The sequence below is a fragment of the Helianthus annuus genome, chromosome 9, assembly GCF_002127325.2.
Source record: "Helianthus annuus cultivar XRQ/B chromosome 9, HanXRQr2.0-SUNRISE, whole genome shotgun sequence".
NCBI classification, from domain to species: Eukaryota; Viridiplantae; Streptophyta; class Magnoliopsida; order Asterales; family Asteraceae; genus Helianthus; species Helianthus annuus.
Genome location: NC_035441.2, coordinates 141,346,955 through 141,419,043, shown reverse-complemented (window position 1 = coordinate 141,419,043; position 72,089 = coordinate 141,346,955). Strand labels below are relative to the sequence as shown.

Here is a 72,089-nt window from a genome sequence, read left to right as displayed (position 1 = left end):
GTTTCAGACTTCATCTGAGAGACTTTATGCTTTTGAGCTCGTTTGACTGGTTGTTTACCATTAGAAGCAGTAGGTTGTTGAGTGGTTGAAGATTTTTGTTTACCAAACTGTTTTCTAATCTCAGCCTTAGGAATTGGATCACATTGTGTTACCACAATTCCCGGAAGTGTTTTTCCCAAAAATTTGTTTGTGTTGTCTTCAAAGACTTTGTCAATCAAAGATTTATTTACATTTTTAATTGGGAAAACATGATCTGAGTAGATTTTATTATCTCCAACCAATGTATACAACACGTTACTGCTTTTAACAGTAGTCACACCTGTCTTATCAGCTTTGACATGATCAATCACTTGCTTCTTAACAGATGGAACATCAGGAGTATCAGGATCACAAAGAATGTGATTCTCTCGTGGAATAACTACTCCTTTCATCTTGTTAAGTGATTTATCCCGTTCACCTACATCCACTTCTGTCTCATCATCCGATGTCTCATAGTCCTCGATAATTGGAGGACTTTGCTTCACGGATGATGAAGTTTCCGGTTGCTCAGAAGATGTATTTGAAGAATTGTTCGGTTTGAACCCTAGGCCAGCAGCAAATTCCTCAACATCAAGAGGCACACTGGGTTCATACCGAGGCATTTCCTCCTCATCAGGCATCTTGGTATAATTGTTCATCAAGGGGGGCGGACATTTCTTATACCCTATGCCTTTCTGATTTCCCTTCGGTTGTTGAACATCGATGATGTGATCAAGCACAAATTGGGAGTTAGAATAACTATCCAATTTCTGTTTGATCGCATCATGCTCGCATTGGGCAATGGCTAATTGCTTTTTAGTTTCTTCCACAATGTTAATATATTCATTTATACTTACTTGCTTGTGGTAAACTACTTTGTTAACCTCGGACACATTTTTCTTTAATGTTTCTATTACAGATTTAAATTCTTTTTCATTCCGAGTTAAAGCCATGTTCGCCTCTTTGCATTTCGACAGTTCAATAACCAAATTCTGATTATGACTATGAAGCTTTTCTGATTCAAGCTTCATATCAGCACATGATTTACAAACGCTAGGAGCAGGAGGTTCAGAATTTACCTGACTAGAAGAGGCTGAACCGTTTGCCATAAAGGCAGTTTGAAAAGAAAAAGCTCCATCTTCAGAAAATAGCTTCTCCATTTCCTTTGATGCAGTAGCCGCCTTTCTAATCAGAATTGATTTCTGACATTTAAGCTCATCAGCTTCATTCAGTAGATCCTGAATATCATCATCTCCTTCCTCCTTCACATCAGGCTCTGAGTGATTATCCCCAGAAACAGAGCCTTCTTCATCTGAGCTTCCAGAATAACCAGAACTGTCATCACTTCCAGAAGACTCTTCTTTATGAACATGCTCGATGATCTTTGCATAAAGAGCTGTTCCACTTCTCTGATCATCATCACCAAACTGAACTGACCAGTCACATCCCTCATCTGCTTGAACAGCCAGAGCCCGATTGGGATTTGAAGTTCCAGGCTGGCCCTGATTGTTATTAACTGCCACCATCCTCCTCTCACGGTTCTCTTGCTGGGCATTCACATTTGTATTACTCGTCTGGTTTCTGAAAGGGTTGTGATTGCCATGTTTTGTTGGTAGAGTGCACTCACGTTTGAAGTGCCCTTTGTTACCACAGTTGAAGCATGTCACGGCGTTGATATCAAACCCATACTTCGTATCTTTCTTTCCTTCCAACGAAGTTCTACCAGTACGAGCCATAAAGTCTTTGGCCCTTCTAACCGCACTTGCAAAAGCCCACTTAATATCCATCAACTCCATTTCTTCCTTGTCGATCTGTTGATAATCTTCATTGGTCATGTTGATGTTTCCAAGCTGACCTGCTACCAATCCACAGTAAGCACTGACCATTGTATTAATAATTTCCATGTGCTCCTTAGCTACTTCAATGCTGAGGTGTGAAAGGTTTGAATTATCGACTCGGATTGTGTGAGGATTTTGAGGTTGAGGATTGTTTGTATAATGAGCCTGCTGTTGTTGTTGTGGAGGTTGGACTTGTGGCTGTGTTGGAACAGGAATGTAAGACCTCGGATCGAATTGAGGTTGTGGTGGAGCAGCTGTTGACTGAGGAAACGGAAAGGAACTTGTGTTGGACACAAAAGCTGTCTGCAGTTTAGGTTGCTGTTGCTGAGCTGCAGCGGATCTTGCCAAAGCATCGAAGCCTGGAAGGTACATTTCTGTATTCTGAGGAGCTGGAGCACGCCTTGCTTTCCTGATTTCTTCATCATTTTTATGTTCTAGCTTCTGAATGAACTCATAGATGTTAACCGTGTCTAGAGTTCCAGTGTGCTTTAACAACTCAATAAATGAACTCCATTTTGGAGGCAAAGCGTCAGCAAACCTATTCACCATGTCTTGTTGAGTAGAAACAACCCCATAAGCACACATTTCACTGATCAGATGATAGAAACGGGTTGTCATATCATTTAGAGTTTCGTTTTCCAAAAACTGAAACGATTCAAACTCTTTCTTCAACAAATCATGACGAGACTTTCGAGCAGCTGCATTGCCTTCTCCTCTAGCTACTAAGGCATCCCACCACGTTTTCGTGGTCTTGCAGTAGGAGAACTGATGATAGATATCTTTGTTGAGTGCTTGTGTAAGTGTAGCAAAGGCCTTTTTCTCCAATTCATAAGCCTTCTTGTCATTTTCCAACATGTTGGCATAACCTTCTGAAGTGGACGCAGCAGTTTCAAGATTAGTATTGAATGCATTGATGAAACACGTCCAAAGATCGGTGCTTTGCCCTTGAACATACGTGTGAAAACGGTTTTTCCATGATGGAAAATCGTTCATATGGTTCAACTTCGGTGGACGATTGTTGCTTCCTGTTTCGCTTTCACTAATCAAAAGGTTTTGAATGCTTTGACTTTGATTGGATACCAAAGCCCATTGACTTGGACTGATTGATGGCGGTGGAAACATACTTTTTGCCCAAGCATCAGCCGAAGTTAGTTCTTGACTAGATTGTGAGTTCAAACTCCAATCCCAAGGACTTGTACAACTTATTTTGATCAAATATTAATAGATAACCTACACAAACACAAACTGTTAAATGCAAACAGACCTGAAATGAAAGATACAACCTGGTTCGAAAGATCAATACTTGTTCGAATGATCAACAGTGTTCGAACGATCACTGTTGAGTTTCGAACAATGACTTCGAAAGATTGACTTCGAAAGACTGACCACACAAAGGATCCTTATCTTTCGAAAGATGATTTCGAAAGATTCTCCTTATATTTCGAACACAGATCTCGAAAGATTCACCAACACGAAGGATCCTTATCTTTCGATGAGTAATAGTAGCTCGAAAGATGTATCCTACGACAAGATTCCTTGGCTCGAAAGATAGAACACAGTCTTCGAAGGATATTCGAAGGATGGGTATCTGTCGAGCCTCCTTGATCGAAAGATTATCTTTCGATGTCGAAGGATGTCTTACGAAGAGCTCTGACACAACTGAAAAGGTGACAGGTTGGTGAAAAAGGTGACAGGTTGGTGTACCAACTTTCGGCAGAAGGGATGTTCTGCACACGATTTTTCACCAACTTTTTGACTTTCAAACAAGATTTCCCAAAAAGGCAAATCTTATCCAACAAGTCCAGTCACCGGAGATAACCGGAATCTTGGCCGGAAAATTCAAAGTCACTTAAAAACAAGTTTTCAAGTTACCCAACCCAACCTAGAACACTCCCGAAGGTTTAGAACACGTTTTCCAGTTTAAAATGCAAGAAAAACCACCAAAAACGATTGCTAAACCAAGTGTTCAAACACACCAAGAACTTGAACAAACCCGGTTTTAAACAAGGTAAAGAGCCAAGGCTCTGATACCACTTGTAGGTCCCTTTCCGGAGGATGACGAACCTAAACCTTGTTATACTAACCCACTAGCGAGTGCGGAATCCAAGCTAGCAAGCAAACCGGGATGAGACAAGTATAAACACAAACACACAAGGATTCACCGATTAACACCACTGTATTAATACGTATGAAGGTTCCGGTTACAAGCACAATGTTTACAAATCAAACTTGCAAACTCTCAAAGTGTGTGTGTGTGTTTCGGACAGAATGCTCTCAACTCTCTATGTGTGCATCTATCTTTTCACATACACTGCATGGGTATATATATATACCCAGCCCAGGTTGTCATGTCCGAAGGATCAGATAGATGGTCGAAGGATCATCTATCGATTACAAAGTCTTCGAAGGATCTGCATGAACCTCGAAGGATGATCTATCGAACCATCCATCGAAGGTTCATCTTTCGAGTTCATCGAAGGATAACACTTATCCTTCGATGATCATCCTTCGAGCCAGAACAAGAACAACCATATATCTAACTGTTTAACCAAGTCAATCCGGAGGATGGTTGACTCGGTCAACTTACAGACTAACTAGGACATCGTTTACATATAGACCGAATACAGACAAAGTACAGACATAAGTGCACCAACAAACTCCCCCTTGGCTGTAGCTTTGTCTCGAACTTCGATGGTCTTTGGTCTTCGAATTCTCAAAACTCTGATGTCCTTTCAAGTCTTCAATGTCGGAGGATCTTCAAAGTCTTCACGTCTTGAAAGCAGAGAGTGTATCTACAAACTACCCGTATCATGTAGGAAGTGTGTTGACAAACTCCCTCTTAACATAAGCTCCCCCTTGAGTTATGCTCGTGAAAGGACTTTATCTTTATGAAGTGAGATCCTTGTGGTGTTGATGATGGCCAGCGGCAACTCGATCATCTTCATCTTTTGAGCGCCTTCTCGTCGTGTCTTCATTCCAAAGCTTGTCATCGACCATGTTCTCCTAGCCTTTAGAATCTGCACATGCAAGAAATCTAAACGCGTAATGAGAACAACTGCTTGGAATAGTTAGCATAAACAAATGACACACGAATGACCATGTCACAATCAAACACCGTCCGACAGTTTGAAAGTTTAATAAATTTCTCGATTTTAGATTTAACTTTCAAAACTTGCAAATTTCGACCGTTTATGAAGATTTAGTCAATTCGGTTTTCGTTCAGGTTTCAGGTAACGAAGACTCGAGCTCCAACATCGTACGATCGAAAATAAAGTAAAAATAAAATCTTTTTGGCTTTTATAAAGTTTAGATTAAAACTCAGATTTTAGGTGAGTTTTTGAAATTAAAAGACAACAATTTTAATATCCTTTGAGTGTTATCAAACGACATCACCGCTAATGTCGTGCTGATATGTACCAAACGACGAAACTGTTTAAAATAAGACAATAAAAGTTAAGCAGTAAATAAATATATACAGACATTCTTTTTGCGAGTTTCGAGGGTAAAAGAATCATATCAGTGTACGGTCATGCCAAAACACTCTTGTTGTTCAGTTAGTTAACATTAAGATAAGCTTCCTATAACAATTATCGGTATTGTTGTCCACTTAAGCTCAACTTATCAGATGTAATCATGGCGAGGGGATACGTTAAGGTATGATTTATACTTACCGACCGGTGTTCATCCACATCACGACACATTCCCGTATCAAGGTATGCACGAGAGTTCATCTTACCGGTGAGTATACCGATTATCATCTGTTTGACCGTATAAGCTGTGAGATACTCACTTATTTTGATTTGAAAACAAGCCCTATGTGATATAATCACTTATTGATGAGGAACTTGATTTTCATATGCATGAGGGCACAGGTGCAAGTCCGTGAACAGGTCAGTACTTCCGTACAGCAGAGAGACGAACTTGACACCCGAATAAATGTGATATTTTATCACTTATTAGTTTGGACATGTGATTGTTTATCACTTATTGAGGTCGAATGCAGTATGTAATATGTACACGTATGTATAGTATCATGGAAGATCTAGACTTGCGTCCCCGTTATTTTTCGGTAAAAGATACAACCATGATACCCAGATGATAAGCAGCAAAAAGACCGAATATCTCAGAACCTCGGCAATCTATCAAACGAAATTTCGGTACTAAGACCATATGCCAATGAATGGTTCCCACCTGGTCTTCAGTCGATTTAAGATTTATATCACCCTGCACACTTTAAAATGATTGTGAGCCTACCGATACATCTTATATAGAGTTGCTTATCGTTTTACATTTAAGGTTTAAAGAGGTTTGGATAGACCACTGATGTACTATCATTTTCTCTTTTGCTCGCCAGGAAACTCATTTTTGTTTTTCTATTGTTTTTGTGTTTTTGAAATTTTTCGATGTTTTTGGATTTTCAGATTTTTGGATTTACTCCCCCTAAAATCAATAAACTAAGACAAATTTAAAAACACAAAGGTATTTACAAAAATGATTTTCCGATGTTGGTTTACTCTTGCTTGACCTTAATGCCGTTTACCAATAATAAGAAGTCAAATCTAGATTTGTCAAAAGCTTTGGTAAATAAGTCGGCACGTTGGTCATCGGTGTGGACCTTAACAACATCGATTAGCCTTTTCTCAAAGCAATCACGTATGAAGTGATATTTGATTTCGATGTGTTTGGTCTTTGAATGCTGCACAGGATTTCTAGTGATATCTAAAGCAGCAGAATTATCAACGTAAATAGGAGTAGTTAGGAATTCAAAACCGTAGTCCCGCAATTGTTGTTGGATCCAAAGAACTTGGGAGCAACAACTTGAGGCAGCAATGTATTCAGCTTCGCATGTTGATGTAGCGACGCATGTCTGCTTCTTGCACTGCCATGTGACTAGGCGATTTCCTAAAAACTGACATCCAGCCGTTGTGGATTTGCCGTCGATTTTGCATCCGCCAAAATCAGAATCACTGAAAGCTACCAATTCAAAGTTATTATCCCTAGGGTACCACAGACCGGTGTCAGGGTACGCCTTCAAATAACGAAAAATCCTTTTGACAGCTGCAAGATGTGAGGCCTTCGGGTTAACTTGATATCTGGCAAGTAGGCACGTTGGGTACATTATATCTGGCCTTGATGCTGTGAGGTACATAAGGGATCCGATCATTGCGCGGTAGTATGAAGGACTAACAGCTTCACCCTTCAAGTCAGGAGTAATTCCGTGATTAGTTGGCAATGGGGTACCAATGGGCGTTGCATCGGACATCTGGAATCGGCTCAAGATGTCACCAACATATTTAGTCTGATGGATGAATATCCCAGACTCCGTTTGTTGCACTTGTAGGCCCAAGAAGAAGGTCATTTCCCCCATAGCACTCATCTCGAACTTATCCTGCATAATGCGCTCGAAATTCCTACACAAAGCATCATTAGTAGAACCAAAAATAATATCATCAACGTATACCTGAACCAGAAGAAGATCTCCATCTTGTTCTTTGATGAAGAGAGTACAATCGATAAGACCTCTTCGAAAACCATTCTCCAGCAGATAGGTAGATAAGGTTGCATACCAAGCTCGTGGCGCTTGATGAAGACCATAGAGAGCTTTGTTGAGCAACCAAACCCGATCGGGATGGACAGGATCTTCAAAACCTGGAGGCTGTTCGACATATACCTCTTCTTCAACCACACCATGTAGAAATGCACTTTTGACGTCCATCTGGTAAACCTTGAATCCTTTGAATGAGGCATAAGCCAGAAAGATCCGAATAGCTTCCAGATGTGCAACAGGTGCATACACTTCGTTGTAGTCGATCCCTTCAATCTGACGAAAACCTTGAACGACTAAACGAGCTTTGTTCCGAATAACCACTCCACGGTCGTCTTTCTTGCATTTGAAGACCCATCGAGTGCCAATCTTCTTGTAATTCTCAGGTTTTTCAATAAGCTTCCAAACACCAAGCTTTTGAAATTGCTACAATTCTTCCTGCATGGCTTCAACCCAAGCACTATCTTTCAATGCTTCTTTCCACGATTTTGGTTCTTCTTGTGACACGTAACACGCGAAGGACCAGTCATTTTGTTGACCAGATTCTCTTATAGCTGAATACAAACCAGCATTCCGGTTGTTTTTCAGCTGATTACGCGTCTGCACACCGCGATGGACATCTCCTATTATGTTCTGCTGGGGATGGGTATCATGAATCCTCATTTCAGGATTATCTGGCACACGAGCATTGATACCCAAATTGGTAAGATTAAGATCAACAACCAACTCCACACCAGGAATGTGGGTAGAGGTGGATGCATTCCCTTCAGCAGTGTCTACATTCTGCATATGAGGTGTATCACCAGAGGCACCTTGAACAGGAGCAGCTGGAGCTGAAGATCCTTCAGCTGCATCATGATATTCATCATCTTTAGAAGAGTCATTATAATCAGCAGCATCTTCATAAACCTCATTTTGAACCATATTGTTGACAGACGAAGAAACTTGAGGGTCAACAACAATAGGTCTAACCAAAGGCGAGACAGCAGCGTTGTCACTTTCCAACAACATCCTAGCCGCTGCTGATTCTTCGTCAAAGGTTGGCAGATTGAAGGAGTCAAATAGTCCATCATAATCGAACATCCACGGATCACCCGGAGCCCTAACAGGACTCGTGTACCTTTGAACCCTCACTTCACTCCATAGCTCAATCTTTTTGGTAGCTAGATTCCAAACACGAAAATTCGGAGTAGCATATCCAAGGAAGAAACCCTCGATAGCTCTTGCACCAAACTTTCCATCCGGCTCAATCATAGTACATGGAGCACCAAACGGTTCAAGGTAAGAAAGATCCGGTTTCCTTTTCTGAAGGAGTTCGAAGCAAGTCTTGCCATGTCTCTTTACTGTAAGAACTCTGTTCAACGTGTAGCATGCAGCCGATACAGCCTCCCCCCAGAATTGAATAGGGAGTTCCGACTCTACTAACATTGTTCTTGCAGTTTCTATAATCGTTCGATTCTTCCTCTCCGCGACACCATTTTGTTGTGGAGTATAATGAGAACTGTACTCATGAAGAATGCCTTTAGAAGTACAAAACTCATCCATAACTTGATTCTTGAATTCGGTTCCATTGTCGCTTCGGATCCTCTTAACTTTCAACGAATAGAGATTCTCCAACATTGTAAGAAGATCCTTGAGGATGCCAGGAGTTGCACTCTTGTGTGCCATGAAGGATACCCAAGAAAATCTAGAGTAGTCATCAGTAACTACTAAACAATAGGCATCACCAAACGTTGTCTTGTGCTTCATAGGTCCAAACAGGTCCATATGAAGACGTTCGAGAGGCATGCTGACAGTGTTGATTTTCTTCAAAGGGTGTGACTTCTTAGTTTGCTTCCCTTTTTGGCACGAGACACAGATATCTTGCAAATGAAAACTTCTCACAGGCACACCATTCACAAGATTATTTTTCACCAAATGGTTCATCTTCCTCAAGTGAATGTGTCCCATTCTTCTGTGCCAAGATATAGACTCCTTTTCTGTGGCTTTTGAGACAAAGCAAGTGACTTGTGCAGATGTTGTAATCGCCTGGCTCATGTCGAGAATATAAAGATCATTAACTCTCGGAGCCGATAAGAGAATCCATTCTTGTGGAATTTTGAATCCAGGTTTCAGCACATAGCAGCCGGCATCATCAAAATGCACGGTGAATTTCTTATCGCAGATTTGCGACACACTGAGAAGATTGTGATCAATTTTCTTCACATAATTGATCTTATCAAAGCACACGATGCCATTGGAGATACTTCCCTCTCCAGTGATAAAACCGCCTTTGTCACCCGCAAAAGCAACATACCCTCCTCTAATATTTCTCACGTCGTATAGGAGCCGTAAGTCGCCAGTCATGTGCCTGGATGCCCCACTATCAACAATCCAATGACTATTAATAGTTCCTCCTAGAACATCCTGCACATGTCATTTAAAACATCAGTTGAGAATGGGGACCCAAGCCTTAGTGGTCTTGGGTCGTCCCTGAGCATCACGAAACGTGATATCAATCTCTTGATGGTTTTCAAGAACAATTGCTCCCCCTGAATAGTCACCCGCCTTAGGTAACCAAGTTCGTTTTTGCCTACCAGTTTTTGAAGATTCTGGTTTTACAGGTTGTGACACACTTGGTTCCTTTTTAACTGTTTTAACTTCAGATTTTAAAGCTTTTTCAACAGTTTTCATGTTCTTACGTCGTTGTTTAGTTTCTTGTTCCTTTACAGTTCGTTTATCATGTTTAGGTGAAACTGACCGACGTTGAGGGTGAACTGTTTCAGGTGGAGCTTTCTCAACAAATTTCTTCTTTGGAGCATTTGGGCAGTTTCTGATGATGTGCCCAATTTCTCCACATTTGAAACAAGTTCTCCTTTCAACAGACTTAGGAGAACTTGATTGACCACAAGATGTCGAACTCGTGGAACCCGAGGTACTAGCCTTTTCATCACACCCATTTGTGCGTTGAGTGTAATTGTTATCACTGTTACGCTTTAAGATTGTTACTTGTTTTACAAAATCCGTGTTAGATTTGTTTTCAAAAGTTTCAATCTTATCAGTACCCTTGGATGACACGAACTTGACATCTTTTGCTTTCTTTTGAGAACGGGCTCCTTTTGTTTCAGACTTCATCTGAGAGACTTTATGCTTTTGAGCTCGTTTGACTGGTTGTTTACCATTAGAAGCAGTAGGTTGTTGAGTGGTTGAAGATTTTTGTTTACCAAACTGTTTTCTAATCTCAGCCTTAGGAATTGGATCACATTGTGTTACCACAATTCCCGGAAGTGTTTTTCCCAAAAATTTGTTTGTGTTGTCTTCAAAGACTTTGTCAATCAAAGATTTATTTACATTTTTAATTGGGAAAACATGATCTGAGTAGATTTTATTATCTCCAACCAATGTATACAACACGTTACTGCTTTTAACAGTAGTCACACCTGTCTTATCAGCTTTGACATGATCAATCACTTGCTTCTTAACAGATGGAACATCAGGAGTATCAGGATCACAAAGAATGTGATTCTCTCGTGGAATAACTACTCCTTTCATCTTGTTAAGTGATTTATCCCGTTCACCTACATCCACTTCTGTCTCATCATCCGATGTCTCATAGTCCTCGATAATTGGAGGACTTTGCTTCACGGATGATGAAGTTTCCGGTTGCTCAGAAGATGTATTTGAAGAATTGTTCGGTTTGAACCCTAGGCCAGCAGCAAATTCCTCAACATCAAGAGGCACACTGGGTTCATACCGAGGCATTTCCTCCTCATCAGGCATCTTGGTATAATTGTTCATCAAGGGGGGCGGACATTTCTTATACCCTATGCCTTTCTGATTTCCCTTCGGTTGTTGAACATCGATGATGTGATCAAGCACAAATTGGGAGTTAGAATAACTATCCAATTTCTGTTTGATCGCATCATGCTCGCATTGGGCAATGGCTAATTGCTTTTTAGTTTCTTCCACAATGTTAATATATTCATTTATACTTACTTGCTTGTGGTAAACTACTTTGTTAACCTCGGACACATTTTTCTTTAATGTTTCTATTACAGATTTAAATTCTTTTTCATTCCGAGTTAAAGCCATGTTCGCCTCTTTGCATTTCGACAGTTCAATAACCAAATTCTGATTATGACTATGAAGCTTTTCTGATTCAAGCTTCATATCAGCACATGATTTACAAACGCTAGGAGCAGGAGGTTCAGAATTTACCTGACTAGAAGAGGCTGAACCGTTTGCCATAAAGGCAGTTTGAAAAGAAAAAGCTCCATCTTCAGAAAATAGCTTCTCCATTTCCTTTGATGCAGTAGCCGCCTTTCTAATCAGAATTGATTTCTGACATTTAAGCTCATCAGCTTCATTCAGTAGATCCTGAATATCATCATCTCCTTCCTCCTTCACATCAGGCTCTGAGTGATTATCCCCAGAAACAGAGCCTTCTTCATCTGAGCTTCCAGAATAACCAGAACTGTCATCACTTCCAGAAGACTCTTCTTTATGAACATGCTCGATGATCTTTGCATAAAGAGCTGTTCCACTTCTCTGATCATCATCACCAAACTGAACTGACCAGTCACATCCCTCATCTGCTTGAACAGCCAGAGCCCGATTGGGATTTGAAGTTCCAGGCTGGCCCTGATTGTTATTAACTGCCACCATCCTCCTCTCACGGTTCTCTTGCTGGGCATTCACATTTGTATTACTCGTCTGGTTTCTGAAAGGGTTGTGATTGCCATGTTTTGTTGGTAGAGTGCACTCACGTTTGAAGTGCCCTTTGTTACCACAGTTGAAGCATGTCACGGCGTTGATATCAAACCCATACTTCGTATCTTTCTTTCCTTCCAACGAAGTTCTACCAGTACGAGCCATAAAGTCTTTGGCCCTTCTAACCGCACTTGCAAAAGCCCACTTAATATCCATCAACTCCATTTCTTCCTTGTCGATCTGTTGATAATCTTCATTGGTCATGTTGATGTTTCCAAGCTGACCTGCTACCAATCCACAGTAAGCACTGACCATTGTATTAATAATTTCCATGTGCTCCTTAGCTACTTCAATGCTGAGGTGTGAAAGGTTTGAATTATCGACTCGGATTGTGTGAGGATTTTGAGGTTGAGGATTGTTTGTATAATGAGCCTGCTGTTGTTGTTGTGGAGGTTGGACTTGTGGCTGTGTTGGAACAGGAATGTAAGACCTCGGATCGAATTGAGGTTGTGGTGGAGCAGCTGTTGACTGAGGAAACGGAAAGGAACTTGTGTTGGACACAAAAGCTGTCTGCAGTTTAGGTTGCTGTTGCTGAGCTGCAGCGGATCTTGCCAAAGCATCGAAGCCTGGAAGGTACATTTCTGTATTCTGAGGAGCTGGAGCACGCCTTGCTTTCCTGATTTCTTCATCATTTTTATGTTCTAGCTTCTGAATGAACTCATAGATGTTAACCGTGTCTAGAGTTCCAGTGTGCTTTAACAACTCAATAAATGAACTCCATTTTGGAGGCAAAGCGTCAGCAAACCTATTCACCATGTCTTGTTGAGTAGAAACAACCCCATAAGCACACATTTCACTGATCAGATGATAGAAACGGGTTGTCATATCATTTAGAGTTTCGTTTTCCAAAAACTGAAACGATTCAAACTCTTTCTTCAACAAATCATGACGAGACTTTCGAGCAGCTGCATTGCCTTCTCCTCTAGCTACTAAGGCATCCCACCACGTTTTTGTGGTCTTGCAGTAGGAGAACTGATGATAGATATCTTTGTTGAGTGCTTGTGTAAGTGTAGCAAAGGCCTTTTTCTCCAATTCATAAGCCTTCTTGTCATTTTCCAACATGTTGGCATAACCTTCTGAAGTGGACGCAGCAGTTTCAAGATTAGTATTGAATGCATTGATGAAACACATCCAAAGATCGGTGCTTTGCCCTTGAACATACGTGTGAAAACGGTTTCAAGATTATTCAATTTCATATAACGAGTTATAACAATCGGTATGCATCAATTTCATAATCGATAAGTGCATGATGTTAATTTATATGTTAAAATAATTGGTCAACTGGAAGGAGGATTAAGATGAACGAATAAGGAGATATTGTACCTTGGCCTCTGACTCGGAATTCAATAGCTGATTGTTCTCTTCTTTTGATATGTTATAGCGTTGAATCACTGATTTCATACTGAATTATCAAGTAAATCAAACATTGTTAATTAGCACAAACAATTTCTTTTTGTCATGGAATGATTTTATGGATCAAAGTTTGATCGACACACTTATAACATATCAACCTATTGGTGGATCACCTTATATATATACATGCAAGTGGTTGAGTTTGTTAATTAGTTTTCCATTACAAAATATATACACTAGCTATTGATTGATTGTTCTTTTATGTAGATTATCTATTGGGTAGGTATTTTAACTATAATTATGTAGCATATTGATATTATTAACTTAACAAAACTTTGCATCTGAAATAATTATCTTATTATGTAATGAGTGAGCCGGAAACCGGGAACTTGCTTACATGACACAATTCACAGAACCCACACCTTATGTGTATCTAGTTTATAAAAACTAAAAATAATTAGTAAAATTAGATCCAAATCGAACTAAATCTAACAATATATGTATTAGTAACACAAGTGGTGCAATCAATATTAATACATTAATGTGAGCAATAACGAATAAAGTAATGTATAATTAGTAACACCAAATTAGCAACACATTTATTATCATTGATATCATCACACGTGGAATTTCCATGTTACGTAGGGTAATTTGCATACAATATACTACAAAAATTTTACTTATGTTTTTAGCAAAATAATGTTTCACTTGTAAAATGTCATTGCGATTTGCGATAAATTTTTTATACTAAAGAACGAAGACTAAGTTTTATCAATTTTAAACTATGTGGGTCGGTTTGGGTCAATTTTTGTCCAAACCTATAACCATTATCGGAATGTCAATTAATGGATAACCATAACCTTAACCGATTGGTTATAGTTATTTCGGTTAATTGATTTTAAAGGTTATAGTGGGTCGATTGTTCGGTTAATTGTGAATCTTCCATAAGTAAAAATAATTCAAAACAATGTAATTGCATTATTTAGGTTCGAAGTTTAGGCTTGAAATTTTTTACCATAGAATAAATTGTTATTAGACATTTCTATCTATGGGTATATTACATAACATCTAAAAAATACATATAATTTATAATATTAACACGATTAGTACGAAATGTTTGTACAAAACAATATGATATAATCCATAAATTCAAACAAGCGTTCAACAAAAATGATATGGTACATCCCATAAATTCAAACAAATATTCAACATAAAACATCAAATATTGAAAAATGGTGAAAAGTCTAAAATCTGACAAAAATATTATTACATGTTGGTCCGATTCAGTTATGGTAGGTATGGAAACATTTATAACCATAATTGGTCCGCTACTTTCGGGGTTTTTTTTTTTTTTTTTGTTTCGGGTATTGTGGTTAAATTGGCTATTGGTCGGTTAATCCGGTTTTTTTTACACTCCGGTTAAAAGTGTTCTCTTTTTCAATATGGAGAGTAGAAGAAATATAACTAGCTAAGTAACGGTTTTGGGTGATTTATTTTCATAATGAAGTTTTCAAAAAATATTTACCAAATATTACAAAATTGCTAAGTTTTTTCATAATGAAGTTTTCAAAAAATATTTACCAAATATTACAAAATTGCTAAGTTTTTTTATGTTGAAAGTAGATGATTATGTATTATAAATATTTTATTCTTCACGTATCTTTGTGTAATATTTATGTATATATATGGAGAGGATTATGAAAAGAGTCTTTTTTTTTTCCTTGAGAAAATTCAAGATAACTCTATCAAATGACTAATATTTGTGTTAAATTTTTTGTAAGTGTAGTATCCGGTAACTGAAGATATCAATGTCAGATAGAACTGATAGCAACAGTTAAGGGGGAGAGTGTAAGTGCAATTTCTGTAGGGTAACTGTCGCTTATCAGTTCTGGTCAACCAAAGCAGAAGTCCAAGTTAAAGTCAACGATAATGAAGAATTCAAGACCACATGAAGACCATGCACTGATCAAGGGGGAGTTTGTTAATGCACTTTGGGTGAAAAGTGCATTCCTTCCAATTGTTAGGGTCTTTATTGTACATGTCTTGAAACTTAGTCCAAGGTTTATCCTTGGACAAGTTGTCCAAGTTTTAGGCTAGACTTTTGTCTGAGTTTTTGTTTAGGACAAAAGTCAGGGTTTTTGTGTAGATGGTTTGTCTGAGTTTTAGTCCCTAGTCTATATATATATATGTTGTATAGGATTAGGGCAATGGACACAATATAGACATACACGACAAGAACCCTAGAGAAAGCTTTGTGCACCTCCCACAAGATCCCATCCATTCTCCATCACTGTGTGTATTCTAGAGAGAGAGGGAAACTATGTGTTAGTGAGAGAAAGCTAGGTTTAGATCTTTGTGATCTAAACCAGCTTGTAGATGATGTATACTCCTTTGGTTTGTGTAATCTGTGATGACTGATTCATCAATAAAGAGATTCATCTTCTACATATTTACATCTTGTTCATCATATTTTGTTCTTCATGTCTTGTTTATCATATTTTGTTCTACATATTTACATCTTGTTCATCATATTTTGTTCTTCATATTTTGTGTAATCTGTGATTCAAGACGTCAAAGTGATCAGTTAACGATTTGGTGACAGAACACACTAAGTGTTAAGTTGGGGGTGACAGAAGTCAAAGTGATAGTTGGGGGTGACAGCGGCCAATAGCCAATAATTTGGGATGATAAAATCCAATAACCCATACATATATACACATACAGGGGAGGGTTATCTTGAGAACGCTAAATATTGCGAGAACCGTGAGAACGAATGAAAAAATCAATAAAAACTAATTTTTTTTAATACAAACCTCATTGTAATTAAGATACAACATTAAAAAAAGAATTTACAATATCAAATAATTTATTTCTCCTTTCAAAATCACTCTTTTTAGATTTTTTACACATGTGTAAATATAACAGATTTACACATGTGTAAATGACAAACTTACTGTAGGTCCCTTTCACGGAGGATGACGAACCTAAACCTTGTTATACAAACCTACTAGCGAGTGCGGAATCCAAGCTAGTAAGCAAACCGGGATGAAGCAAGTAGAGAAACAAACACACAAGAGTTCACCGATTAACACCACTGTATTAATACGTATGAAGGATCCAGTTACAAGCACAATGTTTACAAATCTAACTTGCAAACTCTCACTATGTGTGTGTGTGTTTCGGACAGAATGCTCTCAGCTCTCAAGTCTCTTGTCTGTGTGCATCTATCTACTCTCAACACACTGCATGGGTATTTATACCCAGCTCATGTTGTCTATCCCGAAGGATCCGATAGATGGTCCGAAGGATCATCTATCGAGTACACTTCATTCGAAGGATGAGCAGGGACCTCGAAGGATGATCCTTCGAGGTCTAACAGTCGAACCATATCTATCGAGCACCTCGAAGGATCAACAGTATCCTTCGAGGCTATCCTTCGATACAGACTAACATATTACAACTTATTGGCCAAGTCAAACTAGGAGGATAGTTGACTTGGTCAACTTACAGACTAACTTAGGACATCGTTTACATACAGACCGAATACAGACAAAGTACAGACACAAGTGCACCAACAAACTCCCCCTTGGCTGTAGCTTTGTCTTTATCTTCTATAGTTGTAGACACGTCTCGAACTTCGACGGTCCTTGGTCTTCGAGTTCCCAAAACTCTGATGTCCTTTCAAGTCTTCATTGTCGGAGGATCTTCAAAGTCTTCACGTATTGAATGTAGAGAGTGTATCGACAAACTACCCGTATCATGTAGGAAGTGTGTTGACAAACTCCCCCTTAACATAAGCTCCCCCTTGAGTTATGCTCGTGAATGACTTGATCTTTATGAAGTGAGATCCTTGTGGTGTTGATGATGGTCAGCGGCTACTCGATCATCTTCATCTCTTGAGCGCCTTCTCGTCGTGTCTTCATTCCAAAGCTTGTCATCGACCATGTACTCCTAGCCTTTAGAATCTGCACATGCAAGAAATCTAAACGCATAATGAGAACAACTGCTTGGAATATAGTTAATCATAAACCAGTGACACACTCATGACCATTATCACAATCAAACACCGTCCGACAGTTTGAAAGTTTAATAAATTTCTCGATTTTAGATTTAACTTTCAAAACTTGCAAATTTCGACCGTTTATGAAGATTTAGTCAATTCGGTTTTCGTTCAGGTTTCAGGTAACGAAGACTCGAGCTCCAACATCGTACGATCGAAAATAAAGTAGAAAGAAAATCTTTTTGGCTTTTATAAAATTTATATTAAAACACGCCTAAAATCTTTTTGGAATTTTTGAAATTAAAAGACAACAATTTAAAATCCTTTGAGTGTTATCAAACGACATCACCGCTAATGTCGTGCTGATATGCACCAAACGACGAAACTGTTTAAAAGAAAAACAATAAAAGTTAAGCAGTAAATAAATATATACAGACATTCTTTTTGCGAGTTTCGAGGGTAAGAGAATCATATCAGTGTACGGTCATGCCAAAACACTCTTGTTGTTCAGTTAGTTAACATTAAAATAAGCATCCTATAACAATTATCGGTATTGTTGTCCACTTAAGCTCAACTTATCAGATGTAATCATGGCGAGGGGATACGTTAAGGTATGTTTTATACTTACCGACCGGTGTTCATCCACATCACGACACATTCCCGTATCAAGGTATGCACGAGTGTTCATCTTACCGGTGAGTATACCGATTATCATCTGTTTGACCGTATAAAACGTGAGATACTCACTTATTTTGATTTGAAAACAAGCCCTATGTGATATAATCACTTATTGATGAGGAACTTGATTTTCGTATGCATGAGGGCACAGGTGCAAGTCCGTGAACAGGTCAGTACTTCCGTACAGCAGAGAGACGAACTTGACACCCGGATAGATGTGATATTTTTATCACTTATTTGTTTGGACATGTGATTGTTTATCACTTATTGAGGTCGAATGCAGTATGTAATATGTACACGTATGTATAGTATCATGGAAGATCTAGACTTGCGTCCCCATTATTTTTCGGTAAAAGATACAACCATGATACCCAGATGATAAGCAGCATAAAGACCGAATATCTCAGAACCTCGGCAATCTATCAAACGAAATTTCGGTACTAAGACCATATGCCAATGAGTGGTTCCCACCTGGCCTTCAGTCGATTAAGATTTATATCACCCTGCACACTTTAAAATGATTGTGAGCCTACCGATACATCTTATATAGAGCTGCTTATCGTTTTTCATTTAAGGTTTAAAGAGGTTTGGATAGACCACTGATGTACTATCATTTTCTCTTTTGCTCTCCAGGAAACTCATTTTTGCTTTTCTATTGTTTTTGTGTTTTTGAAATTTTTCGATGTTTTTGGATTTTCAGATTTTTGGAATTACTCCCCCTAAAATCAATAAACTAAGATAAATTTAAAACACACAAAGATATTTACAAAAATGATTTTCCGATGTTGGCTTCACTCATGTTTTACCTCAATGCCGTTTTACCAAAATTAATTTTAATCAAAAATGATTTATCGAATTTTGGAAAAGTGAGTTGGCATGTCGGTAAGCGGTGCGAACCATGACTACATTGATGAGTTTCATATGAAACAATCACGTGTGAGGTGATATTCAAGATCAACGTGTCAGGCCAAAGAGTGCTGTACGAGATAATAATAATTCAACAAGTAGCTTAAATAACGACAAGTATAGGAGAGATTAGAAATCTAAAGACGTATCCTGCAACTGTTTCGTGCATTGCAAGGAATCTAAGCACTCTCCCAAATTGGATATCCACCCGGTGTGGACTTGAAAGTCGAATTTGCAGCTACTGAATAATCTCTTGACAGCAACAAGATCATAAACCTCCGAGTCCAGTTGGCCTTCAATTACACCAGCGAAGGTCTCTGTCTTTCTCTTTCAGAAATGGTGTGCGGATGTTCAATCTATCCCTAGGCTTCTGCACACATTTCATTGTATTCTTTCCTGAGAACCCTATCAAAAACCATAATGACCAAATGTTGGCTCATGCTTCATTTGGTCGAATTTTCCAATTTCCAATTTCTTTTATCAGATATTTCTTCTTTTCTTTTCCTCTCCATCAAAGGCAACAATTTCTTCTGTCGCCTATCTTGTGCAAGGACATTCCACTATCAACAATCCTATGACTATCGATAGTTCCTCCTGGAACTTCCTGCACACTCACTCAGAGATTAGTTGGAGAGGGGGACCCAAGCCTTCATAGACTTGGGTTGCCCCTGAGAATCAAGAAATGTAATTTCAACCTCTTGATGATTTGGAAATTTAACGCCTCCCCCTGAACCTTCACCTGTTTTCGGTCTCCAAGCTTGTTTTTGTTTACCAGATTGTGTATTATGTACAATTTCTGGTTTTAAAGGTTGTGACAAGCTAGGTTTCCTTTTAACAGTTTCCGGTTTTAAAGCCTTTTCGATCACCTTTACATTTTTACATCGTTGTTTTGTTTCTTGTTCTTTAATTGTGCGTTTGTCATGTTTTGGAGAAACAGGACGACGTTGTGAGTGACCTTGTTCAGAGGGGGTTCTTTCAACAAAATTTGGTTTGGGCAAATTTGTGCAGTCTTTAATGATGTGCCCAAACTTCCCACATTTGAAACAAGTTCTCCTTTCAACAAACTTAGGAGAATTTGTTCGACTAGCAGATGTCGAACCTGTAGAACCCGAGGTACTTGCTCTTTCATCACACCCGTTTGTGTGTTGGGTGTAATTGTTATCGCTATTTCGTTTCAAAATCTTGACTTGTTGTACAAAATCGGTGTTTGATTTGTTTTCAAAAGTCTCAATTTTGTCCGTACCCCTTGATGCTACAAATTTAACATCTTTTGCTTTCTTCTTGTAACGAGCTCCTTTTGATTCAACCTTAGCCTTAGCCTTTGGCTTTGGAGCTCGTTGTTGTTGTTTACCCTTAAAGGCAATTGGTTGTTGCTTCGTCGGTGGTTTCTGATTTCCAAATTGTTTTCTGATTTCAGCCTTTGGAATTGGATCACATTGAGTTACAGTAACTCCAGGGATCGTCTTTCCCAAAAACTTGCTCGTGTTATCTTCAAAAACTTTATCAATCAAGGATGGATTGACATTTTTAATTGGAAAATCATTGTTTGAATAAATTTTAACATCTCCGACCAAAGTGTACAACAAATTACTGCTTTTAACAGCAAACACACTTTCTTTGTCATTCTTGACATCTTTGACAGGATTTATCACTTTCTTGGCAACAGGTTGCACGACAGGAGTAGGAGGATCACAAAGAATATGATTCTCAATTGGAATTTCTACTCCTTTCGCCTCATCAAGTGATTCATCCTGTTCAATCACATCTGATTCATCATCTGAAGAATCACATTCCTCAATAGTTGGAGGACTTTGATTTGAAGCACATGATGACTTTTCTTTGTTATCAGATGAGCCCTCCGATGAATTGTCCGGTTTGAACCCTAGGCCAGTAGCAAATTCCTCAACATCAAGAGGTACACTAGGTTCATACCGAGGCATTTCCTCTTCATCGGGCATCTTGGTATAGTTGTTCATCAAAGGGGGCGGACATTTCTTATATCCTATCCCTTTCTGATTTCCTTTCGGTTGTTGAACATCGATGATGTGATCAAGCACAAATTGGGAGTTTGAATAACTATCCAATTTTTGTTTGATCGCATTATGCTCGCATTGGGCAATGGCTAATTGCTTTTTGGTTTCCTCAACAAGGTTGATATAGTCATTAATACTAACTTGTTTATGATACACAACTTTGTTTAATTCGGAAACACTTTTCTTTAGAGTTTCAATTACAGATTTAAACTCCTTTTCGTTTTGAGTTAACGCCATGTTTGCCTCTTTGCACTTGGCCAGTTCAATTACCAAACTTTGATTGTGACTATGAACCGTTTCAGATTCACGTTTCAATTCATCACATTTAAGTTTCATATCGGCACAATCACTACATATGCTAGGAGTTTTAGCTTGAACCTGACTTGTAGAATCTGTGACATTATCCACAAAGGCAGTCTGAGAAGAGAAAGATCCATCTTCAGTGAGAATCTTCTCCATTTCGCTCGATGTAGCATCAGCTTTCTTGATCAAGTCAGATTTTTCACCTTTTGTCTCCTTGGCATCATCCGACAAATAATCAGCTTCAGAATCAGTTCTTTCGTTTAAATCTGATTCTTCATTTAAACCTGATTCTTCATCCGAGCTGCCACTATATCCTGAACTGTCATCATTTCCCGAAGGTTCATCATCATTGACATTTTTGACAATTTCAGCATAGAAAGCAGTTCTTGTTTGAACACCGTTTCCCAACTGTATGTCCGGACCACAATCGACACTTGGATCAAATTGAGGCTGTGTTGTGGAAAATTGGGCTTGTAGTTGGGTTTGATTGAACTGTGTACACGGAGAAGAGCTTGTATTGGATACACACGCCGTTTGAAGCTTTGGTTGCTGAACAGAACTAGAACTAGCTGAAGGACCAAAACCAGGCAAATACACTTCCGTGCTTTGAGTAGGTGTAATCCTTTTGGCTTTTCGAATTTCCACTTCGTTCTTTTGCTCCAACTTCTGAATGAATTCATAGATATTAACATTGACAGCATCTAAAACGCCCGTATGCTTTAGCTGCTCAATGAATGAACTCCACTTTGGAGGTAGAGCATCAGCAAATCGTGCTACCATTTCCTGTTGAGATGTAGGAACACCAAAAGCACGCATTTCACACATTAAATGATAATAACGAGTCGTTATATCATTTAGTGTTTCATTTTCTAAGAAACGAAATGATTCGAATTTCTTCTTCAACAGACCCTGGCGTATCTTAGTAGTAGCTGCATATCCTTCTCCTCGTTCTACCACAAAATTTTGCATGTTTTGATTTTGCTTTGACACCAAAGCCCATTGACTTGCACTGATTGAAGGCTGTGGAATCATACTCTTTGCCCAATCAGCAACAGAGGTTAGTTCTTGAGTATGTTGTGAGTTCAAACTCCAATCCCATGGACTTGTACAGCTCATTTTGATCAAATATTAATAGAAGAGCTGAAAAACCACAAACTGTTAAAAACACAAGCAAATAAGAATCGAAAGATACTGACTTGTTCGAAAGATCAATGCTTGTTCGAATGATCAACAAGGTTCGAAAGATCCCTGTTGAGTTTCGAACAAAGACTTCGAAGGATTGATTTCGAAAGATTGATCACACGAAGGATCCTTATCTGTCGAAATATGATTTCGAAAGATTCTCCTTATGTTTCGAACACAGAACTCGAAAGATTCACCAACACGAAGGATCCTTATCTTTCGTAGAGAAACAGTAGCTCGAAAGATGTATCCTACGACAAGATTCCTTGGCTCGAAAGATAGAACATCAGGCTTCGAAGGATATTCGAAGGATGGGTATCTGTCGAGTTTCCTTGATCGAAAGATGATCTGTCGAGGTCGAAGGATATCTTTCGGAAACTTCTGACACTACTGACACAAAGTTGACTGGTAGGTGAAAAAGGTGATGGGTTGGTGCACAACTTTCGGCAGAAGGTATGTGCAGACACAACTTTTCAACAACTTTGAAAAGTTTACCCAAAATGGACACAACCTTATCCAAACCAGTCACCGGAGATATGACCGGAAAAATGGCCGGAAAATACAAAGTTTCACAAAAACAAATTTTATGTTACCCAAACCGACCTTGAACACTCCCGAAAGGTTTAGAACACGTTTTTCAGTTTCAAAATGCAAGGAAACTACCAAAAACGAGTGCTAAACCAAGTGTCCAAACACACCAAAGAACTCGAACAACCCGGTTTTAAACAAGGTAAAGAGCCAAGGCTCTGATACCACTTGTAGGTCCCTTTCACGGAGGATGACGAACCTAAACCTTGTTATACAAACCTACTAGCGAGTGCGGAATCCAAGCTAGTAAGCAAACCGGGATGAAGCAAGTAGAGAAACAAACACACAAGAGTTCACCGATTAACACCACTGTATTAATACGTATGAAGGATCCAGTTACAAGCACAATGTTTACAAATCTAACTTGCAAACTCTCACTATGTGTGTGTGTGTTTCGGACAGAATGCTCTCAGCTCTCAAGTCTCTTGTCTGTGTGCATCTATCTACTCTCAACACACTGCATGGGTATTTATACCCAGCTCATGTTGTCTATCCCGAAGGATCCGATAGATGGTCCGAAGGATCATCTATCGAGTACACTTCATTCGAAGGATGAGCAGGGACCTCGAAGGATGATCCTTCGAGGTCTAACAGTCGAACCATATCTATCGAGCACCTCGAAGGATCAACAGTATCCTTCGAGGCTATCCTTCGATACAGACTAACATATTACAACTTATTGGCCAAGTCAAACTAGGAGGATAGTTGACTTGGTCAACTTACAGACTAACTTAGGACATCGTTTACATACAGACCGAATACAGACAAAGTACAGACACAAGTGCACCAACACTTACACATGTGTAAATTTTCTTTATTTATGAATTCACATAAATTTAAACGTGTAAATTAAATTTCTAACATTGTATTCGAATAATAATGATAAGTATAGAAAAAATTTTTGAATTTGAATTGCTTTTGACCAAGTTCTCGCGGCTTTTTCATTTGTTCTCACGGTTCTCACAATATTTAGTGTTCTCATTTAAACCCTCCCATACACATATATATATTAAAAAATAATTTGAGCCAACCGAGTCGAACCGAACTGAGCGGACCTTTACTAATGTTAGGTTTGTATCTGGATATTTTACTATTTAAACATGCACGGGACTTAGGGTTCATAACCCATGTTACTTATTTTATAGAGGTCATGTAGAATATAGATCACTTCCTAAATGCAATAAAGTAAACATGCAAACACCAAGTCAAAACATAAAATAAACATGCATAACTGGAAAATGGAAACACGGACGTGCAGCTCAAGTCTTAAACATGCATAACTGGAAAATGGAAACACGGACGTGCAGCTCAAGTGTTGAAGCGACTGCGCCTTTTGGATTATCTCTTCGGACTATCGTTGGGTTTGTCGCTGTTGGGTTGCGGCTGGGCAGAGGCGAAGGTTACTTGGTGTCCGGGGGTGCGCCCGCCCACCCCAATGTTTCGGTTAGAAGTTTATAAGTTCTGATTTTTCGACCGAAAATGTTAAAATTATATAGGATCGCCCTCCGATTATTTTTCATAAATTGTATATCCTAAATATTTATACAATATATAAATTAAAGTAAAGTTTGTTACCACTTTGTATCCTAAATATCTATACAAATATAAATTACAGTAAAGTTTATTACCACTTCAAAGTTTGTTACCACTTTATATGTAAATGATGGGTAGTTTGGTAAATATATTTTAATTCTTATTTGTTTAACCCTAGATTACCCACCACACAATAAACTTAATCAAAACTTAATACCAAATTATCAACTATCTTCTTCCCTTACCCCCATAGCTTTCTGCGGCCCATTCTATTTCCAATTCCACCAAGACATTTTCGGTAATAATTCTTTTATTGTTGTTGTAAATTGTTGATTACATAGCTTGGTGATTTACATAGAAAAAAAAATTGCTGATAAGTTTGATTCGGAAGACATAATTGATGAATTCAAAAATCTTAAAGGTCGTCGGCCTGAGTTGTAATTCTTCTTCCAAGTTCCATTTATCTCATATCATCATCATATGTGTGTATATATATATATAGGTCTTTTGTTTGTTATACAATATTTGTTTTTCTATGTGCAAGAACGGGTTCTTTGAACGAATGAAATTTTTTAATTTTATTTGGAACTACTGTTATTTGGCCCGACTTGAATCGAATAGACGACCCGAAACATAAGGATAGGAAAAAAATTTTGGGTCCCATCACTTTACGCCCTCTCGAAACTTTTGGTCAAGCTCCGCCACTGCCCGGCTGGGCCTGGCTGTCAACTGGGCTGGGACGTTGTGTATCACATTACCACTTTGTCATTTAAAATGGATTTGTGGTGTTGTCTTTGTCAACTATAGCAATGGTTAAAAAGGAGTAATGTAAATGTTGTTGATAAACATTTTATGCGACAAAACATAATGGGAGATGGCACAATGGCTATGTGCTACTAATAAGGTTAATAATATTCCAAATTGCAAAATAGCCCTACATTTCTTTCTTGACGAACTCTAAGTACATTTTCCAGAACAAATTTGACTGTCCCCTTGTTTTTCTCACGATGCTAGAGGTATTCCATGAGTTTGATGCTAAAGCTGGCTTAGTTGCAGATTCATAAGGCCACCACGGTCGTCATTCTCTTCGATTACGCAATTTTCTGCATTCACTCTTGTGCCATATATCTGAAGTAATCAAAAACATAATTCATCATACATAGTTCAGATCACTTACTTGAATATACCGATGACAGATGGTGAAAACTAACTAGCGATGACACGGGACTTTGATTATATCTCAAGGATATAAAATTTACCTTCTTGTAGAGTTCAATGTTTTGTTGATGCATCAAGCTCCCCTAGGTGATAAATTAAGAACACAAAAACCAAGCCTATTTTTAGAACAGAAAATAAAATTCAGGAACAACTTGTTGTGATATAGAAATGAAGAAACTGAAAACCTTTCTGGTTAAATCTTGTATCTCCCCCATTAAAAGTTCTTCCTGAAATTCATTAACAAATAGATCATCAAGCTGTATAACTGAGGAAATCAAAAGTCATGTAATTTGTAAGTGTTCTTAAATTCCTAGTTGTAATATGTCTTCATATAGAAGGGCAATGATCGAACTTTGGTTTTGATGTGCATTCAAATTTGTGAAAAGTTAGAAGCAAAAACACAATAAAGATTAGTTTTGATCGAGCAACGAAAGAGATAATCCATTAAAAGATAAGGGTTATCAACAAATGAAAGAAGTTTATCGAAGAGTTTAAAAGTATCTTAAGTGTGGTTTAATTTATTAGTTAAGAGTTATCTTCAATGTCTTTTATTTTAGTATATATTTCGAGTCATTGTAATCAATTTTGTTTGTGATTTTACATATAGGAATATGCTTACATGTGAAATGCCCCGTTTGCGACATGTGCATATAATGTATATATGTGTAGGCCCTCGAGGAGTAAAAGTGAAATTGCACTAATTCTATTTCTAACGTTATTTTTACTAATTTCGTAAAAATAACGTTAAAAACGGCGGGCGGTTAATTATGCATCATGGCGTTGATACCCAAAAGACAAGGGGATATATGCACTAATTAGTCTTTATCCCGACTGTTGAGTGTTATGTGCCTTATGTCCAAATCTTGATACAAAACTACTATGGAGCCAGGGTCTTACTGGAAGTAGCTTTTCTATTTCTACGGGGTAGAGGTAAGGCTGTTTACATCTTACCCACCTTAGATCTTACATTAGCTTTGCTATTGGTGGGATTTACTTAGACCATGTGTAGTGGGGCATTATAGGGCATTATAAGGCAAAAAAAAAAACGCCCCCTTCCCCGTTACAAAGGGCATTATAGGGCATTATTTTTGAAAAAAATTGGTGGGGCATTATATATAAAACGCCTAACATGGTTTGTGAAATGGTTGACTGGGTTTGACCCACCAATGAGAAAATAGTTTGTTTTTTTTTTAATGATTGGAAGGGGCATTATCAGGCATTATTCCCATTACGCCACTTTTGCAATAACGCCCCATGCTGACTGGACTGCCACGTGTCGAATAATGTCCCATAGTGAGGGCATTATTTTGTTTAAACACTACACATGGTCTTATAGTTATAGTATGATGAAAATACTTTTAAACGGTGTGTTCACAAAAATCCATGTGTGTTGCCTGATTTCTATAACATTGAATTTCAAACATTCACAAGTCTAGGAAAAAACTATCGTAAGCTAATCTAAACCCTTCATATGTTGCGTTCTTGGTGTATTTCACATTAACACTAAGAAGGCACGCTATACCAAACACTTGAATTTTAGAGTTAAATGTCATTTTAGTCCATGTGGTTTAAGTCATTTTGTTAGTTTAGTCCAAAAGTTTTATTTTTTGTCTGTGGTTCCAAAAAGGTTTCGCCGTTGCCCTTTTAGTCCACTGAGTTAACTTTATCCATTTTTTCTATTAACAAGAAGGGCAATTCAGTCATTTTATATGTATTTCTGTTAACTAGATGGACAATTCGGGCATATAAAATGACCGAATTGCCCTTCTCGTTAACAGAAAAACGGATGAAGTTAACTTAGTGGACTAAAATGGCAACGGTGAAACCTTTTTTGATCCACAGGCGAAAAATGAAACTTTGGACTAAACTTGCAAAATGGTACAAACCAGAGGAACTCAAATGGCATTTAACTCTGAATTTTATGTATTAATTTCTTCTCGCACTTAATAAAATGTGTATGCTTTGTAATATAGTACACACTAATTGTATATAAATATAAGTTGTTCCATAAATAAGCATAAAATATGTTGAAGTATTTGGATTAGGTAGTTTTGGATCCAGCTAAAGACACCTAGGCATTTTGTTGGAAGTTCTTGTATTTCTAGGCATTTTGCTCTCCCTGCAAACAAACTCAATAAGTTCGCTTAGGGCATAACATATAGTTTGGTGAAAATCTATACCAAACAACACGTTAAGTTTGGTGAAAACTCATATGGAGTTCGCTTGTCAACCAAGCGAACTTTCTGAGTTTGCTTGACGCACCAACGAATTCCAAAAATAAGTGTCACAACTTTCATGATTTCGCTTACAGGGGTAGTGAACAACCTAGAAATAGAAGAACTTTCAAACAATGCCTAAACGTACTTAGTTGAACCCTAAACCAACTACTATTCCAAAAATGACAAGCTAAAAAGACATTACAAGTATAGTTGCGGAAAGTAATCATTGTGTTGATTAGTTTATGAAAACCAATTTCTTTCACCAAATAGTGTAATTGAAGTGGCAATTCAAAGGTTCAAACCTAACTTTGTAATGTGTTTTGTTTAGCAGATATGTAATCATAAGGCAATACAAACCTGTTTCATATGTGTGAAAAAATTGAGCCTTAATTCTAATATTCTTTCAAGTTGATAAAAAGTTGAAGTGCAAATTAAGGTGATATATTCATAACATAGTTTAATTGTGTTTTATGTCCATGCGGAACTAAAAGCAATTCGAACCTCAAGACATAAGCATTGTACCTTCTTCAAACGAATGGATTGTAGGCTCATTTCTAACTGGTTCTCTAGGTTATTCAGGTCTTCAACACCCATATTGCTGAGTTCTTTTCCCATCACATGGCTAATCTTATGAGACAAGGAAATTAAACGTGAAATGAAGCAATTTCAATTAAAGTAATGCATTTCTGTGGATAATTTTGAATCAATAGATGATCCATCTTTGAGGTTAATCCAGATAAATTACAATAGCAATAAACTCATTAGAAAATTAATGAAGAATAAATAAAATTTACCGATGAGTTTCTTGTAAGGTCTCCAATTGTTGCTTGAGGACTGATGCTTCCCTTTGCCAGAGCTATATATTGATCAATTGTATAAAGAATTATTCAGATGGAACAATAGTATGCATGATTATAAAAATTATCTAGCTAGTGATTGTATGAGGTACACAAAATGATTATTTACTACAAAATTTTAATTAGTGTATGTCTAACAACACTCTAGACCAGGCTCACATATGTTGTGGAAATGAGAGATTTTGGTTTCATAATAGATACAGGTGTTTTGGTAGCAGTGTATGTGGATCAGAGAACAATACCATTAAGTCTGCTAGAATAGGAACGATGGTCGTATGAGATACACATAAACGAATATTTACCTCAACATTTTTATTAGTGTTAGTGTAATGCCCTAAACAAATTTGAGATCTGTCGTGGACGAAAGAGATGCTAGGTTCATAAGAAATATTGGACCTCAACCTCGACAAATCTCACATCGGTTGTGGACATGAGGGATGTTGGGTTCATAAGTAATACCAAACCTCAAATACCATTAACGCATTTTGGAAATAAGTGACCTCATGGGAATTCTCCACTCATGCGACCAGAAAAATAAATTTGTGACTTCAATTCTGTGTGAACAAAACGAACAATATTTGTTGGCATGAGAACCAGAGGCAGATTTTACAACATACATAAAATATTCTGAAGTTTCGCTAGTCTGAAAAAGTTTGTAAGATAAGTAAATACTTTTGCCAACAAAAGCAATAAAGTCATTATTCAATTTCATCTAACGAGTTACAACAATCGGTATGCATCAATTTCATAATCGATAAGTGCATGATGTTAATTTATATGTTAAAATAATTAGTCAACTGGAAGGAGGATTAAGATGAACGAATAAGGAGATATTGTACCTTGGCCTCTGACTCGGAATTCAATAGCTGATTGTTCTCTTCTTTTGATATGTTATAGCGTTGAATCACTGATTTCATACTGAATTATCAAGTAAATCAAACATTGTTAATTAGCACAAACAATTTCTTTTTGTCATGGAATGATTTTATGGATCAAAGTTTGATCGACAAACTTATAACATATCAACCTGTTGGTGGATCACCTTATATATATACATGCAAGTGGTTTGAGTTTGTTAATTAGTTTTCCATTACAAAATATATACACTAGCTATTGATTGATTGTTCTTTTATGTAGATCTTATCTATTGGGTAGGTATTTTAACTATAATTATGTAACATATTGATATTATTAACTTAACAAAACTTTGCATCTGAAATAATTATCGTATTATGTAATGAGTGAGCCGGAAACCGGAAACTTGCTTACATGACACAATTCACAGAACCCACACCCATATTACTTATGTGTATCTAGTTTATAAAAACTAAAAATAATTAGTAAAATTAGATCCAAATCGAACTAAATCTAACAATATATGTATTAGTAACACAAGTGGTGCAATCAATATTAATACATTAATGTGAGCAATAACGAATAAAGTAATGTATCATTAGTAACACCGAATTAGCAACACATTTATTATCATTGATATCATCACACGTGGAATTTCCATGTTACGTAGGGTAATTTGCATACAGTATACTACAAAAATTTTACTTATGTTTTTAGCAAAATAATATTTTACTTGTAAAATGTCATTGCGATTTGCGATAAATTTTTTATACTAAAGAACGAAGGCTAAGTTTTATCAATTTTAAACTATATGGGTTGGTTTGGGTCAATTTTTGTCCAAACCTATAACCATAATCGAAATGCCGGTTAATGGATAACCATAACCATAACCGATCGGTTATAGTTATTTCGGTTAATTGATTTTGAAGCTTATAGTGGGTCGATTATTGTTCAGTTAATTGTGAATCTACCATAAGTAAAAATAATTCAAAACAATGTAATGGCATTATTTGGGTTCGAAGTTTAGGCTTGAAATTTTTTACCATAGAATAAATTATTATTAGACATTTCTATCTATGGGTATATTACATAACATCTAAAAAATACATATAATCTATAATATTAACACGATTATTACGAAATGTTTATACAAAACAATATGATATAATCCATAAATTCAAACAAACGTTTAACCAAAATGATATGGTGCATCCCATAAATTCAAACAAATATTCAACATAAAACATCAACTATTGAAAAATTGTGAAAAGTCCAAAATCTGACAAAAATATTATTACATGTTGGTCCGATTCAGTTATGGTAGGTATGGAAACATTTATAACCATAATCGGTCCGCTACTTTCGATTTTTTGTTTCGAGTATAGCGGTTAAATCGGCTATTGGTCGGTTAATCTGATTCTTTTGTACACTCTGATTAAAAATGTTCTCTTTTTCAATATGGAGAGTAGAAGAAATATAACTAGCTAAGTAACAGTTTTGGGTGATTTATTTTCATAATGAAGTTTTGAAAAAATAATTACCAAATATTACAAAATTTCTACGTCTTTTATGTTGAAAATAGATGATTATGTATTATAAATATTTTATTCTTCACGTATCTTTGTGTAATATTTATGTATATATATGGAGAGGATTATGAAAAGAGTCTTTTTTTTCCTTGAGAAAATTCAAGATAACTATATCAAATGACTAATATTTGTGTTGAATTTTTTCTAGCTTTTAGCCTTAGGGTTTAATTTTTAGAGGTTGGGGTTTAGCTTTATCATTTAGTTTTTTGCTAAGTGGGTTAAGGGTTGCCTTTCTTCCGGGTGGGGTTCGGTCTTGATAAAGGGGTTTGAGACAAGGGGATCCATTATCCCCTTTTCTTTTTATTATTGTCATGGAGGTTTTAAATCTTCTCATGAAGCGGGCCATCGAGTTGGGCCTATTCCATGGTATTCGTCTCCCCAATGAAGGTCCGCTCCTTTCCCACCTATGCTACGCAGACGACGTTATTTTCATTGGTGAATGGTCGGAAGAAAATGTTGTTAACCTGAACCGTCTTCTTAGATGGTTGAATCTTATCTCCGGGCTTAAGGTAAATCATCACAAATGCAAGTTGTTCGGTATTGGTGTGGATGATGACGAGGTCGAGAGACTCGCTCGGGTTCTAGGTTGTGGGATCGGGTCTATTCCGTTCACTTACTTGGGTGTCTCTATCGGAGCAAATATGAAAAGAGCGAAATTTGGCAACCCATTATTGATCGATTCCATCAAAAGCTTTCCAAGTGGAAAGGTCGATATCTCTCCTTTGCAGGGAGGATGACCTCGGCTAAGGTGGTCTTGGGAAGTCTACCTTCCTATTTTCTTTCTATTTTTGTTGCCCCGAAGTGTGTCTTGAACAAGCTTGAAAAGATTCGTAGGAACTTCATTTGGGGTAAAACGGCTTCGGGCCACAAAATGAGATGGGTGAAATGGGAGAAAATGGTGCGATCAAAAAAGAAAGACGGGTTGGGGCTGGGTGGTATCAAGGAGTTTAATTACGCTATGTTGGTTAAGTGGTGGTGGAGGTACAAATCGGACCCAAATCAGCTTTGGGCTCGTGTTATCAAAGCTATTCATGACACAAAAAATGATAAAATGTTAATCCTCGTTAAGAAAACTGTCCCGGGGGTTTGGAAAGATATCGGAAGCATGAAAGAGGTTTTAGATAAAAAAAGGAGTTGATATTCGTGAAAAATTGATAATGGAACTGGGTAACGGGTCGAACACAAGTTTTTGGAAGGATGCATGGCTGGATCAGGTCCCCCTTATGATCTTGTTCCCTGATCTATTTCGGTTAGCAAAAAATAAGCGTGCAATGGTGGTTGATAATGTGCTTCGGATTGGAGAAGTTAATCAATGGTCGTGGGACTGGGTTACGGACCCAACCTCAGCCGAAGAATGGAGACAGTTAAATGCACTTATGGGAAGATTGAACCAAGCTAAGCTCAATAATTGCAAATATAAATGGAAGTGGTCCGATTGCACGGAGGAAGAATTTTCGGTCAAACAAGTGAGAGCGGAGTTGACGGAGTCAAATATCGGGCATGAGGAGACGGGATTCAAGTTTGTTTGGAATTCCTGGGCCACTCCTAAAAGTCTGTTCTTGCTTTGGCGGACTGTTCACGAGAGTATTGCTTCTAAAAGTGAGCTCGTTCGGAGAGGGGTCCTGGTTCAGAATATGCAGTGCTCATGGTGCGGGTTAAGAGAAGAAACTACGAATCACCTGTTTGTCGAATGTATGTGGGCTAGGTGCATCTGGTGGAACGTTTTAGCGTGGCTGCGAATTCCATTTCCTGCAAACTGTAACTCCATTGAAGTTCTGATGCGATTTTTAGCTGAGTGCCCTGGTAGCAAGAATTGGAAAAGATTTGTCAACACAATCGTTGCGGCAACAGTTTGGCGGCTTTGGTTCGCCCGTAACCAGAAGGTGTTCGAAGACAAATTCCTTCCGATCTCGAAGACAATGGAGCAAATTAAAGAAGACTCGTACATGTGGATCAAGAACCGATCTAAGTTAACGAGACTTGGCTGGGAAAACTGGGTTTTGTTCGATATCGCAGAGTTGATGTAATTGTTCTTTGTTTTGTTTTCTGTTTTGTTCCATTTTATTGTTCCCAGTTTCTTGCTGGCTCTTTATATTTATATATAAAGTGAGTTGCCGTTAAAAAAAAAAGTTTTTTGCTTTTAGTCGTTAGACTTTAGAGTTTGGCTTTTTAGGGGTTTAGGGTATATTTCTTAGAGTTTAGGGTTTAGTAATGGTTAGATATAGTTTCCTCGAGTTTCTCTCTCTCTCTCTCTCTCTCTATACACACACACACACACACTTCTAATCGCATATTTTTAAGAGTTTTTTTGGATATATACATATGTGTATCTTGTCAATTTTTAAACTATACGTATTTAGAACCATAATCTTCCTTTATATACATATATGTACTATTAGTTATACACAATTGTACATTATCAAACGTGTATTTTACACATATGTACACTAGAAAGAAAATATTTAGAACCATATCTTCCTTTATGTACATATATGTACAATTAGTTATACACATTTGTACATTATCAAACATAGATGTATAATATTAGTGTTTCAATTTTAAATACTTATATGTATAGTTAAAGATTGATAATATACATATGTGTATACAACCAAACAAATAAAAATAAAAAACCTAAAAAAGCCTCGATTTTCCCAAGACAAAAATTGTTTTTTCATTTTTGCTTAGAAAAAATGTGTAAAAATGCATTATTCATGTAAAAATGCATTATTCACGTTAAGTTGATGAATCATTTAGTCTCTTTTGATGAGCACGACTATTAAAGTTCCAACAACTAGCTTTGCAACGGGGAAAACGTGCCGTGATAGTCTACATCTTCCAGTCTTGATAGTCTACGCCTTCCATTCGTGTGAACCTCTTTGTAACTAGTTGAGCTTTATATCTCTCGATTTCGCCATTAGGCTTGTATTTTATTTTGTAAACCCATTTAGAGTCTATGGTGTGTTTTCCTTTTAGCAGTGTTTCCAGGGTCCATGTTTTATTTTCTTCAAGGGCTCGTTTTTCTTTCTCCAAAACCTCTTTCCATGTATCATCCTACATTGCATGCTTAAAGGATTTTGGCTCATCATTTCATTGGATGGCCGCTAAAAAAGGCTTGTGAGAATCAAAGAATTTATCATATGAAATTAGAGATAGGGTGTACCGTCGAGGTTCCTTGGTTGGATGTGGGTTGTGTATAATCGACCAATGGGGGAAGTTTAACAACAAAATCATTGAGGTTCTTTGGTTGGGACATATTTCTTTTTGGTCTAGTCTCCAGCTTTTCTATATTGATTCCTTCATTTTGTACGAGTTAGGCCGGTTCTTCAGTTAGGTATGTTGCTGTTGGATCAGGTCTTGGACCTTGAATTAAGCTTTCTAAAGGATCTTAATTAGCACTTTCATCTGGTGTACGCCAATGGGCCTTGGCATGGACCATCGTCTTGATGTTTATTTGGGCTGGGATTATGAGAACTCTCATTAAAATGATTTGTTTCCTCAAAAGGCCCACTAGACAAATTGAAAATGTCACTATTATATATTGTCTCTGGAAACTATTATTTTTGCACTTTCTATGTCATAAATTTTATATCCTTTTGTCCCCGGTGGACAACCCAAAAAATACTCAAGGGCATCCCCTCTCTTCAATTTTATCTCACTCTGTTTCATTGTTTCTAGAGAAGGTAAGACAATCGAAGACCCTCTTATGGTGATATTTTGGTTTTTGTTTAAAAATAAACTCATAAGGGGATTTATTTCGAATGTCCGTTAAGGGTAGCTGATTAATAATTTAAGCCACTGTTAAAAGATATATCCCCACAAATCTTTTAGGTAAATTTGCTTCAAATCTTAATGCCAAACCATCTCAAGAATTCGTATAAGATTGAATTCCACCACCTCGTTTTGTTGAGGTATGTGTGGGCAAGTGGTTTCGAGCAAGATTTCTTGTTTTGCATAAAAATCGGTCGTAAGATTTGATGTGAACTCCCCCACCCCGTTATCACATTTAATCATCTTGATGGGTTTTTCAAATTGAACTTCCACCATTTTGTGAAAGTAAATCAAGCACTTGCTCGCTTCGTGCTTAGGTTTAATGAGGAAAACCCCATACAGATATACTAAAATCGTCTACTACTATGACAAAATAGTTTGCCCATGTATATGAAGTGTTGATACATGATTTGTGGACGCAACTCGGCTCGACGTGATTCGGTTTAAGTCACAACATTCCTCCGTTGTGCACTTAAACAAACGTGGGCCGAAACACAACATTGGGCCGAATCACAAGTCATCAACATGAAACCAAGTCGACGAAACACAAAGCTTGGGCCTAAACTGTTCGGGCCAAAACCCAAGCCGGCGAAACCAGTGGATGTCGACGAAACAGACTTGTTTCGTCGACCATGTTTCAAATCTTCGATTGTTTCGTCGTTTGTCAAGTGTTTTGTCGATGCTAATCTCATTTCGCCGGTTCCTCTTCTGTTTCGTCAATGCTGGTACTATAAATAGCCCCTATCAGACAGAATAGAAGATAAGAGAGAGAGGACACAAGTGTGAGAGAACTAAAGAGAGTTTACAGAGAGAACTTGTAAACATTGTGTTGTAACTGTTTTTCAAGTATTAATACAAGGGTGTAAATCATTGAATCTCTGTGTTTAGTATCTTGTGTTTCCTTATCTCTATCTCAGTTTGCATCTCCAGTTGGATTCCGCACAATCGGGTGTGTTTGTCAACATGGATTAGGAGACTAGATCCTCCCCTAGCCGGACCTACAAGTGGTATTAGAGCCTTGGCTCTTCTCCTTGTTAAAACCGAGTGGTTTCGAGTGTTTTCCGGACTTTTGAAGTTTGTTTTTTTCTCGAAAAATCAGTTTATAACTTAGAAAGTTCTAGTATTTTTGTTGTTAGTTCATAGAAAACCTTGTTTATTAAGGTTTTTGGTGAAGTTTCTAGCAAAAACTTGTGTTTGGAAAGTTACGGTTCACCGGAAAATTCATAGTTTACCGGAAAATTCATAATTTTCTGGGTTGTTCTTCATGTTTTCATAAGTATCTTCAAAGTGTTCTTCAAGATTTTCAACTTTTTGATCTTGGTCAAAGAAATTGTCAAAGTGTTTGTGTATTGGAAATTGTTTAAAGATTAAAATATTGTTTTCCATACTTTGGTTGGTAAGTTGGGCATGGTGTAGCCGAAAGTTTGATCTGTTGTGTCAGTAAAGATAAGGTTAAGCTGAAAATAGTCACCCACTTTTCACCAACTCATCCTGCAGCTTTTTCGACGAAACAAAACAGGCGACGAAACAAAAGTGATTCGCCAAAAATCAGATCTCGATGAAACATACTTTTGTTTCGCCAAACTATTAACGACGAAACAGACTTCTGTTCCGGCATATACCTGTTTCGTTGTAACTTGGGCCTCAATCTGTTTCGTCATTAATTGGGCATTAATTTGGAGTTGGGCCGGTTTCGTTGATTGGGAGCCCAAAAAGGAGCAATTGCCTTTCGTCGACAAGAAAGCAAGATCTGTTTCGTCGGTTCTTTAAGCCTATCCGTTTCGTCGTATAGTGGGCCTCAAACTGGACTGGGCTGTTTCATCAATTGGAAGCCCAAAAGAGCTTTTCAGTTTCGTCGTTCAAATTTATAAATCTATTACGTCATATAACCAACATATTCGGTTTCGTGAATCAATTAGTTTCGTTGGATCTTTGTTTCGTGGGACTTTGTTTCGTCAAGATACTTGTGATTTTTAACAGAAGGTTTGTATAAGTATTTTAACTGCCTGTTTCAAGTGATTTTATTGGATATTCATTCTTAAGTATTCAAAATGAATCCGGATTTGTGGGGAAATTCGTCTACGGCTGAAAGCAAGTATCGAAGCACGGGTTTGTCACCTTCGTGGGCCGAATCTCCTGCACCGGTATCTTCACAAGCTAATCCAATTTCAACCGGTCAATGGGCATTCGTATCAAATCAAACTCCAAGTATACAAAGCATACTCTTAAGCGAGAGCGAAACCGGAAGTTTAAATCGGCCACCAAAATTGATGCACATAAACGAATATCCGGGATGGGTTGATAGATTCCATACATACGTCCTTGGGCAAAACACAGAATTGTGGTTACGTTTTACCACAGATTTCGATCAAACTCTCGAGGTTGCCGCTTCAACCGCCACCACGTTTGCCGATCTTTCGGAAGATCAGAAAAAGGCATACGATCTAGAAAAGAAGGCATATGCAATTCTAACTCAAGCTTTGAATAAGGATATCTATCATCAATTTGTCAGCTTCAAAACTACAAAGCGATTATGGGATGCGTTGAAGACGAGAGGGGTAGGAAATGTAGCGACTCGCCAGTTAAGACACGACCTACACAAGAAAGAGTTTGATGGCTACACGTGCATGGAAAATGAATCCTTGGGAGATTTGACTAGTCGGTTTTATCACTTGCTTACTGAATTGGGTAACTATGGGGTAGTGACAACTCCAGCTGAGGTAGTCACAAAGTTTGCAGATGCGCTGCCACCTCAATGGAATAGTTTCTTGGAAATCCTGAAATACAATGGAGTGTTGGCTACAACAAACATCAATGACTTCGTGCAGCACTTGGAAAACAAAGATCAGGAAGAAACCCTAAAGGCGAAAAGGGTTCCAGTGCCTCAGAATCCTGATATGTATTATGGAACTTCGAGCACTTCGTCTGCAAGACCAGTTTCACATGCTCCACTTCAAACGGCGTTTGTTACTAGCACAGATTTATATGGCAATCCGATACAGGTTCCTGTAAAGCCAGCTCCAACAACAGACTTGTATGGAAATCCTCTACCACCAGCTCCACAACAGCAAGTCTATCGGCCATCTACCGTAGCAACTGATCTATATGGGAATCCACTTCCTGTTTAACAACAAGCTTGTTATGGTAGCACATCATCTGCTGGTCAGCCATCAAAGTCAAATACAGTACGGCTCGACACTTCAAGCTTTTCAAAAGTAAGTGTTGAAGTAGCTAAAGAACATATGGAGCTACTGAACACCTTGGTGAGCGCGTATTGTGGGTTACTAGAAGGTCAGATCGGAAACATCAACCTGACACATGAAGATTATCAGCAGATTGATAAAGAGGAGATGGATTTGATGGACATCAAATGGGCTTTCGCAAGTGCTGTAAGGCGGGCAAAGGATTTCATGGAGAGAACTGGCAGAACTAGCTTGGAAAGCAAGAAAGACACCAAGTATGGGTTCGATAAACAGGCTGTCAAGTGCTTCAACTGTGGTGAACGGGGTCACTTCAAGAGAGAATGTACAAAGCCAGCTCAGCATGGGAACCAGAATCCGTTCAGGAATCAAGGCAACCAACGGAATCAGAACAGGAATAACGAGCGTACGTTGATACCTGTCAACAACCCAAGTCAAGCGGGACCATCAAATGCCAACCAGGCTCTTGTGGTTCAAATAGATGAAGGTTGTGATTGGTCAATACAGTTGGGAAATGATACTCCTGATGGAACAGCTTGTTTTGCTGAGGTTGTCAAGGATCTTAAACGCGCCAGTGGTGGAGAATCTTCCACCAATGGTGATGAATCTTCTGAAGACGAAGACAGTATTAGCTACAGTAGAAGCTCGGATGAAGAATCCTCAAACTCAGGTGATGATCATTTGGATGACACATCAAGTGTGTCAGTCGATGCGGATGTTGATGAGCTATTGGAAGAAGCTGCAGCAGGAAATCATAGGAGATCTATTCTGGTGGATCAAGCTGCTTATTCTTCTTCTTCTCTCCATTCAGCCTTTATGGCTAATGTCGACAGTTCATCAAGCCAGGTATGTGTCGATGAACTTACTGTTGTTAAATGTGATAATTGTGCTAGCTTAAGTATTAAATGTGCTGATTTGGATGCAAATATGTCTGAGTTGCAAGGCAAACATGATGCTTTAAAAGCTACTTTGTTTGACTTGCAAGACAAACATGTTTCGTTGAATGCTAAGTGGTGTGACTTGCAAAGCAAACATGAGGCTTTGCAAAACAAGTATGATGTGACATTCATTCACAACCAAAAGTTGACAGTAGATCTTTCTAAGTGCACAGAAGCCAATATGTTTTATGAAAACCATGAAAAGGAATTTAAATCGGTAATTGAAAAATTAAAGAAAGATAAAACCGAGCTGACAAAAATGGTTTCAAGAAAACAAACAGACATAAATTTGTATATCAATCGCCTTGAGATAATGCAAAAAGAGATGGCTTGTGTTAAAACTAAAAGTGAGGCGATCCAGCTCAAGTTAGACAGTTATTTAAGCTCTAGCTATGTGTTGGATCACATCATTGATGTTCAGAAAGAGAAAAAGGATGTCACGTGCATTGGATATAAGAAATGTCCACCACCTGTTAGACACAATTATGATGCCATGCCTGATGAGGAGGATAGAACTTATTTTGAACCATCTGTTCCTTTGGACGTTGAGGAATTTGCAACCGGACTTGGATACAAGAAGGAAGTATCATCAGATTCGGATGTGTCAGCAGATACAAGTGTGTCTTCTGCTGAACAGAATCAGGATCCTCCAGTTATTGTTGAGGATGCTGATTCTTCTGATGATGAATCCGATGATACTGACTCAGCAAAGTCTGATGCGGTAATCAAAGAAGAGGACATACCTCTTGAGAATCATATTCTATGTGATCCTCCCGCAAAATCCGCTAAGACTGTTCCAATCGAGTCCTCGTCTGCAAAAGAGTCTGAGAGTGTGAATTTGCTGTACACTCTTGTTGGTGATGATAAAATCTACTCTGACAAAGATTTTCCCATTAAGAATGTTAATCGATCTTTAATTAGTAAAATTTTTGAGGATTCAACAAGTAAGTTTTTGGGAAAGACAGGATCACACGTTGTGGTAACACAGTGCCCTCCTATCCCAAAGGCCGAAGTTCGAAAACAATATGGCAATCAGAAATTACCAACAATGAAAAAGCAGCAAAATCATACCAAACCAAAAGGTAAATCACCGACTCAAGGTCAAAAGAAACAGAGTCAGAAAAAGGACAAGAAGGTGAACTTTGTGAAATCAAAGGGAACGGACAAAATTGAAACTTTTGAGAACAAATCTAACTTAGATTTTGTTAAGCAAGCAAAAGTGTTGAAAAGAAATGATCCAAACAGTTCAAAACCAAGTACCTCGGGATCACAGAGTTCATCATCAACAATACAATCACATGGTACTTCGGGGTTTGTTGAACGAAGATCATGTTTTGAATGTGGTGAAATTGGGCATATTATTCGAAATTGTCCGTATCTTCATAAATTAAAAGCCAAAGTTGATGATCCCTGTGAACGAAATTACCAAAAGCGATCTGTTTCTGCAAAACAAGATCCCTGCCTTGTAAGAGAAAGGGAAAAGAAACAGAAACGCCAACAGGTCAAGGTAATTGAGAAAGCACTTAAAACTGAAGTGGTTCAAAAACAATCTGTTCCAGTTAAACCAGAAAGTTCAAAATTTTCAAAAACTTCAAACAATCACGAAGTTAAATTTTCAAACAATCAAGCTGGTGAAACTCAACAGACATGGAAACCTAAAATGATCACAAATTCAGGGGGATCATCACCATTTCCTAACCATCAGAAAGTGGAAGTTATTGTTGTTGATGAAAATGGAAGACCCAAGACCACAATGGCTTGGGTCCCCATCTCCAACTAATCATGTGAGTTCATGTGCAGGGTGTTCCAGGAGGAACTATCAGCAGTCATTGGATTGTTGATAGTGGGGCATCCAGGCACATGACAGGCGACATGAAGCTTCTCTACGACGTCAAATCTATTAGAGGAGATTGTGTTGCTTTTGCTGGAGATAAAGGCGGATATATTACTGGTGAAGGAATGATATCCAACGAGGTTGTAAGCTTTGACAAGATCAACTTTGTACAACAACTTGATCACAATCTTCTCAGCGTTTCACAAATCTGTGATAAACAGTTTTCAGTACACTTTGATGCAAATGGATGTTATGTGCTGAAACCCGGCTTCAAAATTCCAAAAGAATGGATTCTCTTATCAGCTCCAAGGATAAATGATTTGTATGTCCTTGATATGAGCCAAGCTATTACAATGTCTGCACAAGCAACCTGTTTCGTTTCCAAAGCCACAGAAAAAGACTCAATCTCTTGGCACAGACGAATGGGTCACATTCACTTACACAAAATGAATCATTTGGTGTCAAATGAATTGGTGAATGGTGTTCCTCTTAAAAACTTCCATCTTCAAGACGACTGTGTTTTGCGCGAGAAAGGAAAACAAACGAAGAAGCGACACCCGACTAAGAAGATCAACACGGTGGCCGTTCCGCTCGAACGTTTGCACATGGATTTGTTCGGTCCTGTCAAGCATAAAAGCATCCGGAATGATCAATATTTGCTCGTGATAACTGATGATTATTCAAGATTTTCTTGGGTGGCGTTCACGGCACACAAGAGTGAAACTTTCGGTATTATCAAAAACTTAATCATTCAGATTGAGAATTTGTATAAGTTGAAGGTTAGACGGATACATAGCGACAATGGTACTGAATTTAAAAATCATGCCATGGCGGAGTTTTGCACTTCAAAAGGTATTCTTCACGAATTTAGTGCGGCTTACACTCCTCAACAGAATGGCGTCGCTGAACGTAAAAACCGTACATTGATCGAGACTGCTAGGACCATGTTGGTAGAGTCACAATTGCCGATTACATTCTGGAGTGAAGCTGTGGCCTCTGCATGTTACACGTTGAACCGAGTCCTTACAGTCAAAAGGCACAACAAGACCTGCTTTGAGCTTCTTAACAAACGGAAACCAGATTTGTCATATCTTGAACCATTTGGAGCTCCGTGCACAATAATTGATCCTAATGGAAAGTTTGGGCCAAAAGCAATTGAGGGATACTTTCTTGGGTATGCCACCCCAAACTTAAAAGTCTGGAATCTAGAGACTAAAAGGGTCGAGGAATGGTCTGAGGTCAGAGTATAAAGGCACACTTTGCCAGTCAAATGTCCTGGTCAGCCTTGGATGTTTGAGTACGATGACTTTTTCAATTCGATCAATGTTGAAGCAGTTGAAGAAAATGCTGCGGAAAGGATGTTTTTCGAGAGTAACAACGCAACAGATTCACCGTTGGTTCGTCCAATTATTGTAAATCAAGAACCATATTCAGTGAACAATAATGCTCTCGACAATGAGGATTTTCACGATACCGAATTGAACGAATCTTCAGAGGATGATGAATTTCTCGATGCAGATCAAGAAGCTCCAACAACAGCAGTTCATGGTACTTCAAAGGGTACACCTCCAGTGGACGCCCCTAGAACAGCTGAAGCTACTGCATCATCCTCTTCGTCAATTCCGGGTATTGATTTGGTTGTTGATCTCGATCTCAACAATTTGGGTACAAATATTCCAGTTCAAGATAATCCAGAAACAAGGATTCACAATACCGATCCTCAACAAAACATCATCGGAAATGTACAGAGTGGCGTTCAAACAAGAAACATGTTGCGAAACAACAACAGTGCAGGCTTGTATGCAGCTATTCGAGAATCTGGTCAACAAAACGATTGGTCTTTCGCGTGTTATGTCTCACAGGAAGAGACAAGAACTTGGAAAGAAGCTTTGAAAGATAACTCTTGGGTTGAAGCAATGCAGGAAGAACTGCAACAATTCTAGAAGCTTGGTGTCTGGAAACTCGTAGAGAAACCTGCTGGTTACGAGAAGATTGGTACCCGTTGGGTTTTCAAATGCAAAAAGGATGACCGTGGAGTTGTTATTCGGAACAAAGCAAGATTAGTCGTTCAAGGTTTTCGTCAGATAGAAGGGATCGACTACAACGAAGTTTATGCACCTGTTGCACGTCTGGAAGCAATTCGGATCTTTCTGGCTTATGCCTCATTCAAAGGATTCAAGGTTTACCAGATGGACGTCAAAAGTGCATTTTTATATGGTGTGGTTGAAGAAGAGGTGTACGTCGAACAGCCTCCAGGTTTTGAAGATCCTATCCATCCCGATCGGGTTTGGTTGTTCAACAAAGCTCTCTATGGTCTTCATCAAGCACCACGAGCTTGGTACGCAACCTTATCTAATTATCTGCTGGAGAATGGATTTCGCAGAGGTCTTATCGATTGTACTCTTTTCATCAAAGAACAAGATGGAGATCTTCTACTGGTACAGGTATACGTTGATGATATTATATTTGGTTCTACTAATGATGTTTTGTGTAGGAATTTCGAGCGTATTATGCAAGATAAATTCGAGATGAGTGCTATGGGGGAAATAACTTTCTTTTTGGGCCTACAAGTGCAACAAACCGAGTCTGGGATATTCATCCATCAGACTAAATATGTTGGTGACATCTTGAGCCGGTTCCAGATGTCCGATGCAACGCCCATCGGTACCCCATTGTCGCAAAATCACGGAATTAATCCAGACCTGAAGGGTGAAGTTGTTAGCCCCTCATACTACCGCGCGATGCTCGGATCTCTTATGTACCTCACAGCATCAAGACCAGATATAATGTACCCAACATGCCTGCTTGCCAGATATCAAGTCAACCCGAAGGCCTCACATCTTGCAGCTGTAAAAAGGATTTTTCGTTATTTGAAGGGTTGCCCTGACACCGGTCTATGGTACCCTAGGGATAATAACTTTGACTTGATCGCTTTCAGTGATTCTGATTTTGGCGGATGCAAAATCGACGGCAAATCCACAACGGCTAGATGTCAGTTTTTGGGAAATTGCCTAGTCACATGGCAGTGCAAGAAGCAGACGTGTGTCGCTACATCAACATGCGAAGCTGAATACATTGCTGCCTCAAGTTGTTGCTCCCAAGTCCTGTGGATCCAACAACAATTGCGTGACTACGGTTTTGAATTCCTAACTACTCCTATTTACGTTGATAATTCTGCTGCCTTACAGATCACTAGAAATCCTGTGCAGCATTCAAAGACCAAACACATCGATATCAAATATCACTTCATACGTGATTGCTTTGATAAAAGGCTTATCGATGTTGTTAAGGTCCACACCGATGACCAGCGTGCCGACCTTTTTACCAAATCATTTGACAAATCAAGATTAGTGATTTTATTATTGGTAAACGGCATTAAGGTCAAGCAAGAGTAAAACCAACATCGGAAAATCATTTTTGTAAATATCTTTGTGTCTTTTAAATTTATCTTAGTTTGTTGATTTTAGGGGAGTAAATCCAAAATTTAAAAAATACAAAAACATCGAAAAATTTAAAAACACAAAAACAATAGAAAAACAAAAATGAGTTTCCTGGCGAGCAAAAGAGAATATGAGAGTACATCAGTGGTCTATCCAAACCTCTTTAAACCTAAAATGAAAAATATGTTAAGCAGCTCTATATAAGATGTATCGGTAGGCTCACAATCATTTTAAAGTGTGCAGGTTGATATAAACTTAAATCGACTGAAGACCAGGTGAGAACCATTCATTGGCATATGGTCTTAGTACCGAAATTTCGTTTGATAGATTGCCGAGGTTCTGAGATATTCGGTCTTTATGCTGCTTATCATCTGGGTATCATGGTTGTATCTTTTACTGAAAAATAACGGGGACGCAAGTCTAGATCTTCCATGATACTATACATATGTGTACATACTGCATACGACCTCAATAAGTGATCAACAATCACATGTCCATCAAAATAAGTGATAATATATTACATTTATCCGGGAGTCAAGTTCGTCTCTCTGCTGTACGAAAGTACTGACCTGTTCACGGAGTTGCTCATGTGCCCTCATGCATCGAAAATCAAGTTCCTCATCAGTAAGTGATTCTATCACATAGGGCTTGTTTTCAAATCAAAATAAGTGAGTTTCTCACATCATATACGTCAAAACAGATGATAATCGGTATACTCACCGGTAAGATGAACCCTCGTGCATACCTTGATACGGGAATGTGTCATGATGTGGATGAACACCGGTCGGTAAGTATAAATCATACCTCAACGTATCCCCTCGCCATGATTACATCTGATAAGTTGAGCTTATGTGGACAACAATACCGATAATCGTTATAGGATGCTTATCTAAATGTTAACTAATTGAACAAAAAGAGCGTTTTGACATGACCGTACACTGATATGATTCTCTTACCCTCGAAACTCGCAAAAAGAATGTCTGTAAATATTTATTTAATGCTTTCAGTTTCTGCATCTTTGTATATATTTATTTACTGCTTTCTGTCTTTACATTTGAAATATTCAAAAATTCCAAAAAAAGATTTTAGGTGTGTTTTAATATAAACTTTCTAAAAGCCAAAAAGATTTTATTTCTATCTTATTTTCGATTGTACGATGTTGGATCTCGAGTCGTCGTTGCCTGAAACCTGTTGAAAACCATATCGACTAAATCTTCATAAATGGTCAAAATTTGCAAGTTTTGAAAGTTAAAAACTAAAATTGACAAATTTGTTAAACTTTCAAACTGTCGGACGGTAGTTGATTGAAATATGGTCATACGTGTGTCGTTTGTTTATGTTAACTATATTCCAAGCAGTTGTTCTCATTACGCATTTAGATTTCTTGCATGTGCAGATTCTAAAGGCAAGGAGAACATGGTCGATGACAAGCTTCGGAATGAAGACACGACATGGAGGAACTCAAAAGATAAAGATGATCGAGTTGCCGCTGACCATCATCAACACCACAAGGATCTCAAGTACTGAAGATCAAGACATTCACGAGCTTAACTCAAGGGGGAGCTTATGTTAAGGGGGAGTTTGTCAACACACTTCCTACATGAAAAGGGGAGTTTGTTGATACACTTTCTGCTTTCAACACGTGAAGACTTTGAAGATCCTCCGACATAGAAGACATGGAAGAAGAATCTCACGAGTAGCGTCCAAGGGGGATTTTGTTGATACATGATTTGTGGACGCAACTCGGCTCGACGTGATTCGGTTTAAGTCACAACATTCCTCCGTTGTGCACTAAAACAAACGTGGGCTGAAACACAACATTGGGCCGAATCATAAGTCATCAACATGAAACCAAGTCGACGAAACACAAAGCTTGGGCCTAAACTGTTCGGGCCAAAGCCCAAGCCGGCGAAACAAGTGGATGTCGACGAAACAGACTTGTTTCGTCGACCATGTTTCAAATCTTCGATTGTTTCGTCGTTTGTCAAGTGTTTCATCGATGCTAATATCATTTCGCCGGGTCCTCTTCTGTTTCGTCAATGCTGGTACTATAAATAGCCCCTATCAGACAGAATAGAAGATAAGAGAGAGAGGACACAAGTGTGAGAGAACTAGAGAGAGTTTACAGAGGGAACTTGTAAACATTGTGTTGTAACTGTTTTTCAAGTATTAATACAAGGGTGTTAATCATTGAATCTCTGTGTTTAGTATCTTGCGTTTCCTTATCTCTATCTCGGTTTGCATCTCCGGTTGGATTCCGCACAACCGGGTGTGTTTGTCAACAAGGATTAGGCGACTAGATCCTCCCCTAGCCGGACCTACATGAAGGTGCACGGAATTTACCTCAAATGTCACAATGTATCAACTCAAAGAAATCGTTTGTTTTAATGGGGATATGATGAATACACTGCTCAAAATATGGTCAAATTCTTTATTTAAGTTATTTTTGGGTCTTGAAGTGTCCTACAAAAATGGTAGCTTATTGTTAAGCCAATATAAATATGCACATGATATACTTGATCGAACCGGACTCCCTGATTCTAAACTAGTTTCCACACCGCTTGCACCTCATGATACGTTTTTAGTTACGGGTGACCCTTTTTCCAGATGTGACTTTACATGGTTCTCTTGTTGGTGCTCTTCATACCTCACCATCACCTGCCCAGATCTTTCTTATGCAGTTATTCAAGTCAGTCAATTCTTACAAGCTCTAACTCAAACTCATTATTAGTGTGTCAAATGCATTCTTCGCTATGTGAAGGGCAATATCTCTTTGGTCTTACTTTTCAGAAACCATCTTATGTTGACATCCTTGGTTACTCTGATGTTTATTGGGCTCGATGTATTGAGATAAGATGATCAAGCTATGGCTTTTCAATTTTTCTTGGTGGGAATCTTATCTCTTGGAGTACCATAGCATATACTACTGCTGAGATTATTTGGATTACTCATTCGTTACGAGAGCTTCATGCTTTACCACTAGACCAACCAACTCTTTTTTGTGACAACCGTAGTGCTCTTTTCATAAGTGAGAATCATGTCTCACACAAACGAGCAAAGCACATCGATCTGTAAGCTTGTGTCTTCTGGTATGCTTTACAGAAAGTTTGTTCCAACCGAGCTTCATGTGGCAGATATCTCCACGTAGAGTCTTCCTAGAGTGCAATTTGAGTACCTCCTTCGTCTTGCTCTACCACCGTCTCATTTGAGGGGGGGATGTTTTTATTTTTCATACATCTTTGTGTAATATTCGTTTATATCAACCCCACCTAATTGGGTGGTAAGATTTACCATAGTTACCATGTAGATTTAGATTTGCCTCAAGGGATAATTAAGACCGTGCACGAAACACGTACACTCATGATTTATATTTGGATCGGCCTTGGTGTTTCGGTTTGGAACAGGATTCGGCCAATGTCTCCTAAACAAGGGAGACTTAACCCTTCCATTCAATAGATTCCTCATTCCTCCTTTCCCCCCTGGTCACAACTTCAGAGTACTCTTTATACACATACTAACATGTACCATATATATGGATATATGTGTCGTCCCAAAGCTTACGACCTTGGAACTCTTTCACGGGCTACTTATTTGTTATAGAAGTTCAGGGGAAGATCTTAGTTAGGGCCAGGGGTGAGACCCCTCTTTTTTTCACTTTAAAGTGTAAATTTTAACGAAAAATTTATATGAATTTGGTCCCCCATCTCCTTGTTTTTTCTTTTCCTGTACAAGTTACAAATCCATCTGAATTGAAAAGGCATGATCCGGTCCACACTACTCTAAGGCCTGACCCTAGTATGATGCTTCAACATACGATGAATCAAATTTAGCAGGTACGTTTCTACGGTTACAATTTTTTTAAATATACAAATATTCTCAAGATACCTTTTCTACAGTACTTCACTGGATTTACGAGTAAAAAACATCTGCTAGTTTTATAAAGTGTTTCTAATATTTGTTGATTGGCATAATTTTAATTACAAGATCTCTATTAAGCTAGAGCATAGAAGGAGGTTTATTAAATAAATGTAGGAATATTCTTTGTAATAATCAGCTAATCAATTCTTTTGTTTATCTTACATAAGAAGATGATAACATATGACAGTATTACAAGACAGTCATTTTGTTATTAGCTAGAAGCCTAGGTACATATATTAATAAGAGGCGAGTAAAAAAATTAAACCACAAAACAATCTATTAAAATATGTAGATTCGTTTGGTTCTTGTTCGCCTAAAAAATCTAATTAAACAAACAACGTGCATTCAGAGATAAATAATGCTTGTCTAGTTTGATACCCTGGAAAAACTATTCCTCAATCCATAAGCACGAAGCATATGGAGTCAAAAGATTTCAGGTTAGGCCTGTAAACGAACCGAACGTTCATGAACTGTTCATGAACTTGTTCGACGGGAAGTTCGTTTATGTTCGTTTATTTAATAAACAAACGAAGACGAACAAAACAATTTGTTCGTTTAATTAAATGAACGAACTGATAGAAGGATTTATTAAACTTAATTATATTTATGATATGTAATTGTATTTATACTTATATAAGTTAGAATTCGGATCATGTTGATAAGTTATGGCGGGTGATAAGCGGGTTATTTCGAAAACTGTCCAATGACAGTTTCTCCCGCCAAACTTAACCGCCATGTTCGTTCATATAACTAATAGGGGTCTGGCTACATTCTCCGGCACCAAGACATTCAATAACTATTCGTTCTTGTTTTGTCCATTCGTTCTATTCGTTTCAACATTCATTCAATCATGTCGAATAATTCCGCTGCCAAGTATCCTGAAATGCACTGAGATGAAGATAATGATCATGGGCCTTTGCAAACATGTGGTATCAGAGCCACTTCATCAACATTACCATGCCAACACTGTCATGAAGAACAAAGCGAGAGGGAGAAAAGAAATCATAGAACAAGATTGTGTTTTTACTGTCACCGACCAGGGCATTATATTTACGAGTGTAAATCGAAAGAAAATGATGAAAATACACAAATAATAAGTCAAGCAGTGAATGCCGGAATCCGAACTCAAAGGATATCTGCAGAAGATCGGAACCAAATGATAGTGACGGGGACCGAAGGCGGTATGTGGGGAGACATATGGTATGTTAGTAATTCGTTTTCACATCATTATGCCGGTAACATAAATGTTTTTAAACGGATAAAACATTTAGTAGGTGTTGAAACGAATTCTGGGGAAAATGAATTTCTATTTATGTGGGGCATAGGGGCTATAGAAATTAAGTCAAATAATGAAAGATTAATGATTCAAAGCGTTTTCTATACGCCTGAATTAGACAGAAACGTTCTAAGCATAAATCAACTGACTTTGCAAGGATTCACGGTCAATAAGGCCGGATATCCTTGCAAGATTTTTCCCATGTTCTCTCCACCGGTAGTTAATTCAGTAAATGAAATCACTGGATTGTCCAAGGAAGATGAATTGGGCTTAAAAGAAAAACAAAAGGTGATAAGTCTGAATGATGTTAGCGAAAGATATAAGGAAGAGTATCTGAATTCATATTTTGAGGATATGCATGTCTCCTCTTGTGAAACGGATTGGAGTGTCATGATCATAAGGGCTTTGGAATTCAAGAATTTCAGTGATTGTAAAAATTTACTGAACATGCTGGAAGATGGGAAGTTTGTGTTTCATTACAAACATGAATTAGAGAAAAAATTCGAAGAAATGTTACACTGGTTCATCACAGTTTATTTAGGCATAACCACAAGGCCAATTCCACCGATGATGATCGACAACAGAAAGATAGACTTACTAAGTCTATATATGATTGTAGAAAGAGACGGAGGTTACCGGAGTGTAACTGAAGATAATCTTTGGCCAATAATTTCCAAAGATATGGGATACGAGTATAAGGATGGAGAGTACATGAGGATAGTTTATGCCATGTACTTGGATGTTTTAGTTTATTACTACAGGTTTAAAGATGTTCAGGAGAAAGCATGTGATTTAGAAAGAATGAAGGAAAAGGAAGCGGCGCCAGAAAGCAGCCATGGAAGAAGTGCAAGTGCAGAAGTGATCAAGGACGTGACAGCAATGGACCATTATGCACTTTATGCGGGCAACGACTGGGAAGGGGCATGGAACATGCACAAGAGACGAAGGAAGTTCGATTTCAAGGAAGCCCGGAAGGCCGTCGATGAAACCAATGAAAGTGTACTCAAGTTTGCTGCCAAACGTAATTAAGTTTAGGGGGAAGTGATAGAAGGATTTATTAAACTTAATTATATTTATGATATGTAATTGTATTTATACTTATATAACTTAGAATTCAGATCATGTTGATAAGTTATGGCGGGTGATAAGCGGGTTATTTTGAATACTGTCCAATGACAGTTTCTCCCGCCAAACTTAACCGCCATGTTCGTTCATATAAATAATAGGGTCCGGCTACATTCTCCGGCACCAAGACATTCAATAACTATTCGTTCTTGTTTTGTCCATTCGTTCTATTCGTTTCAACATTCATTCAATCATGTCGAATAATTCCGCTGCCAAGTATCCTGAAATGCACCGAGATGAAGATAATGATCATGGGCCTTTGCCAACACGAACATGAACACACCTTGTGTTCGTGAACATTCATTTATGTTCGTGAACGTTCGTTTATTTACGTTCATTTAAATTTTAATAAATCCATACATAGTTATATTTATATAAATATTAGGTTTTCTAACTACTTGTATAAATATAACTAATTAGTATATCTATGAACCCTTATTTAGATGTGTTTTCGAATAAAATGTAATATATTAGACTTGTTTCTTCAATCATGTTAATTTATATTTATTCAAATATGTTCAGTTAATTTTTTTTATGTTCGTTTGTGTTCGTTTATGTTCGTGAATTTTCGTTTAGGCTTTAAACGAACGAACATAAACGAACACCAACATGCCCGATTTCTTAATGAACGAACACGAACAAAAAAATGTGTTCGATTATATTCGTGTTCGTGTTCGGTTAAAGTTAAATGAACGAACATGAACATGCCTATGTTCGTGTTCGTTCGGTTCGTTTACAGGCCTAGGTGTTATTTTAAGTATATTTTAACTGTGTGAGCATCAATTAATAAAATAAGGTTCTGCGATCTGGGATAAAGAGAAATATAATGGATGGGGAACTAATTAATTAAGAAACAATAAACTTAGTGAGAGGACAAGAATTTTTAAAAAACACACATATATATACTGTTGGTATTTACTTGTTAAACTCATAATTGAGACCATGTCAAAAGATCACTCGTGTAACCAAATTAAAATCAAGCTCAACCACATATATACTAGCCTAAACTCGTAGGTGTATTATAACTGATTACATATATCACAACTAGAATCTAAGGGGGGAAATTTCCTAGGAAAAAAATCGTTGGAATTTCCTACACATTCAACGCAGTTGAAGACCCTAAATTAGCGACACTATACCGACAACTTTCCTAGGACAGAGTTTGTCAGGAAGTGTCGCTAACTTTCATTTCCTACGCATTTCTCACGAATACTATCCTCAAAAACATGGCCCAGCCCAGTTTTCTAGTAGTGATATGAAGAGAGATTTATGAAGATATCCTTTATTCTTCTTAGTTAAAGGATGTAGCTTTCAACATAATAACATCAACGACTATAAAACAACCAATATCTTGCAATATACATACATAGGAAGAATATAAAAATGACCTGGTGCTGGAGAATTCAGAGAGCTTGCCAGTGCTGGAGAAGATGATGACTCCAACTTGAGCATCACATAAAATGGCGATCTCTTTTGCTTTCTTCAAAAACCCATTCCTTCTCTTGGAAAATGTCACTTGCCTACTAGTTGTGTCCTCGATCTTTCTAATAACAATCTTTCCTCTTCCCATCTAAAACTTCTAGGGTTTTCTTGCTAGGGTTTCTTGATTTTCAAAGAGAAAATACAGGCTTAGATCTTGATGAAGCAAGTGTTTAGCTTATAGAGTAAAAAGCATAAATATATACACAAGTGGGATGAAAATTACGGAAAGTCGAGATAGTGGATTTATAGTGTAGATCTGATGGACGTGGTTACGCCCCGTTTGCGGTATGCACATATAATGTGTATATATGTGTGGGCATTCGGGGGGCAAAAGTGAAAGTGCACTAATTATAATGTTATTTTACTAATTTCGTGAAAAATAACGTTAAAAGAGGTGGGTGGTTAATCATGCATCATGTGATGGCCTTAACAGCCGTAAGACAAGGGAGTACATGCACTAATCGTCCTTTGTCTTAATTGCTGAGTGTTATGTGCCTCATGTCCAAGGCTTGATGCAAAACTACTATCGAGTCGGGGGTCTCATTGGAAGCAGTCTCTCTATTCCTACGGAGTAGAGGTAAGGCTGTCTACATTTTATCCTCCTCAAACCCCACCTTAGTTGTGCTATTAATGGGATTTACTGAGTATGATGATAATGATAATGATCTGATCTGATCTGATCTGACGTGGTCAACCATATTTATATCTGTTGCTGTGAACATGGATAAGGATTAGGAAAAATCACAATAATATCTGTTTTAACACAAAACCAGTAATTTTATCAACACGTTGCGGGGCGCTAGGGGGTTTCTCATGTCGTAACGTGATATCTAAAAGTCAATATAAGTTCTGCCATTGTAAGACCACCTGTAGTGGGGCGTTTTTTTAAAAAAAAAAATTCAAAAATAACGCCCTAAAACGCCCGGAACCCATTACATGGGCGTTTTAGTGCCTTTTTTTTGAAAAAAAATTGATTCAGCATTATTTTTAAAACGCCTTGCCCCAATCCTCTTCTCCAATCATCTTCCATCTCATTTATATGTTATCCAATAAGAATTTTTTGAGGTTTTTTTTTTATTTAATTATTTTACATCTCATTTAACATAATACCCCACATCCCCACTACACCCATTTTGTAAAAACGCCCAATAATGCCCCTTGCTGACTGGGCTGCCACATGGCGCAAAACGCCCCATGGTGGGGGCATTATATTGTTTAACCACTACACATGGTCTAAAATGAGCTTGAACACCAAAGTGTATTTAATGAAAATTTAAAATATATCATAGTTAAGACGATTGAATTTTGAATAAAATTTACTTGAAATGTAAACCGGCTACGTCTGCATAATTTATATCGAAACGTAAATAAAAATAAAAATGTCACAACGCTATATTCGGAGTGTAAAAAATACAAAATTTTAAAGTTACAAAGAAAACCAAAGTGTTTAAAATTAATTATATATATTGAACTAATAAAAAATTAAAAATAAAAATAAGGAAAAAGTAAATAGTAAATAGTGATTCACATTCACTACCTTTGGTTACTTTTTAAGATAACGTCAACCAGCGAAATGCTTTCAAGGGTCAACACCATGTGTCGTAGCAACGCAGGAGATGGAATCTTATGCACCAATTTCTCGCCTATCACATCTAGTGGACTAAAACCACTTGTGCTATAAAAAGTTTTGGCACGCCAAGAAAAGGGTGTGTTGTGCTAATACGATCCAATCTGTTGTGCCATTTTGAATCTATTGCGACAAGGTGACACAATTTGTATGCTAGATAGAAATCTCCCATGCTAGATTTGATTGAAATTTTCCGCAACTGATTACAATTTGTAGTGCCATATAACACATAACGCACCCTGATTCATTGGTAATTTTAAAAAGTATATGACTAATATATTAATTAACTTGGTCAAAATTGATAATTTTGTGATTGTCCTTTTGGGTACCTTTTACTTTGTTTGGGCTCCATAACAAGCATATAGGACTGGCTTTGGGGAGGGCTAGGTGACCGTTGGCTCAAGCCTCCCGGCCGAGAGCCTGGACTTTTTTAGACATATATATATTCAAAAAAAATCGGTGTGTTTAATCCCAAATAATATAGAGTGCAACTAGTTTGAATAATTAAACTAAATTAGATTTTAAACACAATATATAGTGTGTTAACACAAACTTTAGACATCTTAAATATTATTAACAATTAAGCCCGAGCTCTTTTTGGGTACGCAAGCATAAAACTTAGTATTAAAACGCCATAAATGAAAAATTCGTAATTTTTATTAAAACGACATTAATTAAGTTGGACAAGTAGTAATTTGTTTTATCCTAAAGTTTTAACTTTTCTTTTTGGAATGGCGACTTTTATTCAACACGGCATCTAGCAAAATGCTAGGCCCAAACAACAATACAACAAAGAGAAAAAAATGAGCTTATAAAGGAAAATTTATACCAATCTATCCACGACAACACCTTACACGGAGACTCATTCTTTATCCATAAATAACCAAGCGATTTGATATCTTCCAGGATCAAGGCGTGCACCTCCTTATTTGAGAAGATGAACTCATTCCTCGCTTTCCATGTACACCAACACGCCGTCATAGTGATCCCTTAAATAATCTTGTTTTTAACCCGGCCATATTCTTGTGAAGACACAATAGGTCACGAACTGAAAAAGCAAATATGGGCGGAATACCCCATCAAATGCCATATCACCGTAGAGAAGTAGCATGAGGAGGAAAAAAATGATCACTCGTTTCCTCATACTCTCCACACAATCTGCAAGACACCGTACCCACATTAATATTTGTTAGAATAGTTAGTAATGCAGTCTTCAAATGTTCCAAAGTTAAGGGGGTTAGAGTGTCAACTTTTTAGTTGAAGGGTGTTAGGTGTAATATGGTTTATTAGCTGTTAACGGTGATTATATAAGCTGTTAACAAAGGTTAGTTAGGTCAGATTTTCTTTTCAGTTCCTGTATTCTCTTCTTGTTCATTTGGTCTGCAATCTTGGAATAATAAAGATCTACAATCGTTGGTTGATAATCTCTGTATTGTATAATTGTTGATTTCATTTGATTGGTGTTGATTGCATAAATTCCGCTATTGCATTAACAATTGGTATCAGAGCTATGGCTCATCAATTGATAAAAGTTCTCCGGTGAATTCATCAATTGAAGGTGTTCTCGGTCTATTGAAAGTTTAACAATGGTGTCTACAAAGTTCGACATAGAGAAATTCGACGGAAGGAACGATTTTAGTCTTTGGCGTCTAAAGATGCGAGCCCTATTAGTTCATAATGGTGTAGTTGAAGCGTTAAAGGGTGAAGATAGACTCCCTGGTGATTTGACAGACAAAGAGAAGAAAGAAATGATGGAAAAAGCGCACAGTTCCATCATTCTAAGTCTGGGTGATAGAGTTTTGAGGGAAGTCTCAAAAGAAACTACTGCTGCAGGAGTATGGACCAAGCTCGAGGGGCTGTATATCACGAAGTCGTTGGCCAACATGTTATACCTAAAGAAAAGGTTGTATACGTTTCAGATGAATCCAGGAAAGACAATTGAAGATCATATAGATGAGTTTAACAAACTCGTATTGGATCTTGAAAACATTGAGGTAACTATTGATTATGAACACAGGGCAATTATATTTCTGGCATCATTACCTAATGTTTATGAACATTTCATTGATACTTTAATGTTTGGAAGAGATTCATTGTCAATGGATGAAGTCTTGGCAGCGATGAATTCAAAAGAATTACACCAGAAGTCTGAAGGTAAAGAAGATGGGTTTGATGGTCTGTTTGTAAGAGGAAAAATTGATAATATAAATTCAAAGATGAAGTTCAATCCAAGATCGAAATCGAAGGCAAAACGGAAGTTTTTTGTATGTAATTCAGAAAAACACATTAAGAAAGATTGCCCTGAGAGATTCAAGAAGAAGAAATCTGATTATAATTCTTCAAAGAATTCCGGAAATCACTCTCCTGAAACTTCTTCTTCTGAAGGATATGAAAGTGAAGATGTCTTGGTAGTTTCTACATCAAAATTAGGCGATGAATGGGTAATGGATTCAGGAGGTTCCTTTCATATGACACCAAGAAAAGAGTTCTTCAAAGATTTGAAGATAGAGACACATGGTGTGGTCCAACTGGGAAATAATAGACCTTGTCAGATTCAAGGTATTGGAATAGTATGTTTCAAACTGGATAATGGATCTGCAGTAACCCTAAAGAATGTCAGGTATATTCCTACTCTAAAGAGAAATTTGATTTCACTTGGAACTTTTGAAAGTGAAGGGTATCAAGTTATTCTAAAGAACGGGAAGGCAAAAGTGGTTAAGGGGTCAATGGTTGTTTTAACTGGTACTAGAAGAAACAGTAATATATATTTCCTAGATGGTAAAGTGAACACTTAGAGTGTGTGTGTGTTGCTGAAGATAAGAGTATGGATAATGCTAGACTGTGGCATATGAGAATGGGGCATATCAGTACACAAGGGTTAGTAGAATTAAATAAGCAGTAATTGATTGAAGGTTTAACAAGTTGTGATGTTGGTTTTTGTGAACATTGTGTAATGGGGAAATCTCATAGAGTCAGGTTTAGCAGGGGTATACATTCAACAAAAGGGATCTTGGATTATGTTCATTCAGATTTATGGGGTCCTGCAAGAACAGAGTCTTTGGATGGTGCTAGGTATTTCTTGTCTCTCATAGATGATTATTCTAGGAGGGTTTGGGTGTATGTGTTAAAATGTAAGAGTGAAGCCTTTGATAGGTTTAAAGAATGGAAACAATTAGTTGAAACTCAAACAGAAAGAAAAGTCAAAAAGTTAAGGACAGATAATGGCCTGGAGTTTTGTAATGAAGTGTTCAACAAATATTGTAAAGAACATGGAATTGCAAGGCATTTGACTGTGAAAGGTACCCCACAACAGAATGGTTTGGCAGAAAGGATGAATAGAAAACTGTTGAACAAATTGAGGTGTTTATTGTTTCAAGCTGGCATGCCTAAGAAGTTCTGGGCTGAAGCTTTATCTACTGCTACTATACTCATTAATATGTCTCCTTCATCAGCTAAAGAAATGAAAACACCTATGGAGAGATGGTCTGGGAATCCAGCAGATTACAGTAGGCTATGAGTATTTGGGTCATTAGCCTATGCATATGTTAATCAAGGGAAACTGGAACCAAGGGTTGTGAAGTGTATTATACTAGGCTATCCTGAGGGGGTTAAGGGCTATAGATTGTGGAGAATGGATGAGGGTAAGCCAAAGGTTATAATCAGTAGAGATGTGCTTGCGATCAAGGAAGATGTTTTCTATAAAGATCTAACTGGTAAACAAAGAACTGAAGATGATGACAAGGGTGGTCATGGTCATGGAGTTCAGCTTGAGGTGGAGTTATTTCCCGATGAAATAACTAATGAAACAGATGTATTTCATCAGTCAAAAAGTTCAAGTGAGGATACTGATGATTACTGTTTGGCCAGAGATAGAGCAAGAAGACAAACTGTAAAGCCAGTCAGATTCAGGGGAAATGATGATATTTCTACATTTGTTTTCACAGCTGTAGAGTTTGAAAGTACGCACGAACCACTAACTTACCATGAGTGTAACACCTCGAAAAATTTCGTCCAATAATGTCTTGACACGTGTCATAAGGTTCCGGTATGTGAAAATATACTTTAGAGGGACTAAAAGTGACAAACGGTGAAAACTATGGAACGTAAGGGTTCAAAGTGTCAACAATGGATAAATAGACTCTATGATAACCCTACATAATGTTCATAACCTTAAACGGATGGTTCATGGATCATACGACGCAGAAATTGCACAAAAGTGAGGAATTGCAAACTATAGGGGCCAAAAGTGTCAACATGTTTAATTTATACCTCTGAGTGAACTTTTGGCTGACCCGAAGCTTTGAGAAGCTAAAATATACTCACTAGAATATGTGGTTAAAATTTCGTGAAGTTTCGTCAACGTATGAGAAAGTTATGGCCAAAACCGTACTTGAGGGGTTAAAAGCGTCAACGTCGAATTTCATGGCTTTTCGGTTGAGCTCAAAGTTATCCGAGGACATTACCATGTTGGTAAATGTCCTAAGGTTCTTAAAAACCAAGTTTGGGGGTTTACGAGTCGAGAAAAGTAGCCGAAACATCGCGTGCAAGACCAGGGACCAAATCTGCCATGTTTGAAACTTGTTTGGCTGATCAGAGGGTCAGGCGACCCGCCTGGACATGCCCAGGCGGGCCGCGTGGGACTGCCAGTAACAGAAATCGCGAAAATGACCATTTTGGGTCCGAATTTGAAGTTGTAAACAGCTGTTATCACCTCTCTTTTGATCCAATGAAAGTCCTTGCATGCCTAGGCTACTGAGAACTTGCTACTACCTCTGATTTCATCCATAAAACAGATCAAAAGCTCATTTCTTTGAGCTCATACATTGTGATCAAGAACATCCAACTTGTAAAACTCTCAAGACAACTTCCTGGAGCAAATCTGAACGTCAAGGCAACATCCTAGTGTTAACTAAGCGTCAATAGGACCTTTGTAAGCTTCTAATTCAGTCCTTAATCCGTTCTTGCTTTGATTATTGCTAAAAGTCAAACTGATTGTTCTTATACTTTGACTTTCTGATTAAACGAGTTTTACTCAGTCATTTCTCAAATTGAAACCAGATATATGTTGGTATTTATGTGGGAAACAAACCCTCAAAAGGGTATTCTCTGATTCCCACTTTATGCATGCTAATTGTCGAGTCAAACTTGTTTCTAAAAAGTCAACAGAAGTTGTTTTTGCAAAAATAAGCTTAAATGGTAATGTTGATGACATGCAATCCGGTTGATCATTAAAAATAGCTTTATAATGAATATAAGAATGTGTTTTACTATGATCAACTCGACAATCTTTAGTATAAATACAAATCGGAACCGAAAGTCTTGTAAAACGACTATTTCGTAGACTATCGATTCGGATTCGTACATGCATGTTTGAGATCTGTATTGGAGAGTATTTTTGACCATTTTTACTTTGGTAAAACTTTCTGGAATTTTTGTTGCTTGAGTCTATGTTTAGCCGGTTCATTTGCATGTTTCCGATTATGCTTAAAAGTTGACTATTTTGCCCTTTTTGATATAAAACGTGATTTTTGGAAAAGTGAAAGAGTAGAAATCTTTATTTCTAATATATAAACTTGCACCGAAAATTTCGGATCAGTTGGTGGTCCAGATTTTGAGTTATGGCCATTAGCGTAAAACTATGTTCTTAAGTTACATAAACGGCCCTTTTCGCATATAACCCATTTCAGGCCACGTTTTGATACAAAACTTTTTACCCACTGATGTTATATAATATTTTGGGATTTTTGATGATTTTTATTTAATTTTTGGCTGATCGTATCTTAGATCGGTTAGTTATTTCGGTTTATGTCGGTTTTGACCGTTTAGGCCATAAAATGAGTTTTATGCATTCTTTTGACCCGAAACCTTTTCCTACTGATTTTATATGTTAAATAAATTATTTTAAGTATTCTGGAAATATAAAAATCCCAGATTTATTTTGAAAACCCGGAAACGGCGTTAAATCGCAATTTAAGCATTTTTAGCGCATAGTAAGCGTTATACTCATTTTAAACATATAGGACTTATACCTACTGATGTAATTAGCATATTTTCACATAACAACAGTAAGTATAAGTATATGAACTCAGATTTCCAGTTTTGGCAGTTTTAGCCCTTGTGAAATTACTAAAATACCCCTACGGTGCATAGTTTGATTTTAAATGTTAAGTTTGGTATATGGGTCATACCCTACTATTATAATATGTTAAATGAAGCATATTTACTGTATAAACCAGACCCGAAACTCAGATTTCTAATTCGACTCTTTTATAATCTTTTAAATGACCAAAATGCCCTTCTAAGGCATAAATTGAGTTTAAAACTATTCGGGGCATAATAGAACATAACTTACTGATATTATATCATATTTAAAGCATATTATCTCAGGAAACTTGCATTTGACTCTTTTGGCTACTCGTAACGCCCTTTTTGCGTTCGGTTCGGTTTACGTAACTAGTTTGCGTAAATTGACCGAAACGGGTCAAACTTTATCATTTTTATCTTAAAATCCAGAATGTATTTAGTATACCCATATTATACAAGTATTCAAACTTGTCGGGTCTAAATCACATTCTATCCGGTCTTTCGCTTAATCGTGCGTAAACCGTATCATTCTTAAAACTAACCGGTCAAAGCTTAGGCTTAAATAAAAGACCCGTTAGGAATCTAATAGGTTAATTATAAACCTTTGTTCCAGATTAGGAGGCCCAGTAAAAGCTACCAACACTTATCATTTGTGACTTATACTTGCTCAGGTAAATACATTTTGACTTATTTTCCCTATACGGGCTTGGGGTACGGTATTTAAAATACCGCTTGATCGGGCGCACAAGTCCTGCACCTTATGGGTGTACAGTCTTGAATAGCTTGTGCGACTCGTTTAAACAGTCTTGTCTTACTTTAGGCTTTGGGGGGTTATTGACCGTGTCCCGGATATCCTTGGCATTATCTTACGAGATGGCCACGACCAGAGCACGGGGTGTAGGCGTACACTCGGCGTGTATAACTCTTTAATGTGGTGTGTCATTTAATCTTTAGCCCGGACAGTAGATCCCGGGCCACCAAAGATACGAGTGCATGTAAATCGTTCACAAGTTTATATTGCATAATTATCCCAAGTTAATAAAAATATTTATGCCTTGTGCATTTAAATCAATTTTCAATCATTTTCAAAATGAGTCAGTCGATTTGTATTTACCAGTGTAAACTGACGTATTTTTCCCAAAAGGTTAAGTGCAGGTACTATACGAAATAGGCTGGCTGTTTCCTAAGAGCGTCCACTATAGTCTCGCAAGCTCGGACGACAAAATATCTGTTGAACCATTTTTATCTTATTTTATTTGATCCGCCTGTGGATCCGTTTCAACTACTGTGATAATTTATTATTGCAATTTAAATAAAAGTTGAAATGTATCTATTTTGCTTCCGCTGTGCATTATTATATTGTGTTGATTGTCTATGACGATGCCAACTACGTCACTGTACCCCACACCGGGCCCACCGGTGACACGTGGAAATCGGGGTGTGACAATGAGGCAGTGAATTGCATTGATAAAGGCAAATGGATCAAGGCTATGGTTGAAGAAATGGATTCTTTGAAAAAGAATGCAACTTGGGTACTTGTTGATAAATCTAAAGGTCATAAACTAGTAAGCTGCAAATGGATTTTCAAATTAAAGGAGGGAATTCAAAAGGGAGAAGCTCCAAGGTATAAAGCTTGGTTGGTTGCAAAGGGTTTTACCCAAAGGGCAGGTATAGATTATAATGAGATATATTCACCTGTAGTGAAACATTCCTCAATTAGAGTTTTGTTGTCATTGGTTGCACGTTACGATCTTGAACTGGAACAATTAGATGTCAAAATAGCCTTCCTTCATGGGAATTTAGAGGAAAACATCTATATGAAACAACCTACTGGTTTCGAGGTTAAGGGACATGAAGACAAAGTGTGTTTGTTGAAAAGGTCTTTGTATGGGTTAAAACAGTCCCCAAGGCAGTGGTATATGAGGTTTGATGAGTATACGATTACTCAAGGGTTTCAGAGAAGTGCTTATGACAGTTGTGTTTACTATAAGTTAGGCAGAATGGAAATTATGTTTACTTATTGCTCTATGTTGATAATATGCTAGTTGCAAGCAAGCATACGGCTGAGATTGATGAAACTAAAAGAATGTTGATGAAAGAGTTTGATATGAAGGAGCTTGGACCAGCTAAGAATATTCTTGGAATGCAAATATCCAGAGATAGAGAATCAGGTTTGATCAAGTTGACTCAAACTTCTTATGTGAATAAGGTTTTGGAGAATTATTCTATGACTCAAAGGAGGTCAGTGATAATTCCTTCTGCTCAACATTTTAAACTATCTAGTAGAGATAGTCCTAGTACAGTAGAAGATGAGTGAAAAATGCAGAATGTGCCTTATGCTAGTGCAGTCGGTAGTTTGATGTACCTGATGGTTTGCACTAGGCCAGATATAGGGTATGCAGTAAGTGTTCTTAGCAGGTATCTTAATAAACCTGGTAAACAACACTGGGAGGCTGTGAAATGGGTTCTGAGATATCTTAATGGTACTAAAGATGTTGGTATAATTTTTGGGCAAAATCATAGAACAGAGCATGTGGTTGCTGGATATGTTGACTTAGATTTTGCTAAGGATCGAGACAAGGGTAGATCAGTAACTGGTTACAATTTTACTGTATTGGGAAGTCTTGTTAGTTGGAAGTCATCTCTACAGCATGTTGTGGCTCTTTCCACAACAGAGGCAGAGTATATAGCCTTCACTGAAGCTGTAAAAGAAGCAATGTGGCTCAGAGGTTTTGTTTCTGAGATTGGTGTTAAAGTGAATAATGTGGTTATATAGTGTGATAACCAAGGTGCTATTCACTTGTCGAAGAACCATATGTATCATGAACAGACTAAGCACATTAATGTGCGGTTACATTTTATTAGAGATTTTATTGGTTCCAAAGAAGTCAAAGTGGAAGCTATTGACACTGAGGATAATGCTGCTGATATGCTTACAAAAGTTGTGAATGGTTCTAAGTTCCAGCATTGCTTGCAATTGTTATGTGTTTCTTAATGTTTGTTTTAAAGTTGTTTGAAGACCTTTGACTAAAGGTGGAGATTGTTAGAATAGTTAGTACTGCACTCTTCAAATGTTCCAAAGTTAAGGGGGTTAGAGTGTCAACTTTCTAGTTGAAGGGTGTTAGGTCTAATATGGTTTATTAGCTGTTAACGGTGATTATATAAGCTGTTAACAGCGGTTAGTTAGGTCAGATTTTCTTTTCAGTTCCTGTATTACCTTCTTGTTCATTTGGTCTGTAATCTTTGAATAATAAAGATCTACAATCGTTGGTTGATAATCTGTGTATTGTATAATTGCTGATTTCATTTGATTGGTGTTGATTGCATAAATTCCGCTATTGCATTAACAATATTCAAATTAACCTTTCATTTTGGCAAATACATGATCCTTTTGATCAAGAAAGAAGGCCTGGAACATAAATTTTTCCAATCTTATTAAATTAATAGACTTCAAATTATTAATGGAGGATTTGAGAGGTGGCATAAAATAAAGATAGAAGGAAGATGTAGCTAATGAGAGGTTTGGAGAAAGGAGTGAGTTGATGTTGACGGGAAAATAAAGAGGATAAAATCTAAGGGTGAGCAAATTAACCACCATAACCGATAACCGAACCATAACCGACATAACCGAACCACTAATAACGATAACCAATATAACCAACGGTTATGGTTATGAAACTTTGTATAACCGCTCAATCGGTTATGGTTATGGTTATGAAGCTTTGGTTAACCGATATAACCGAAACCGAACCGAACCTGTAATGTTAACTTTATATAATGGATTTGTGTTTTACAAAACCATATAGAGTGTTTTTACTAATATAAAAGTATCTTAGTAACAAATTGATCTTGATGTAGATGCCATTTATTTTGATAAAGAATTAAGGTGTTATGGCCATAATTTTTTTTGTTTGAGAATTACGTTATTAAAAAGAACCCCAAATCAGTAGTTTAACCAAAAAGTTTAGTTTCTGTTATCTTAATAAATAGGCTCAAGCTAAGTTCAAATCGTGTACAACCCTATTTATTTCAAACCTTGCTTGGTTACTTAACCGAAATTAACCAAAACCGAACCATAACCGACTTCATAACCGATTAACCATAACCGAAGTTTGGTTATGGTTATGGTTACCAAAACTCCATAACCGAACTAGCGGTTATGGTTATGGTTAATAGTAAAAACCGAACCAAACCGACCCATGCACACCCCTAATAAAATCTACAGTTTTTTTATGTTTCTTTCCTAGGATTTTGAGACTTCGTTTTCTAATTTTTTTATGAGATTTGAGAGAGATGAAAATTATGAGTTGGGTTTTTTAAACATATGAGATTTGAGAGAGATAAAAATAATTAGTTGGATTTTTTAAACATAATGATCAAGTCAATTATATTAGATAAAATTGAGTAAAGCATAAAGAGTTGCTCATCAAATCAAAATCTATATCTATATATAATTAAAAATTTAGTTATATCAACTTTTTTACAACCTTCATTATGAGCCTCTTAAATGCATCCAAAATTTATGGTCGTTTTAAGTTAGGGTTTATAGACTTTTCATAATTTTACAACCTTCATTATGAGCCTCTTAAATACATCCAAAATTTATGGTTCTTTTAAGTTAAGGTTTATAGACTTTTCAACCATAAATTTAGGCATTTAAAGTAATTAAATTTGGTTTTGTGCCAATTAAGAGGTTAATATTTAACGGTGGGCCAATTAAATTCATAAAATAAGTATACATAAAAGAGAATTCGAAGAGTCTAATTAATTTGCAGCCGTTTAATTGGTCTTAAAGTATCATTTAGAGTGTATATAAAGCACTTGCCAAAACATTTGAAACCTCTCATATCATTCGCTACATCCCTTTGTTTTTCCCCTGAATTGAACTACCACCATCACTGCCGCCGTCAAGGTCGTCGGGGTTTTTGGAGTGGCGGCGATGCCGCTGTCCACCGCCACTACTGTTGCTGCCGTTATCCGCTGCCCAAACGCCCAACGCCAACCACCAAAGCGTCGCCACCTGTGGTGGTTCGCTGCCGCTGCTTGTCGTTCGCCGCCCAAATGGTGGTGGTCGCCCGTTTCTTTAACAGAGAGAGTGGAGTGAGAGAGAGATGGTTATTTAGTTGGGTGTCGGTGTCGCGTGCCGGAGGTCCGGCGCCGGAGTGCCGGCCGGAGAACGGCTCCGATGGCTGGATCTTGTGAGAGAGAGAGAGAGAGAGAGGGAAGGTCTTGAACCTTCACAACCAAAACTTGAACTCTTGAGAATCTCTTGAAAGAGAGAACACCTGAACTTGATTATGGATCCTAGGATTTTATGTTAAAAACAAAAAGAAAAGTGTGGGTGTTTAGAGAGAGTTCGACCAGAGAGAGAAATGTGAGGGATTGTTTTGTGTTGTTATCTTGGTGTATAATATAGGAGTTATCCAATTCTTGGGTGGATTTTTTTTAAGTCAAGCATGGTAGTGTGTAGAAATGGGTTTTAATAATTATCAACTTTATTATTTCTTTCCTTTTTTTTACTTTTCGTTGTTGTTCCGCCAACAGAGATGAAAAAGGACTTGCAAAAAGGCATGGTCTAATGAATAGAAAAATCAATCAAGCATGCACATGAAGTATTGACTTGGATATAACTCTGACAGGAAGAAGCAAAGGATACAAAGAATTGTGAGGTTTGATTTACTTCCATAATATCTTATGAAAATTCAAGTAAAAGACATGGTTTATTATATATAATAATTTGAAGTTCTTAAAGATATGGTTTAATTGTAAAAAAATAAACATGTTTAATTTGCATGTCTGCTTATTTATTTATTTTTTTTATTTTTTTGTATTTTTGGATTGTGCAGGATGTATCCAGTATCCCTCAAGAAGGAATAACAGCTATGGGCAGCAACAATAACAACCTTATTCTGGTCGATCTTCTTATAGTCAAATATGTTGAGCTTTACTCTTCAGTTTTTTATGTTCATAACGTTTTTGAATCAATTTGAGAACTGGGAGAAGAGGAAGGATTAAGGATTACGTACACACAAAAAAAAAGAATTTTGTTTCTAGGGCATCAATTGAAAATGCGATTTTAGAACTAAAAATAATCATGGACGTCTCTTATTCGAAGATTGTTTCACACAATTAAAGAATAAATATATTACTGAAAGAGAAAGAAGTCATCTTTTTAAATGAACTATCTATGATAAGCCTAGGGGATTACAACCAACACATAAATGATAAATGTAGGAAGTCTTAACAGTCTTCATAAAGTTAAATAGTTATCCCAATAAGAATCAAATGTCTAGTAATTCTAACTTCAGTTTTTAGTAATCCTTCTTTCTTTGTATTAGTATTCTATTATGCATATTGCATTCATGTGTATTATGTATTTTGGTTATGTATTAAATTGTCACTACGCTCCGCATGTCATACGTGGTCTACAAGAACAAGTTGAGCTTATTTAAAAGAGTCTTCTCTATAGCATATTGTTAGCAGAGGTTAGTAATTCTGACTTCAGTTTTTAAGATGGATTGAGTGTAATTTTGTTATTTGCAATTATAGTGTGTGAATTTTGTCGCGAACTGCTGTTTTTAGTTCGTTGCAGATTTTGATGTGGACCCATTATATTATTTTTATCAGATATACAAACAGCGGATGTATGGAAAGATGTACACGATGAAGAAGGTGAAGTGTGATCAAAAGCACATATTTGTCTACCACTAAAAGTACCTTCATGTTAGCTAGAAACACGTGAACCACATTTTACATGTCAAAAGATACAATTATATAAATCACGTAATAGTTGTTGTGGCTTATTCATGCCCTCTTTTAACAAACCATTTTAATTAAAGATGTGCTATTTACCTTTTTACTCGATCTGAAATGTTATTTACATACCTGGTATATGTTTACTCTTTTTAACATTAGGAGGCTACAACAGTCGGAAACTTGAGTTCGTAAATATAAAAGTGCATTGTTCTACATTAAAAAAATAGGAATAAAAAAACTTGGTAACGCATCACTTCGAATGTGTAAAGACATATAAGGGGAGAAGTTGGCTTTTGAAAAAAAATAAACTTGGTGTCGTTATAAATGGAAAGGCAACAAAAAAACTTTCAACTATAATTGATTGATTTCCATAAACAATATAATTGTGCATATTTATTTTTAGATAACCGTCTACATAAATGTTTCGTGTTTTTCCTTCGCAGGCCTGCTTATGCAGACTCGGATTCAGAAGAAACAGTTGACAGTGACCCACATGAAAGGTATGCCGTCTACACTTAGTGTTAGTAATGAAAACCCATACTACTTTTCGATGCATATATACGTAAACATAGTATACCATTTTTAATAGTTTTCTTTTCGTTATTTCACTGCAGTTAGTTGGCTGGTGATGGGATTAGGAATGACGGTGGCATGCGTTAGCTAAAGTTTGGTCTATATGTTATCCAATAAGATAGGAAGGCGTGCGAGAGTTTATGCGTTTTTCCTTTTTCTGTTTCATGTTTTTTTCCTTGGAAGACATCTTTTTTCACTTCTTTTTGGCCGACAACTTTTGCCAAGGAAACAACTTATGGTCCATGGTTTAATAAAGTTTAAGCACGCCCCTTTGTAGGCGTATTGTCTTACATGTTATGCACCGGCCGTGTCAGACGTCTTACCACGAACAAACAATAGCTATTATACATGCCGTGCATCGTACGGACTTTCTCCCTAGTCATATCATAAAGAATTTTTTTTTGAAAATTAGTCATATCATAAAGAATAGTGAATAGCATTGTAACCGGAATATAATACTTGAATAGTTACTGAAATTTTAATTTTTAACCTCATAAATGATTACAACATATATATACGTTACATGTGTCAACATTACATACTATGATTAGTTTTGCGTGATGCCGTCTTTTTTTTTCCTTTTTTGAACGGCAAACATAATAAACATTGGGTACTTCGTACGTGGCATCTAATGGCTGAAAAGTTACCCGCGGCGGCCTCTATTCCGCACTCACGAAGCCTCTAGCCCACCAAGCCACCAGTTCCGGGAAAAACCCGACCCTACACCCGCCCGAAGGCCAGTGGCGAAGCTTGAAATTTTTTACGGGGGGTCGAAAACGTATATACCCAAAAATTTCTATAGAACCGGGGGTCGAAAACGTATATACCCAAAAATTTCTATATGACGACGGGCGGCGTTATGGGGCCTTTTTTGGCCGGTCGCGTTCCATAGCGCCTAGCACACCACGACGGGCGGCGTTATGGGGCCAAAAAAGGGGGTAGCGCTATCTCCATAGCGACGGTATGGGGGATTGTGTTAGATATTTTAGTGTAATTGGGATTGACTTGGTGGTCAAAGCGAATAATAATATACATCAAGCAAGTTACACTACTAGAAAATTGGCCTAATGCAACTTTTTATTAGCAACCTTTTTCAAATGTGTTGCATTTGACTCTAATGCAACTTTGTTGAACATAAAGGTTGCATTAGAAGATCTAATACAACCTTTTTCAAAAAAGGTTGCAAAATTATATTGAATTTGTAACCTTTTTTTTAAAAGGTTGCAAATTTTATTAAAAATTGCAACCTTTTTCTTGAAAGGTTACAAATTTAGTTGAAATTTGCAACTTTTGTTAAAAAGTTGCATTAGGAAATTTTTAAAGTAACTCTCACATAAAAGTAATCTTAATAGATAAATTAATACATGTTCTTAAAAAAGAAATAAAAAGAATTATTAAAAAATAGAATAGGAAATATATGGTTTAAAAAAGGAGAAAATTAAAAAATATGTTAATTAAAGTAAATATAATAATAAACTATTATAATATATTAAATAAAAGAAAAACAAAAACTATACATTATTATAAAAATAAAGTTAATATTCATCGTTTTTCGTCGACAATATTTATATAATTGTACACACGAAACTTTTGAAAAACTAAACTCAAAATACTATTTACATAATATAAATTATCAACAAGTTAAGACATTGAGGTGTTGTACGCAATGTTTTTGGGGTTTTTTAAAAAAATGATATTTCACTTTACACCCAAAACTACTTGATTTTGTAGTTCTAATCAAAAAGTTTTTAATTTTTCAAGTTTAGCCTCACCATTAATTGATTAATTGTATTGAGCTTATTTGGTGAATTACTTATTTGTATAAGATAATAATACAGACTTAACCGACAAACACTAGTACATAAGTGATCAAAAGATGCTTAGTGCTTCCAAAAGATGCAGTTCCCCACTCTAACCCGCATCTTATGTATGTTTTGAAAAAAATCCTTAGCAAAACGATGTGGTTCTTATTTAACCGCATCTTATGAATGTTTTTAGAAAAATAATGAGCCAAAAGATGTGGTTCTAAGGTAAAACGAAATAGAATATTGTATTCAATATTATTATTAATATTAACCTTACTTTTGTGTTGCTAAAAGAATTTATTTTTGTAATTCACACATCCTTGAAGTTATTTGCACATCGAGCTTTAGAAATTGAATAATATTTAAATTTACTTTCAAGAGCGAAAAGTCCTTCTCAAACTTCCCGCTTCTCCCAATATTTTGATTCCCGCCCACACTTCAACACACCAAATTAACTCCTCTCTAACCCTAATTTGCTCACTCCTCTCAAACCCAATATTTCGTTTGCTCTCACACTTCCCTCTCTATCAATTGATAATCGCAAAATCTAGCTCTGGTGGACATCGATCTTCACAGTGTTTATGGAAAACTGAACCAGCATTTGTAGTGACTGCGACTGGAACAAGGAGGTTTACCGCCGTCACTGTGCAATTGACCTCTCTTTCATTCGATATCATTTGGGCGTTTCACGATTACAATCGCTATCATCCCTCACTCTTTTTTATCTCGTCTATTGGGTTAGAAAATTGGGGATTTTTCTTTCTTTTGTATCAATTTTTGGAAAATTTGTTTATTTTTAGGTTAGTTTTAATCATTCTCAAAATTAAACAGATAAAGGTGGATCTACATGATTTATAATATATATTATGGTTTTGTCGGTTTGTTGATTATCATGTATAGTGGTTTCTTAACTATCATATTTGGGTATGAAATTGCTGTTAACATGTTATTTTATATTACTCTAACTTAGACTAGTGAGGTAAGAAAGTTTTTGGTAGATTTGTAATGTCTATTGACAAAGCCAAAAGTATATGCTCACAAGGTGTTCGATGAAACTCCTCAAGGAGATTGCATATCCTGGTATTCCAATATATATTATTTAGCTAGAAATGGGCATTGCCTGGTATTGTTAGAGACATTTAAAGAATTGCATGAATGTGTGCTTGTACCAAGACTAGAGTTGCTTGCTAGTATTAGAGATGGTAAAATGAGTTGGAGTGCAAGGCTTAGGCACAAGTCAAAACTGGTTGATTGTATTTATGTACTGAGGTATGTGTATTGTTTTTCCTGTAGTTATTAAGTCACTTCCTTGGTTGTTTGGTGTATAATAAATTGACCATTTGTTGTTAAAAATAGTTTTTTTTAACTTGTTTTACTGTTTTTTGTGATTGACACAGTTTTGGTAACTTGGTTACCTTCTTTTGCATCATGGCAGGACCTTAAGGTCATTATGATTTTGATGTTTGTAAATTGGGAGTTTTTTTTTTTTGTTGGAAAATAAATAAACAAGCTTTATGGGTCCCTTTTTTTGAAATAAGCTTTATGGGATATTTTAATATGTATTTTACTAATTTCATCAACACTGAACTCTTAAATTATCAGTTACTTTGTTTGTTCTAGTTTGTTAAATTGTCTGCTACCTAGTGATACTAGATTTTACTTTGTGACACTTGTTATATTGTAGAATGTCTGGTATTCAGGAGTCTGGTCTAACAACTTTGATATTTTTGATGGTGACATTGTTCTTTTTATATTAAGTTACTAATAATCTAGAATCATATTTTAAATGGTTATAGAGAGTTGTTTCATGATTCAGGTAACATCACATCTCATCTTTTATCAAGGATCATATGCGGCGTGCTGGAGCTGTTTGTTTCTTCCAAGTTTTTAGCGAGGGAAGTGGTAAGATTGTTATTAAAAAGAGTGTGTTTTTAGGTTATACTCTATTTCATAGAAAGGGATGCAATTTTTTTTTTTGTTATAGTGTTTGTGGGTTATATGTTAGTCTTTTACAGGTACCATGTTTTTCCAGCCATGGGGTTTGATGGGTTAGACGAAGACGATAGAGTGCCATGGGGTATTTAGATTTCAATCGGGGTCCACCTTTGGTGGTTTTGAATATTTTGAAAAGTTATTTATTTTTAAATTATTTTTATGTTACCTATTTTATTTTATTTAGTGTTTCCTTCCTGTAGTAAAAAAAATGATAAAAGACAAGACACTACACTTCTCTCTGTCCAATGCACAAGTAGGAGGTTAGACTTGATATTTTGTGTGGCATCCTTCTAAAAAGTTATTCTAGTAGTCTTTTTGAGGTTTAGAAACGAGGACTTTACGTTTAAAAAATGTGTAGACTGTAACATTAGGCATTCAATCTTTTCATTGTTATTTTTGGTATAACACTTGTTTATTTGGGCACAGGATATGGTTGGAAGTAAGAATGTTTACCAAAATTCTTGTATTATGTAGGAAGTCACAATTATAGAGCTTGATGGAGACAGGGATTACCACATGCCTGTTGAACTTGGAGGTAGTGGTGGAATGGTATGCTTAAAATATATTTTTATGTCTCTGTGTTATGCATTATGTTTTGCTAGGCAATTTTCAACTAATTTACATGTTGAAGTTGAGAAAAACTAGTTGCTGGAAATGCGCTAAAGGATTGAAGATGGTCATTATATAAAAAAAGCTGAGCTTGAAACTATGCGAAAAGAGTTTGCCAACCAGCGACAACTTAGAAGCTATGATGCGGAAGGTTATGAAACAAGTAGTTGGAGATCGAGATGAGTAGAATGT

At 37.1% G+C, this 72,089-nt stretch overlaps 1 protein-coding gene across 1 annotated transcript; it reads right to left on the bottom strand.

Annotated features, from left to right (window-relative positions):
* Window positions 1-25,601: 25,601 nt before the first annotated feature.
* Window positions 25,602-52,631, bottom strand: LOC110878947 (MADS-box transcription factor 23). The gene is made up of 7 exons (XM_022127345.2): window positions 52,355-52,631; window positions 29,860-29,938; window positions 28,958-29,019; window positions 28,686-28,785; window positions 26,130-26,171; window positions 25,986-26,027; window positions 25,602-25,854 (listed from the first exon to the last, which is right to left on the bottom strand). The coding sequence occupies exons 1-7, from the start codon at window positions 52,534-52,536 to the stop codon at window positions 25,762-25,764; spliced, it is 600 nt and encodes a 199-aa protein (XP_021983037.1). The 5' UTR covers window positions 52,537-52,631; the 3' UTR covers window positions 25,602-25,761.
* Between the last annotated feature and the right edge of the window lie 19,458 nt (window positions 52,632-72,089).

Bases quoted from the DNA above. Each gene is read 5' to 3' on its own strand.
- LOC110878947 (XM_022127345.2), bottom strand. From the start codon at position 52,536: ATGGGAAGAGGAAAGATTGTTATTAGAAAGATCGAGGACACAACTAGT. The intron at 29,939-52,354 runs GTCATTTTTATA...TTGATAATTCAG, and splicing joins TCTGAATTCTCCAGCACCAG to TATGAAATCAGTGATTCAAC. The intron at 29,020-29,859 runs GTACAATATCTC...ATCAATATATAG, and splicing joins ATTCCGAGTCAGAGGCCAAG to CTCTGGCAAAGGGAAGCATC.